The 72,089-nt window shown below is 37.8% G+C and overlaps 1 protein-coding gene across 1 annotated transcript; it reads right to left on the bottom strand.

Annotated features, from left to right (window-relative positions):
• Window positions 1-23,568: 23,568 nt before the first annotated feature.
• On the bottom strand, window positions 23,569-24,645 carry LOC121808985. Its single transcript, XM_042209539.1, has one exon. It carries the CDS (start codon window positions 24,643-24,645, stop codon window positions 23,569-23,571), a length of 1,077 nt encoding a protein of 358 aa, XP_042065473.1.
• Between the last annotated feature and the right edge of the window lie 47,444 nt (window positions 24,646-72,089).

Raw genomic sequence — 72,089 nt, forward strand, 5'->3', positions numbered from 1 at the left:
CCTAAATCTCAATTCAATGTTCTCCCCTTCTTCCATGAAAGGCGGGACCTGTGGGAACCACCTCGCCAAATGTTGCCACACTCTTCTAGCTTCCTCGCCATTAACAAATAGATGTAATCTTGATTCAACCTGCGGCTTTTCACAACATCTACATTTCGATGCAAGAGAAATTTCCCTCCATTGCATCTTTGCATCTACAGGGATCCTATTTGCCAGGAGACGCCAAAGGAACATCGAAATTGATAATCCAATATTTTTACCCCAAATCATTTCAAAAATCAGCCTCTTACCTGCTCTATTCCTTACCAAATCCCAAGCCGAAGCTAATGAGAAATCCCCATTTCCAGAAAGCTGCGTTTGAAGAATCTTCTCAGCAATCTCCTCGAAAACCCTCTTCCTCCACCAGCAGCCTCACCTTTTCCTAATCCCACTGCTCCCCCACCCAGAGCTCGTTAACTTTCAACGAGGGATATGTTGGGCTTGAGCTGCACAAGCTTGCAAGGGGTGTATTTAGGACCCAGGAGTCATACCATACATTAATGTTGCCATATCCAAGAACCCAACGAACCTGCTCCCGACAAATATTTCCAACCTTGAACATCCTCCTCCACATCGGGCTGAACCTGTTTGATCTATACATCACCATCGGGAAGGAGATTGAGCAATACTTCTGGAACATATAATGAGCCCACATAGAATCCTGCTCTCTAAAACGCCACCACATCTTGATACTAAAGGCCTCCACTGAATCTGCCAAGCTTCTGATACCCAAACCCCCCTCATCGGTAGGGAGGCATACTCTCCGCCATTTAATCCAATGGGTCTTCTTCGAGGAATTACAAGATCCCCACAAAAAGCGAGCCATCACTTGTTCTATCTTCCTCAACGCCCCCTTTGTAGGATCTAGCACCTGAAAAATATGCATTGGGAGGGCCCCAAGAACACTCCTTATCAAAGTGAGACGACCCCCAAAAGACAAATGCCTATGACTACAACTATGGATTGTTGCCGATATTTTATCATGGATAAACATGAATAGCTTGTCTTTTTCGGTCCCCGAAAAACAGGAACTCCAAGGTAAAGGAACGAAAGACTTCCTTGCTGAAAACCACTCACCTCTTTCACTTCTCTTGCCCAAGCGATATTCTTGTTATCAAGAAAGAAGCAGCTCTTCCCCACGTTTACTTTCTGTCCCGAGACCACCATGTAATGGTTTAAGCATTCTTTCACCTCTAGAATAGCCGAGCTTTGAGCCTGAGAAAAAATAATAATGTTATCTGCATACACCAAGTGAGAAATCCCCAAGGTATATCTTGCCATGCGAACATCATTTCCTTACGTCCCAGAATGAGGCGATCAAGCAACCTTGACAAATAATCAGCAGCCAAGACAAACAGAGAGGGAGAGATTGGGTCCCCTTGTCTGAGACCTCATGTAGACTTGAAAAACCAGCCACGCTCCCATTAATTAGGATCGAAAACCAACAAGGAGAAATGCAGTTTTCAATAAATCTTACCCATCTGTCCAAGAAGCCCATCTTTCTTAAAACTTTGAGTAAAAACGGCCATTGGACTCGATCATAAGCTTTCTCCATGTCCAGCTTTAGAACCATATTTGGTGAGGCCACACCTTTCCATATCTCATCGAACATCTCCTTGGCCAATAGCACATTATCGCTTAGCAGACGCCCTTGGATGAAACCGCTTTGATTAGGAGCAATAATCAAAGGCAATAGAGGGGCCATCCTTGAAGCAAGGAGCTTGGATATAATCTTATTCATTACGTTGCACAAACTAATCGGCCTAAACTCAGCCCATTTTGTAGGGTTTTCCTTTTTTGGAACTAGAACAATTAAAGTTGCCGCAATACCTCTTGGGATTTGAGATCCCGCAAAGAAGTCCAGCACCGCCGCAGCCACGTCAGCCCCTATGATCTCCCAACAAGCCTGGAAAAAGAGGGCAGAATACCCGTCCGGCCCTGCTGCACTTTCTGCATTGATACTAAAGACGGTCTTCCTTATTTCATCTATAGTAGGAGCCCTCTCCAAAAACTCCATGTTCACTTGAGAAGGGAGGGTATGGAGGATTTCTAGATCTGGCTCCTCTAAGAATCCCACATCATCAGAAAGAAGACCTTTGAAGAATTTTTCTGCCGAGCTTCGAATATCAACATCTTCAGTTAGAGTCTGATTTCCATCCTTAGTCGAGAGGATTCTTGATTTTACCCGTTTCTGTTTTACCCAGCCTTGAAAAAATCTTGTATTTCTGTCTCCCTCCGCCACCCATTTCAAAGCCGCTTTCTGACGCCAAATATCTTCCTCCATCTTTAACCTTAACAAAAACTCAGCTGCCGATTTGTTCATTTCTGATCTAAGCTCAGGAAGAAGGTTCTGCTCATATCTTTCAAGAGCTTCCTTGGCCTCCAATTCGGCTTTTTTCAATCTTTCAAAAATATTTCCAAAAACCACTCGATTCCATATTCTCAAGCTCCTCTTAAGCCGGCTAAGTTTGATTTGGACATTAATCATGCCACTAGTACCAGTTCCCTCCCTCCAGCACCTTTCAACTTCCTGAAGAAACAAGTGATGTCGAACCCACATATTTTGGAACCGAAAGGATGGCTTTATTCTAGGACTTGACATCTCACCAAAAGCCATTAATCACCCGGGACTTTGTAGGACATTTGGGTTGAAATGGTTTACTTGTTGGCCAAGTAAACCCAAATATAAAGAGTTATGTTATAAAATAAACTTATGATGTTGTAATGACTCTTTCTTAACAAAGGCAAAAGGTTGACCAAAAGTTATATTTTTGAAAGGAATATTCTCAGAATTAATATCATCTTTGATTTTTTGTATTATTCTTTCACAAAAAAGTTTAGGTAAGCATGCAATAAACCTTTCTTTCCAGAAAACTTGATTACAGTCACTTCTTTTGAGGACTTGAGTTATGAAACATCTTTATACCATCTATAATCAGATAAGGAAGGACATCTAAGATTGGTCAGAACTATGGAAGAACTATTATATTCTTCCCTAGGATTTCCTATAAAATACATTGAAATGGTAACAACAAGGAAATCACAAGCATCGCTTGTTTCTTTGATTTCTCCATCTTGGTCTTCAATATTTACCATATGGTTAAGAATTTGTTCTTTGTTTTCTAAATCTAAAGCATTATCCCACCAATTTTTTAATTGACCTGTAAAGCCATAAACGAGGAGGACACATGCTTCTTTTTCAGTAATTCCATTATACCTATAAGCAATTTTTGCCATTCTCATTTCTTGTAAGGTATTAAGGATTTCATATTCAGATTTTCCATCTATATTCCATTTTGTTATCAAATTCCCATCATAGCTAGATTTATGAAATTATCCTCTTTCTCCATAAAGCATGTCAGCTGGTGAAAGTTTATTATAATAATTTTTATTACTATTAAACTTTTTTCCCCTGAAAATTCTGTTTATCTTGGGGGGAAGTTATCAGATTCTTTGAAGATGTCCTCTAGGGTTTTGACAGATTCTTCTTCCTCTGAAGAGGAATAACTTGACTGTTCCGTACTTGATTCATGATTTTCTTTAATAACATTGGTATTTGAAGTACCTGGTTCACTAAGTTTTTGGGTTAAAAGTGACTCTTTTGTTTTTTAAAATGTCATTACTTTTGAAAAAAGGTCTAGAAGTATCATTAAGAATACTTTGTTTGACAGGTGGGAAACCGTTTGTAGAAATAGTATCTAATTGGTTTGCAATAGTATTAAGAATTTGGTTTGCGTAGTTGTTTTGTTGGATAATTCTTTGAAATCCCTTGTTTGCATTAGGGTCATTAACATTAGTTTGTTTGAAAGGATTAGCAATTATTTCTCCTTTATAAGTTTGAATTTTTAAGGATTGAAGAGGGGGATGAACTGCTGAAATAACAGTATCGTTTTTAGAAGAATACCATTTTTTAGTGAGACTTGTATTAACTTCAATCGTGGATTCTTTGAAACAATTATTCCAGCCTTAAGAGGATAGAAATATAGCTATTTGAAACAATTATTCCAGCCTTAAGAGGATAGAAATATAGCTATGAAATCGTAGAAAAGAAAATTTGATTTTATCTTTTTCATTTCTTTTATCCATTCTTTTTTAATTTTTCTTCTAATCTTATGATCTAACATATTAAACCATTTTTCCTTTTCTTTGTAAAAATGATTGTTTAATTCTTCATTTAAATAAATCATATCAGGTTTAAATTCTTCATTAAAAGCTATGACCATAGTACTTCTAGTAGGTGAGTAAGGGTCACCTATATTTTCTTCGACAGTTAAATTTGGTTGAGGTATGGGGGTTTTAAAAGTCCAATTTCTTTCCGAAGTGCTTGGCATATCAGAACAGGAGGCTCTACTACTTTCATAGATAAAACTCCTGTTGTTTCTGGAATTTGAGAAAGAATTTGTTCTATCAAATTTGAGTATTACCGTTCCATCAGGTTCTTCAATGATTTCAGATGGTTCAGTTTTCTCTAGGTTTCTAGGGGCTTGTGGTTCTTTTATGATAAACTGACTTGGAATTGTAATGTCATTCCATTTAAGTCTTTTAGGAGTATAGGTGGTAGATTGTTCTGCATCAACCTGTAAGAGGATAGTTTCTCCTTTTTGAAAAGGATTCCTACTGAATTTAGGATTTAAGTTTGAAGACATAAGTCTAAGATAGACCCTAAACATGATTGCAAAATTTTTACATTCATGAAACTCATCTCCTTGTATTTGGACATCAAGGATGAGAGACTCAAGAATCATGGGATCTGTAAGATCTACAGAAAAATTAGGAGAACAATTAAAGTATATAGGACCATTACATATATTGGTTTGAACCATAGCTAAAATAGATGTTTGATATTTTTTGAGTCTTTTATCTCTTAGAGCAATATATATGGGAGTATCAACTCCTATGTGAACCAAAGATTTGACAGCAATTTGAGCATGACCAAAATGAGCATATCTATACTTCTGTTCCCTGTATCTTTTTATAGATTCTCTATTAAGGAGGGGAAAACTTTATGTTTTTGCAATATGCTTCTAGTTTCTTCATGAGTTCTTATAGAAAAGGAAGTTCTAAAATCAATGAGCCATATATCATAGAAATTTTCTACTTTTTCTTTAGGGATAGTCCAATTTGAATAATCAATAGGGGCATGAATTTCACTACTTGAAACAATATTTTTGTCATTCTTGTTTTTAGTACTGGATCTTAACAGATTTCTAAATTTACTGCCCATATTCAAAAAAGGGGGATAAAGACTTAGATTAGGAATTGGTTTAGATGGAAGAAACTGGTCGCAGGGGACCACTATGAGTGGAACACCTAGAGATAAGGCTTGCCAACCATCTTATAAGCTTGCCAGACCTGATTTCCAACGTTTCTCTTACCAAACTTACTCCTAAGATCAATCTTATCATCTCTGTTTTGAATATTAAGTCAATTGAATTTATAAAACTACTAACATCCATTACCGCCATCGAAATGGCTCTGATACCGTTTGAACCCAGGTTATCTCTTGATAGCTTTGAATCACCAAACTTGTTGGTTAAAACCTTGCTGTTAGAACACGTATGGTAAAAGCCTTGTTGTGTAATAACGTATTGGTCAGAACCGTATTGTTTGTGATCAAAATGTTATGATAAATTATTCTGTTATTAAACAACATATGGAGTATAAAAGACATATTGAAAACAGTTTGCATAATGAAAGAAAACAGTATAAAAGAAACGAGATTTTGAAAACTAACTTTGGATTAAACTTCAAGGTTACAGAGGGAAGGAGAGAGAAGAACAGTGGTTCTGAGATCAGTAATCGGTGTGTTTCTCTCCTTTGATAACCTCTTATTTATAGCCAACATCCCTGGCTACATAGGAGCTCAATAATTTACATAATCGTCAGCAATGACGTAAGCCACAATGATTTACACAGTGGCAAACAACTATTGCAAACAGTAAATTACATTATTGGTGGAAACGTGGTGTATCCTTTTGAAGAAGATGGCCGTCATTCTTGACCTTTGAAAATGGACCATATCATGCTGCCATGATAAGGTAAAGCCTTTTGATTTTATTCTTGCACCTCTTGATATACTGAACATGTCTGAACTCTTCATCATCATAATAATAATCGAAGTGGTGACTTCTTCGATAATTGACTTCATAGTAAATCTGGAGACTTTCTTCTTCGTCTTTGTAGTTTATCATGCTTAATCAGTACACCATCCAAGTGGAGACCATTTTGATATACTTGCCTAGCTGCAAGATGATCTCGGTGGATTTTTCATTAGATTTCAATGTTGTGGAAACCGTTTTGATATACTTGCCCAGCTGCAAGATGATCTCGGTGGATTTTCCATACGTTATTTACCTGTTTAGTATGTAAGTAGTCTGTGTACAACGCGGTGTTTTTATTGTGTATAAAGTGTTCACATTTTGTGTATTGAGTGTGCAGCATAGTGTATGTATTTTTTGTGTATTGTGTGCAACATAAGTAGAGTTTGTAGCATGTGTTCTTTGTGTATGTGTGTGTTGTGTATATTTTGTGTATGAGTGTGTATTGTGTGTATTTTGTGCATTTTATGTATTTTTTTGTAAAGTGTATGTATTATGTATAATTTGTGTAGTTTGTACATATTTCTACGTATTTTTGGCTACAGTCTATACGAATTGTGCTTATATTTTGTGTGGTGTTTGTAGTGTTTGTATTTTTGTATACGCATCTGCATTGTGTGTACCTTGTGTGTTGTTTGTAGTTTGTGTAGTATGTGCAATGAGTGCATACTGTGCCAGTAGTGTATATTATCTATATTTTGTGATTTTTTTGTTTAATATAGGAAAAATGTGTGCATTGTATGTATTTTATAGTGTGAATATTATCTATGTTTAGTGATTTATTTTGTTTAGTATAGGAAAAATGTGTGCAATGTGTGTATTTTTTGTAACATGTGATTTTGCGTGTACAGTGTTTAGTATGTGTGTAGTGTGTGTATTGTATTGTGTGAAACATAAGTAGAGTTTGTAGCATGTGTTCTTTGTGTATATGTGTGCTGTGTATATTTTGTGTATGAGTGGGTATTGTGTGTATTTTATGCATTTTATGTATTTTTTTGTAAAGTGTATGTATTATGTATAATTTGTGTAGTTTGTACATTTTTCTATGTATTTTTGGTGTAGTGTGTGTACAGTCTATACGAAGTGTGTTTATATTTTTGTATACTCATCTGCATTGTGTGTACCTTGTGTGCTGTTTGTAGTTTGTGTAGTATGTGCAATGAGTGCATACTGTGCCAGTAGTGTATATTATCTATATTTTGTGATTTTTTTGTTTAATATAGGAAAAATGTGTGCATTGTGTGTATTTTGTAGTGTGTATCTTATATATGTTTAGTGATTTTTTTGTTTAGTATAGGAAAATGTGTGCAATGTGTGTATTTTTTGTAATGTGTGATTTTGCGTGTACTGTGTTTAGTATGTGTGTAGTGTGTGTATATTTGTATAACGTATGTATAGTGCGGTGTTTATATTGTGTATAGAGTAGATATTTTATGTGTAGTAAGCTGAAGGTGTATTTATTTTAGTGTTTAATTTTGTGTATAATGTGTTTAGTATGTAAGTAGTGTGTGTACAACGCGGTGTTTTTATTGTGTATAAAGTGTTCACATTTTGTGTATTGAATGTGTGCAACACAGTGTATGTATTTTTTGTGTATTGTGTGCAACATAAGTAGAGTTTGTAGCATGTGTTCTTTGTGTATGTGTGTGCTGTGTATATTATGTGTATGAGTGGGTATTGTGTGTATTTTATGCATTTTATGTATTTTTTTGTAAAGTGATGTATTATGTATAATTTGTGTAGTTTGTACATATTTCTACGTATTTTTGGTGTAGTGTGTGTATAGTCTATACGAAGTGTGTTTATATTTTGTGTGGTGTTTGTAGTGTTTGTATTTTTGTATACGCATATGCATTGTGTGTACCTTGTGTGCTGTTTGTAGTTTGTGTAGTATGTGCAATGAGTGCATACTGTGCCAGTAGTGTATATTGTCTATATTTTGTGATTTTTTTATTTAATATAGGAAGAATGTGTGCATTGTGTGTATTTTGAAGTGTGTATATTATATATGTTTAGTGATTTTTTTTGTTTAGTATAGGAAAAATGTGTGCAATGGGTATATTTTTTTTTGTAGTGTGTGATTTTGCGTGAAATGCGTTTAGTAAGTGTGTAGTGTGGTGTGTGTTTTTTTGTATAACATGTGTATAGTGCGGTGTTTATATTGTATATAGAGTAGATATTTTATGTGTAGTAAGCTAAATGTGTATTTTTTTTTAGTGTTTAATTTTTTGTATAATGTGTTTAGTATGTAAGTAGTCTGTGTACAACGCGGTGTGTTTATTGTGTATAAAGTATTCACATTTTGTGTATTGAGTGTGCAGCATAGTGTATGTATTATTTGTGTATTGTGTGCAACATAAGTTGAGTTTGTAGCATGTGTTCTTTGTGTATGTGTGTGCTGTGTATATTTTGTGTATGAGTGTGTTTTGTGTGTATTTTATGAATTTTATGTATTTTTTTTGTAAAGTGTATGTTTTATGTATAATTTGTGTAGTTTGTACATATTTCTACTTATTTTTGGTGTAGTTTGTGATAAAACTTTTGTCTTTTGTGGCAAATATTCTGAAAATCTTTTGATTAGGCAGCTAGTATGATTTGGATGATGTGAATCCTTCTTTTCCATTCTTTGATGATTTTGATTCTCATTTGAATAAGCTCTTCGATAGTTCTCATCTTTCTTTCATGGTCTTCCTTGAATCTGATAAATCCAGAAATTCTTTCTCTACTTCTTCGGATTTCATAGAAGACCTTGATCCTTCTTTCTTGATTTTTGATTTCTTCTTCTAATCTTCTGACTTCATAACCAAAATTCTTTCTTAATGGCATCTCTGTGCAGCAAGCATTATATGGATAATTTTGTTTCTTCTTTTTTTTTCTCTTTGATTGCTATTTTCCTGAAAATTTAGAGATATTAAAATTTATAAGATCTTGATCCCTAATAGGGTCTGAGGAGACGGATTCTTCAGATTTTGATCTTGAAGAGACAGACTTTTGCGCCAGATATTCAAAGAATTCTTTCTTGATATTATCTGGAAGATGATCCATATAACTATCAATTTTATGTCCTGAACTGTTGGCCTTCTTGGTTGTTTCTGTTTTTTCTCTTCCTTTATCATTTTTTTGATAAATCACTTTTTCACCAGTGCTTAAAAAATGTCTAACAGCCAGTTCAGTTCCAATATGATTTTAGAACCTCGCCCACCATTTGACTTTATAGACCCTTGTCAGAGAATAAGGGGTAGGGTCTGGATAAATTTTCTCAAAATTGAAATCCCATGCAAAAATCCACGGAATTTTGAATTCAGCGTGGAAGATGATGAGCTTTTGATAATTTTTTAGAGTCGAAAACTCTGCAAAGACATTAAAACCTTCTTGAATTTGAAGAGGAAGAATTTGGATAGAAGACCCCATTTTTCTCCACCAATCAACAAACCAGACGGGAGGTTGTTTATCACAGTTGTGGTGGAAAGTTATGAACCAAGAGTGGTTGAAGGGTCTAACTAAAAAAGCTCTAAACACAGTTGTGGTGGAAAGTTATGAACCAAGAGTGGTTGAAGGGTCTAACTAAAAAAGCTCTAAACCAAGCATTCTTATAATCAATGTAATTATACCCTTGAGCTGGGTGGTTAACTGGGAACATTTTGAATTCATTTTGACCACCAAAAGTGGTTGGAGTATGAACTCTTTTGATAACACATTTTGAGTATTCAATCTCTTTAGATCTATCGTAATTGTGAGTTATTTCCACTGAATCAGAGTCCACTAGAATGAACTCATAATACTTTTGATCTTTAAAACGATCATCGGATTCCCAAAGTTGGGAAGGATTTGGAAAGTGATTTCTGATAAAATCTTTTTGAGAAAGACTCGCTGGATATTTAGAAAAAGTAGTCATCCCACAATCATCATGCCAATCTTTGGCAGTATATTTGTATACTAGAGTGTTTGGGATTTGGATATTAGTGGGTTTAGGTAGGTTTGAAGCAAGGACTGTTTTATAAGGAATTTCCAGTATATTTTGGATTGGAGAGAATATGTTTGGGATAATTTGATTGGATTTTTGAGGAGTGACAGGAGTTGAGGGTGAAACAAGGGCTTTTGAGGCAAGTTTTGAAGAGAATACTTCATAGTCTTTAGCACTTTGTATTTTCTTCCTTGTTGAGTCCTTCACTGTTCCCTTGTAAAAATTCTCTAGTTAGAAAATCAGGTAGAGAATTGTTTTCTCCATTTATAAATTCAATTTCAAAATCAAAAACAAAAAGAATAGCTTGCCACCTGGCAAATATTTGTTTTAAAACAATATTTTGAACATCTTTTGTAAGAACTTCTTTTGCTGATTTGCAATCTATTCTGAGTAAGAATTTTTTATTGTAAAGGCCATCTTGAAATTTTGAGATACATAAAACTATGGATAAAATTTCTTTTTTGATAACGGAATAATTCATCTGTGTATTATTTCAGATTCCAGAGTGGTATCTAACTAATTGTTCTTTTGAATAAATTTTTTATTTTAAAATTCCTCCATAACCTAGATTTGAGGCATCTGTTTCTATGATCATAAAGGCTTCTGGATTAGGGATGCCTAAGCATGGAAGAGTTTTACCTCTTGTTTTATGGTTTTGATAATATTAGTGTGTTCCTCTATCCAATTAGGGGGTCTTTCCTAAGCCTTTGATAAAGAAGTTTACAAGTCTCCCTAAGATTAGGAAAGAAGTCTGAAATGTAATTCAGGCATCCTAAGAATCTTTGTAATTGATTTTTATCTTTTATTTCATCGGGGAATTTGTCTGTAAAAGAAATCGACCTGCTAGTCTCATGTCCTAAAAATCTGATATTGGTTTGAAATAGTTTTAATTTGGGGGTGGATATAGCTAATCCATTTTTTTCTATGATTTTTAAGAGAGTGTCTAAATGTTTGATATGTTGATCAATATCTTGGGAAAAGATTAAAATATCGTCGATATAGACAATACTAAAATGACTAAGAGGATTCATGATATCATTCATAATTTTTATAAATTCGGAGGGGGCATTTTTTAGCCCAAAAGGCATGACATTCCATTCATAATGTCCGAAAGGAACTGTGAAGGTTGTTTTATATCTATCCTTTTCAGAGATCTGGATTTGCCAAAATCCAAACTTGAGGTCGAATTTGGAAAAAATCTTAGCATTAAAGAGTCTTCCTATTAAATCCTTTTTGTTGGGGAGGGGATACCTAATCCATTGTAGAACTTTATTAAGAGGTTTATAATTTATGACTAGTCTAGGTGTTCCTCTTTCAAGTTCTGCTTGTTTAACTACATAAAAGGCAGAACAACTCCAAGGAGATTTTGAAGGCCTTATAAGTTTCTTATCTAATAATTCTTTAATCTCCTTTTTACAAATTTCTAAGAGTTCTTGGTTCATTTGGATTGGTCTTGATTTTGTCGGGATATTTTCTTCATTGAAACCCTTTTCATAAGGTAATTCAATGACATGGTGCTTTCCCAGGAGGCATTAGGGATTTCATTACAAACTCGTTTGACAAAGTTGTTTTCAATTTCCATAATCTTTGAAATGATCTTTGGAGTTCTAAGTTGGTCTTCAATTCGTTGAAAAGGTAATTCTTCTTTTAGAAAACCAATTTGTTTTTGTTTTTGGGTAATATTATTAATTTGTCTGAATATAGAGTTATTCTAAAGATTAAGAATTTCTTGCTTCTTAATGGGAGAGATGAACTTAAAATTTATTTCTCTTCCCTGAACTTTGGTGGTAATACCCATATCATTGACATAGAAAGGATAAATTTGAGTTAGGAAAGGTGTTCCAAGAATCATATTATATGTGATATCTTAAACAATAGTAAAGATATTCTTGAAACAATACCCATTGTTACAAATATGTGCTTTGGAGAGTTTGTATTTGATTTTTAAAAGGTTATTATTAGCAGTATAAAGTTTTTCTTTGGATTTATCACAATATTTAGTAGGAACGATACCTTCTCTGATAATATTATGGTCTGCTCCTGAATCCACCAAGGCCATAATACTGGTTTTGAAGTCATTAACCACAAGAGTGATATTAACATGCCATTTTTGGTATTCAATTTCTTGGATAACTTTTATAGAATTATTTTCTGGATCAAGGTTCTTCCAGTTATCAATTTCTTTATTATTTTCAATAATAGAGAGTCTTGTCTCTATTTCAAAGTCCTTTTCTTTTAATTCATAAAATTCTTTATTAATTTTTTTTAAGGCTATTAATTTCTCTTTGGAGGTCTTTGGTTGTTATTTGTTTAGATATGCTTTGATAGGGATATTTATCCCAAAGTTTATTTAGACTAAATTGTTCATTGATGTTTATCCTCTTAGAAGTAGAAGGTTCTTCAAGAATTAAATCTTTTAACTTATTAAGGTAATTATCCCTTATATCGGTATCTGGGATTTCTTGGATAAGATCAAAGATGACTTCTTTCTTTTCTTTAGAAATGACTTGGATACAATTTTTGCAAATATCTTTTCCATGTTCAATACTACTATGATAATCACTTTCGTCAGAGGTATCTAGCATCACTTCTATTTCTTGATCGGACTCACTTTCAGAGTTAGAAGAGTTATCCTTTTCTCTTAAAAGATTATTGATTTGTTTACCTATTAGTCTAATGTTCTTCTTCTTTTCTTCCAACATTGGTCTTCAGCGTGTCCTAATTTTTTTACAATACCAACATTTTATATCACTTTTTCCTTTATCATTGGTTGGTTTATAAGTTCTTTTAGGTTTTGTTCTTCTAAATTTATTTTTGTAAGGTTTATATTCAGACCTTTGTGATTCTTTTTTAATCTTCCTAGTCTTCCTTTTAATCTTAGAAGAAGGGGCTTCAATCTTTTCAATTCCAAACATTTCACAGAAATATCCTAATTCGATCTTCTCTTTCTGTTTATCTTTTCTGTATTTGTTTTGTATTTTTATTTCCTTGCATAGGGCTAAGCCTTCTTTCTTGATAAAAGCAAATAATTGCCCGAAAGTAATATTTTCAAAAGGAATATTCTCATAATCTATATCATCTTTGATTTTTTGTATTATTCTTTCACTAAAAAGTTTAGGTAATCCTGCAATGAACCTTTCTTTCCAGAAATCTTGATTACAGTCATTTCTTTTAAGAACCTGGGTTATGAAGTTTACAAGTCTCCCTAAGATTAGGAAAGAAGTCTGAAATGTAATTCAGGCATCCTAAGAATCCTTGTAATTGATTTTTATCTTTTATTTCATCGAGGAATTTGTCTGTAAAAGAAATCGACCTGCTGATAGGTTTGAAAGTTCCTTTGCTAATCTCATGTCCTAAAAATCTGATATTGGTTTGAAATAATTTTAATTTGGGGGTGGATATAGCTAATCCATTTTTTTCTATGATTTTTAAGAGAGTGTCTAAATGTTTGATATGTTGATCAATATCTTGGGAAAAGATTAAAATATCGTCGATATAGACAATACTAAAATGACTAAGAGGATTCATGATATCATTCATGATTTTTTGATATTCGGAGGGGGCATTTTTTAGCCTTCACTGTTCCTTTCGGACATTATGAATGGAATGTCATGCCTTTTGGGCTAAAAAATGCCCCCTCCGAATTTCAAAAAATCATGAATGATATCATGAATCCTCTTAGTCATTTTAGTATTGTCTATATCGACGATATTTTAATCTTTTCCAAAGATATTGATCAATATATCAAACATTTAGACACTCTCTTAAAAATCATAGAAAAAAATGGATTAGCTATATCCACCCCCAAATTAAAACTATTTCAAACCAATATTAGATTTTTAGGACATGAGATTAGCAAAGGAACTTTCAAACCTATCAGCAGGTCGATTTCTTTTACAGACAAATTCCCCGATGAAATAAAAGATAAAAATCAATTACAAAGATTCTTAGGATGCCTGAATTACATTTCAGACTTCTTTCCTAATCTTTGGGAGACTTGTAAACTTCTTTATCAAAGGCTTAGGAAAGACCCCCCTAATTGGACAGAGGAACACACTAATATTATCAAAACCATAAAACAAGAGGTAAAAAATCTTCCATGCTTAAGTTAAGCATCCCTAATCTAGAAGCCTTTATGATCATAGAAACAGATGCCTCAAATCTAGGTTATGGAGGAATTTTAAAACAAAAAATTAATTAAAAAGAACAATTAGTTAGATACCACTCTGGAATCTGGAATAATACACAGATAAATTATTCCGTTATCAAAAAATAAATTTTATCCATAGTTTTATGTATCTCAAAATTTCAAGATGACCTTTACAATAAAAAATTCTTACTCAGAATTGATTGCAAATCAGCAAAAGAAGTTCTTACAAAAGATGTTCAAAATATTGTTTCAAAACAAATATTTGCCAGGTGGCAAGCTATTCTTTCTATTTTTGATTTTGAAATTGAATTTATAAAAGGAGAAAACAATTCTCTACCTGATTTTCTAACTAGAGAATTTTTACAAGGGAACAGTGATGGACTCAACAAGGAAGAAAATACAAAGTGCTAAAGACTATGAAGTCTTCTCTTCAAAACTTGCCTCAAAAGCCCTTGTTTCACCCTCAACTCCTGTCACTCCTCAAAAATCCAATCAAATTATCCCAAACAGATTCTCTCCAATCCAAAATATACCAGAAATTCCTTATAAAACAGTCCTTGCTTCAAACCTACCAAAACCCACTAATATCCAAATCCCGAACATTCCTGAAGTATACAAATATACTGCCAAAGATTGGCATGATGATTGTGGGATGACTACTTTTTCTGAATATCTAGCGAGTCTTTCCCAAAAAGATTTTATCAGAAATCACTTTCCAAATCCTTCCCAACTTTGGGAATCCGATGATCGTTTTAAAGATCAAAAGTATATGAGTTCATTCTAGTGGACTCTGATTCAGTGGAAATAACTCACAATTACGATAGATCTAAAGAGATTGAATACTCAAAATGTGATATCAAAAGAGTTCATACTCCAACCACTTTTGGTGGTCAAAATGAATTCAAAATGTTCCCAGTTAACCACCCAGCTCAGGGGTATAATTACATTGATTATAAGAATGCTTGGTTTAGAGCTTTTTTAGTTAGACCCTTCAACCACTCTTGGTTCATAACTTTCCACCACAACTGTGATAAACAACCTCCCGTCTGGTTTGTTGATTGGTGGAGAAAAATGGGGTCTTCTATCCAAATTCTTCCTCTTCAAATTCAAGAAGGTTTTAATGTCTTTGCAGAGTTTTCGACTCTAAAAAATTATCAAAAGCTCATCATCTTCCACGCTGAATTCAAAATTCCTTGGATTTTTGCATGCCAGACCCTACCCCTTATTCTCTGACAAGGGTCTATAGAGTCAAATGGTGGGCGAGGTTCCAAAATCATATTGGAATTGAACTGGCTGTTAGACATTTTTTAAGCACTGGTGAAAAAGTGATTTATCAAAAAAATGATAAAGGAAAAGAAAAACAGAAACAACCAAGAAGGCCAACAGTTCAAGACAGAAAATTGATAGTTATATTGATCATCTTCCAGATAATATCAAGAAAGAATTCTTTGAATATCTGGCGCAAAAGTCTGTCTCTTCAAGATCAAAATCTGAAGAATCCGTCTCCTCGGACCCTATTAGGGATCAACACAATCAACATAAGCGAAAATGAAACTTGCATTAAGATAAGAGAAATATTCAGCAAAGAAACATAGGACCGAGCTTCGAACAGCGGAGCACGGCGAAATCAGCAAAGTACGAAAACGGAAATTAAAATGTTTCTTCGCCCCATAGAAAGACGGTGTTACAACCCAATCGAAAATGTGAGAAAGCTAGATGTGAACCCAAGGTACGTCACCCTGAATCTCCCCACGAAAAGAACCCAGGTGTGTGAAAAGTGAACTAAGCTATAGGCTGTTAGCGAGGCCTCCAACCGAGAAGATCCCTCCAGCTTGCATGCTTCTTACTTTTATAGATACGGACATAGCCTTCTAGAGTCTTCGTAGAAATCCCTATTCTACCCTTCAACTCCGAGGCTTCCTCCGTCAAGCAATTTTCTTCATAATGTCCACTCTTTCGCCAGTTGCCTAGGACCATGCAAGCGTCCTCTTCCTTTCCTGGATCTAGCGAAAACCTTCACACACCTGGCTTTAAACATGCGTTAGACCCAGCGTTTTCACGAAATAAATCCCTAGACCGATGCATGAAATTAGCCTTATCAAACTGCTCACACTTAAACCATGCTTGTCCTCAAATATGAAAGACAAGAAAAGAAATAAGGCGAATTTCAATGCACGGTCCCCAAGTACGACTCTACAAACAAAAAACAGACTCCTAGACCTAGACAACTAACAGACTCAAAAAAGAAAACATCACAAAAACAAAACACAACAAACATAACAGATAAACATGAACTAGTTTCAACTTTTAGGTGACCGTCCCCACAAGCTTAAGTTCAATCCGATCGTCTACAGTCTTCAAATCCTCTCCCTTCCTTCTTCTATCTAAACGGTCTGTCAGTTCGTCAAGATATCCTTTTGATTTCCCAGCGGTTAGGTTCGCTCGATGACTCATTCCTCACTAGGGATGTTAGGATCAACACGCTCCACAGTTAAAGTTATACCACTGATGCGTTGGGTTATGAGAGTTTTTCCCTTCTTTCTTCTCTTTTTTTTTTTATTATTGATTTTCCTGGGTCAGGTTGCAATTGCTTTCTGCCCTTGAGGATAATGATTTTTCTTTTCTGTTTATTTTTTCTTGTATTATATCCCCTTTCCCCCTGGACTTCGTCCAGCTTATACCTCCAAATTATTATTATTAATATTTTTTTTACCTCCCCTGGACTTCGTCCAGCTTATACCTCATGTTCTGGACTTCGTTCATCATATACCTCCTGTTCTGGACTTTGTCCAGCTTATACCTCCTGTTCTGGACTTCGTCCAGCTTATACCTCCATAAGCCACTTTTTTCTCCTTCATACTCTACTCCCTAAGCATCAAGTGGTAGCCCATTTTACATGTTAGCACAAAAAGTGTTTAGGCTTATAACTCACTCTTATAGTAGGGTTGCACAGCTAGGTTATCTAAGGCTTTTTCCATCGTCATAACTTCATTCAGACCGCTTTTAGTTTATTAAGGAAGAAGGTGTCAAAGTTGACATGCATTCTCTCTTTAATCGCTCTCACTAAGGGAAACTTGCCTTATTATCTTGCTAGCTAATGCAAAACACACATCCTAAAGACTCTAAAACAGAAAAACAGATACCATACTTACTCCCCCCCCCCCCGCCCTCTTCACTCAAGCTTGTCCCCAAGCTATCCTAGTGAAGGGGGGAAAAGAAAGTAAGAACAGCAGACAGAAACATGAAACAAAAACAAAAAAGGCGCACAAACAAAACAAACTTCTCACAGTTAGACCAAACATCGGGCTAAGTGGGAGAAGGCACAACATACAAAACCAAGACATGCAAGACAAAACAACCCCTTCTCACACTTAGACCAAAAATTGGGCTAAGTGTAGGAGGGTATAACACATATATACAAAACAAAGCATGCTGGCACATAAAAACACAAACGCAAGAAAAACGAAAAGTAAAAGACAGAAAAGTAAAGGTTACTTGGTTTGGGAGATTAATTCGGGGTCTGGCCCCCCCTCAGGAGCCAGACTTGGGCGGCACGGCCTGTTGGGTCACTTTAGCTTTCTTTCTTGCCGGTGATTCCAGCTTCTCTGTCCTCTCTTTTGTCTGTCCGGGTACGGTCTTCTTTAGGGTCATGGGTCTAGTAGAGAACGGGGTGATTAGAGGCTTGGTGACTTGTGGCTGCTTCTGGATAGATAGATTTCCTAGACTTGGCGCCTTGGATCCGCTACTAGGTCCAGGAAGTGTCTTTGGTGCGTCCGGGAATTTCTCGCGCAACCACTTCGTCATTGCCATTATCAGCGAGACACCCTCCGTCATCCTCTCAGTGCATCTGGATGACGTCGCCACCAGATCAGAGATGCGCCCCTTGAGGGCCACCATTTCTTTCCTAACCTCCCTAACCTCCGTTCTCATTTCTTCCACTCCCGTTCTTACTCTGGCAACTTCTTTCCTGACCCTCTCAGCCTCACTACTGTCCTTTCCATTACCCCGAAGGGCCACGATTTCTTCTCTCACCTTTTTAATTTCGGATCTCATCCATCCGACTTCCTTCCTCATTAGTTCCACTTCCACGACTGACTGTCTTGCTCCATCCACATCAGCAACTTCCTTCACTCCCGCCACCTCTTGCTCCTGTTTGATCTGGGCATCTGATTTACCAACTTCATAAAAACATTCTTCCCGTGCGTGATTAGCAGCCCCTTGTTAAAGAAGTAATCCATGTTGAAAACCTCTGGGGGTAGACACATCTTCACTTCCCGGCAAGCCTTGTGGATCTTCATGATCACATTCCGCTGTAGATAAGCCCCAAGGAGATGGCATGTGTATAGATGCCGAGAGGGGTTGGCAGTTACTTGGTGGCAGGCTTGGGCTAACCAATAACCCAAATGGACACGCACTCCCGTGGCCATGCACCAGGTGAAGTATAAGTCGGGGGTCGTCAATGCGTTGTTGGCCGTGCCCATCAGATTGTAGCTAATGAAGGTTTGGGCGAACCTCAGGACCCTGTCCTCGATATGGTGAGCCTTCGAAAAGCTAGTTTTAAATTGACCCACCCTCGGGTGAGTCAAGAATTCCCATGCGCTCTGCGCTTTGAAACCTGGTGTGAACTTTGGTGGGCCAACCATTCTCTCGTTCCATAATCCTTCGTCATCTTCTGTACGCGTCAGCAGACCTATTCGTAAAGTCCACTCACGGATGCTCATCACATGCTCTTCATTGAAAAGCCGGAAGTTGATGGAATCGGCATCCAAGTCAGTGGTGGACTTAAACCGAAAAGTCGAGAAAAATTCCCGTGCCAAGTCTATCGGAACCTCAAGGGTGCTATGTTTTAGCAACCAGTCAAAACCGATTGCCACTATATACCCCCGAAACTCGTCATTGCTTGAGATCCCCTTAAGCTCAGCCGAATCGTACATCTTCCCTGATTTAGCATACTTCCCCACGGCACTCTTCTCCGCATATATTGCTGTGCGTTTTGGGTCTGCGAACTTCTTCATCTCGTTCAGCAGTTCTTTAGTGATCCAGATTTCTTTCGGCTCAAAGTTGAGCTCCACTTCTTGTGCTTCTTCGGATTCACTGGACCCCTCAGGGCTTTCGGACTCAGCAGCGTACGGTACCTTAGCAGGTGGAGTGAGAGAGTGTTCAACGGGCTTTCCTTTTGCTTTCTTGGTCGAGGAAGGAGCAATCTGTTTTCCTTTCCTCTTTCTATCCACCGCCTAGAGGCTCTCCTCCTTGTCGCTCTCCTCATTGTTAAGACTAGGAGAGATTACCTGCTTAGGGGATGTAGTCTCTAGACCCAGCGACCCTTCTTCCGTCTGCTGGACGGTTTCATCTATCTCATCAAGTAGGCTCCGGCGAGCTTGCCTCCTTGCTTCCCTTGCGTTAACCGGTGAATCGGTCCCTTCGGGGACATCAGTCAGGTCCACTATCAAATTCATCCCGTCGCCGACGGGTTCCTGTACATTTCCAGAAACGAGGGCTTCTCCCTCTTCACTCAGTAAAGGGGTTGCCCCCGTGATGTAAATAGGGGTTTCTGTCCCCTCCAAACCATCTCTAACTTTGGCACCCACCGCTTGTACAGGGGTTTCCCCTTACTAACATTTTCTTGGGCTTCATCGCCCTTTGGAACATCATCACCAACAACAGGGGTTTCCCCCTCAACAACCTCCTCCAAAACAGGGGTTTCCCCCTCTGTACGACTATCAATAAGAATAGCAGAAAGATCCACACCCTCAGATTCAGGTAGAGATTCTCTCTCAACAAAATCCACAGCGGCAAACACAGGATTTACCCCCTCAGAAACGCCAACCACTTTACCCTCTACCTCTAAAACAGGGATTTCCCCCTCAGTGACAGAACCTAACCTGGGTTCACTTACGGCCAACAATTCCAACCCCGCGGTCAGATCTGCTTCTTCTTCACGAGTTTCCACGGCGGTGGTTTCTTGAACGGCAGTAGTGATTGCTGGAACTGCCTCCGGCTCAACGGTGGCTTCTTGAACTGTCTCTGGTGGCGGTGCGGCGGATGTTGAAACGGCTGGTACGGATTTCCCCATCACAGATGCGAACATGGCGAACGCCTCCATAGCTTTTTCTGGCACCCCAAATTTTTGTAGTAGGTCAGCCATGAATGCCGCCGCGTTAGAATCGGCGGATCCTGAAGTGTTTCCGGTATTCTGCTTGTTATCCATGAAGAATTCTATAGAAATTTTGACAAAAACTTGGACAGAAATTTTCTTGGATTAGGGTTAGAGAAAGAAAACCTAGAGAGAAATTTGGGGAATTCTGGATGTAGAGAGAGAGTGAGTAAGGAAAAATAAAAGGAGAACACGGTTATTAGCCGATAGGTATGGGAGAGGACGGTTTTGCAGGCAGTTAGCATGTATGACGCTATCGACTGTACGCCTCCCCATAAAGGTGTCCATTGAAATTCGAACCGGTGCCAACTCCCTCCAATGTTTTGCTCCTCAACTCCCTGCCCCAGTAGATACTCTCTGTAGAACTACACATAAAAAAAAGAATCAAACTAGAAAAATGAAACGCCAGACCCCCCAGGTCTAGGATATGACAATATCAAAAACATTCCCAAGGAGTCTGGTATTTCGAAAAAATCTTGGAAGATTATTTTTTTCTGATTTGTTTGGGTTTTCTTGATTTAAGGAAAACAATTAAATATTTACAAATTGTGTTCAAGTGTTCTCACGATTCCTAGGTCAGGTCATGGTAAAACTTCTTGGATACTGGACCTAGGAAGTCCTTCAGAACACTCTCTTCCTAGACCGATCAGGCGATATTAGGGAGTGCGCGTAGTGGCATTTCGTCCACTACACACAGCTCCGAGTTATCCCTAAATACCTTCACACGATGACCGTTGACAAGAAAATGAGTTGAGTTTGAAGCACTTACCTGGATCTCTACTGCTCCATTTGCACGAAGACTCACAATAGTGTATGGTCCAGTCCATTTGGACTTCAGCTTACCAGGCATTAACTTGAGCCGGGATTGGAACAGCAGAACTTTCTGCCCAACTTGCAGTTCCTTGGTCCGAAGATTCTTATCATGCCAAAGCTTGGTCTTTTCTTTGTTCACATCACTGATTCGTAAGACTCAAGCCTCAATTCTTCCAACTCCTGGAGTTGCAGTTTCCTCTCTCCCTTACAGGCTTGAGGATTCATATTAATCTCCTTGACTGCCCAGTACGCCCTATGCTCAATTCCCACCGGCAAGTGACACATCTTGCCGAATACTAACCTGTAAGGAGACATTCCAATGGGCATTTTATATGCTGTTCTTGTCACGACCGCCCTCACTAAGGATAGTAAAGACGGGGAAATCGTGACTAGGGAATGGACGAAGGAGCAGGGAAGAAAAAGGGGGAGGCAAATATGAAAAACTCAATTAACTTCAAAAAGAAATATTTTAGTTTATTGAAAAGTTAAGCAACAGATTTTAGCCTCAAAATACTTAATGTCATAAAGCAGTATTAAATAGTGCGGAAGACTTCTAGAAATTTATTTCAAACACGACAGCGGAAAAACAAGTATTCAAGAGAGTCAAAGGGAGACGCCTATGTATGAAGACACGACGCATCCGAAAATTCCTAAAGCTCACTCAACATCCGCCGCAACATCACCGCTCAACCTGCACATAAAGAAAAAGGATATGCAGGGCTGAGTACTTGTTGTACTCAATGGGCTCATGCCGAAAACATTATATAACAGTTATGTCATCCAAACTGGTGAACTCAAGTTTTTACGTTTATTTAAGAAATATCACGAGTATCACAAAAACACTTTTCACAGACCGGCAGGTCAAAACAATCTCCCCACTTTCTCATCAATCAATCAATCACATCCTCTTACCATAGTGCGACGAAAGTGTGGCCACACTATTCGCCCACGAGACCGGCCGACTAGCAAGGACGGCTCACGACCCCCTCTGTGTACACAGCCTGATAGGGTTTGCGGCCCTACTCAGACCCGAATTCGTTTATCATATCCCTATAGCCTAATGGAGCGAACTCACAAACTAGGCATCAAGCACAATCTCAACATATCTCTATAGCCTAACGGAGCAAGCTCAAACGAACTAGGCATCAGGCAACAATCTCAACATCAAAACAATCACGGCATGACATAACACTTTAAACCACCCTTATAGCTCCACAATCATACTTTGGAAAAATAAAAGAGTTTAGTTAAAGAAGGCCCACCTCGTCCGCTTAACAATTCACAATCCAACTTATGGAAACTCTCGTTCCTCGAGTTCACGAATACACAATCACCCTTTCTTGAACGAAACAATCGGTAGAAACGAATATAACTCTTGATTCTTCAACAAACTCTTGGCAAATCGATAGGATCTTGAGTAGAGTAGAAAAACAAGTGTGGGAAAGATGGAGCAAGGGGAGGGGCTTGTGATTTGAGAGGGAGGCGTGTGAGATGGGTTTAGGGTTAGGTTTTTGGTTTTATTTATAGAGTTAGGAAATAATATATCCCACAATTAATTGAAGATTTGGGAGAATAAATCAAATAAAGATTTGAGAGATTTGGGGGGGAGGGAGGTGTGAATTATGGGGAGAAATAAGGGGAGGATTTTAGAAAATCATAGCTTTTTAATTAGCTTATGATTTAATTTGGTATTTCACGGAGTAGAATAAAATAATACGGAGTAGAGAAATTTGTAAAATCCTCCAAAAATAATGAGAAGTAGGCGTGTGGTTTAAGGTTCCTTCCACCAGAAAAATTTTCAAATCTTTAATAGAATAAAGTAAGGCAAGATTGGCTAGAATATTCCAATTCATTTATGGAAAGAAATAAGTAAGAAATCAATTATAGAATACTTAATTTCTCCTCTCCCAAAAATAGGAGATTTCGAAAATCATAAAAATATTTTGGTTTTGGATTTAATTTGGATAAATATCCCAAAATAATTAAATAAATCCAAGAAAGAAGATATTACTTCCAATAAATAGAAATGCCGAAAAGAATTTGAATAAGGTAACTGGCACAAATATGCATGATCCTATTTAATTAAATCCCGCCCATTGGAAACATATCATATTATTCCACATAACTCTCAACCATTAATTTCACATCGTTAACACAACCTCATAGAAATCAATTTCCAAAAATTCATTTCCAAATCAACATCCACATTAATAAAACGAAAATAAGCCATCAAATAAAAAAAAGTCAAAAATTTTCCGGGGTGCTACATCCTTCCCCTCTTAACAGAAATTTCGTCCCGAAATTTTAGTCGTCTTCCATAAACTATTCGGGGTACTTCTCTTTCATCCCATCAGTCCTTGTCGGTTTGCTGTTCCTGCCCTTCATTTCCTTTCAGCGCGTACGCTCTCGCTTGCTGTGGGGCCACCTGTCGAATGGGTTGTGGTTGTTGTTGTTGTTCCCCATGTCCCTGCCTATTCCACATTCCTCCTTTGTTGTTATTCGGGCACTCTCGAGACATATGTCCATTTCCACCACAAGTGAAGCATCGGATGCCTCCAGCTCTACACTCGCCAAAGTGGTACTTGGAGCACCTGTTGCAATGGGGTGCCTTCTGTTGATTCCCTCTCGGCTGTGGCCTGGCTTGCCGGTCATAGTCTTGCGTCTGGCGGAAAGTAGAACGGTGTCGCTTGTTGTCATAAGGAGCTCGGTTGTCCTCCCACTTCCTCTTGTCTCGATAGTTCGGTTGAGGTGTTGGTGGTGTAGGATTCGCCGTCGTCTCGTCCTTTGGTAGTGCTTCTTCCACATCTAAAGCGCAACTCAAAATTTCGGAGTACGAGATTCCTCTGCGGCTGGCCACGGCTACCCTTATCTTGTGTCTAAGGCCAGAACGGAATTTTGCGGCCATCTTCTCATCAGTGTCCACTAACTCGGGAGCATATCGGGTCATTTCACAAAGAGCACGGTCGTACTCCGTCACCGTCATGTTTCCCTGTTTCAGGGTGTGGAACTCCAATATCTTCGCCCGTCTATAGCTCATGGGAATGTACTTGTCGTAAACCTCTTCCTTGAATTCTTCCCATGTGAGTGCCTCGTGGCGGGCAGGGTTCATAGTTCGTCGTTTAGTTTCCCACCAAAAATCGGTAGGTCCAGTCAGTTGGTACGTCACGCAAGCTAGACGTTCCCTATCGGTGCATCCCATGAAGTCAAATATACGCTCGAGGTCGCGTATCCAAGCCTCTGCCTTCAGGGGCTCTCCCATTCCTTCAAACTTTGGAGGGTTTTCCTTTCGGAAGGCCTTAATGTATTCTCTCTCTTGAGGTTGAGATGGGGGTGGTGGTGGAGGAGGGGGTTGATTCCCGACACTTCCCTCTGATTGTTCCTCCATGTCGTTCTCCACTTGTGGGCCACGTCTGCGTCTTGGTGGCATTCTGGTCCAAAAGACAAGTTAGCATCGTTGTTAGTATTCGTTGTTATCAAAATTGTAACTTCCTTGCATTCGTCGCACTCTGACGTTATATTGGGCGCCCTTACGCGAAGACGAAGGTTTTCCAACATATATTCTATCTCGTTATTTGTGATAAATCTAGGGTTCGTCACGCATCACCAAATTTGAGGCCGCCCTAAGGCTTCCTATGTTCACATGCTTACGTCGTAGTACTTTCACACATAACACATTCTTAAGTCATCATACCAATCTTGCTCATGTCTCACAAAATCATACCATAACAATATTATATTCGCACACACAACACGTGCTTAGATCATCTTGCCAATCATGTTCATATTCCACATAATCACACTATCACAATATCATTTTCACACATATAACACGGGTTTAGATTATCATGCCAATCATGCTCATGTCTCACATAATCATATCACTACATTATCATCTTCACACATAACGTTTATTCACATGCGTACACTTGCCAAAACATCCTCATCATAACATCATCAATTTCATACATCAATCTCGCATTCTTTCAACAACTTAAACATACCTCACTTTCTTTGGTTGAGCGTGATGCTTCGGATGTTGAGCCTTCGTGACACTTCTAGTCTAGGGGTACTGATCTAGACTTAGACTGAAAGAAGACTCTCGGACCAGAGCGAAAGAACGAAGCTCTGATACCACTCTGTCACGACCGCCCTCACTAAGGATAGTAAAGACGGGGAAATCATGACTAGGGAAGGGACGAAGGAGCAGGGAAGAAAAAGGGGGAGGCAAATATGAAAAACCCAATTAACTTCAAAAAGAAATATTTTAGTTTATTGAAAAGTTAAGCAACGGATTTTAGCCTCAAAATACTTAATGTCATAAAGCAGTATTAAATAGTGCGGAAGACTTCTAGAAATTTATTCCAAACACGGCAGCGGAAAAACAAGTATTCAAGAGAGTCAAAGGGAGACGCCTATGTATGAAGATACGACGCATCCGGAAATTCCTAAAGCTCACTCAACATCCGCAGCAACATCACCCCTCAACCTGCACATAAAGAAAAAGGATATGCAGGGCTGAGTACTTGTTGTACTCAATGGGCTCATGCCGAAAACATTTTATAACAGTTATGTCATCCAAACCGGTGAACTCGAGTTTTTACGTTTATTTAAGAAATATCACGAGTATCACAAAAACACTTTTCACAGACCGGCCGGTCAAAACAATCTCCCCACTTTCTCATCAATCAATCAATCACATCCTCTTATCATAGTGCGACGAAAGTGTGGCCACACTATTCACCCACGAGACCGGCCGACTAGCAAGGACGGCTCACGATCCCCTCTGTGTACACAGCCTGATAGGGTTTGCGGCCCTACTCAGACCCGAATTCGTTTATCATAGCCCTATAGCCTAATGGAGCGAACTCACAAACTAGGCATCAAGCACAATCTCAACATAGCCCTATAGCCTAACGGAGCAAGCTCAAACAAACTAGGCATCAGGCAACAATCTCAACATCAAAACAATCACGGCATGACATAACACTTTAAACCACCCTTATAGCTCCACAATCGTACTTTGGAAAAATAAAAGAGTTTAGTTAAAGAAAGCCCACCTCGTCCGCTTAACAATTCACAATCCAACTTATGGCAACTCTCGTTCCTCGAGTTCATGAATACACAATCACCCTTTCTTGAACGAAACAATCGGTAGAAACGAATATAACTCTTGATTCTTCAACAAACTCTTGGCGAATCGAAAGGATCTTGAGTAGAGTAGAAAAACAAGTGTGGGAGAAGATGGAGCAAGGGGAGGGGCTTGTGATTTGAGAGGGAGGCGTGTGAGATGGGTTTAGGGTTAGGTTTTTGGTTTGATTATCTCCTTCCTAGGTCCCGTAATATTGCTGAATTTGATTATCTCCTGGACCAGGAGATTTCTCCTTCCCTTGTGAAGCCAGTGCAATCGTCTTTTCAATCGCGTTCAAAAGAGTTTTCTCGAGCCTATCAATTCTTGCTTCTACTTTGTCATCTTCTTGCTCTCTTACAGCATGCACCGATCCTCTCCTCACTGCATTCCTAGGGTTATCGTATGTTTTTTTAGCGTCGATCAACTTCCCCAGGATTTCTCTTGCCTCACTTCCTCTTTTTCTTGTGAAATTCTCTCCACTCGAGGAATTCATTAGGTCCTTTGACTCAGGAGTTGCCCCTTTGTAAAACAGAGAGTAGGTCTCTGCCTCTATCATTTGGTGGTTCGGGCATGAATCCAACAACCCCTTGAATCTCGACCAATACTGACTCAGTGATTCATCGTAATCCTGCTTACACTTTAGTATTTATTTTTTCAGTGCATTCGTCTTGTTGGATGGAAAGAAATAATCTAAGAATTCCAACTTGAAGTCCCTCCATGTGCGGATAGAATCTGGGGGCAACCTCAATAACCACGTATTAGCTTCCCCCTTCAAGGTAAATGGAATTGCACGTAGGCGATAATCCTCCTCTGTTGTATCATTCGGCCTCTTCTGAATACCACACAACTTACTGAATTCATTTAGGAACTCATACGGACACTCATTCCTACGCCCAGAGAACGTTGGCAAGATGCCAAGTACGTTTGTCTTGATCTCAATAGTCCTCTGGCGTGGATTCATCACTATTGCTTGAGCTGGTTCTCCATCTAAATGGGCAGTGAGCGAACCGATCTCTGGATCTGGATCTAATACTTGCGCCATGACTACATCCTCTGCTTCCCCTGTTTCTGACTTTGTTTCTGATTCGGGTGGTGACTCTGGATCTTCGCGTCCTGATGACGTCCAAGATTCGTCGCTAGTAAATTCACTCGGAAACGGATCTCCCGTGGTCAACCCTGATCTGGTGGTCACAGTAGAGACTGTATCCTTTACCCGCCAGTTAAACTGGTCGTGCTTCCACCCAGATGAGTTGCTCCAGTAGGTAGATCTTGAGCCTCTGCTCATAAACTACAAATAAAAGAGAGAAAATAAATCAAAACTATTTACACCACAGGCTCTGAACACTAACACAAAGCACGCCATCCATCCCCGGCAACGGTGCCATTTGAAGTGCGTGCTCGCTAAGATATGACTCAGGAGCGGAGTGAGCAAGTGTGCACAGAGAAAGTTAATGCAGATGCTCGGTCAAGACACCGCGCTTCTTAAATCCACTGGATCACTAGGTCCAGGAACTCAAGGAACACACAGTGTTTCTGTCGTTGGACACACTCGACTCCCCTTCAACAATTAAATCCCTCAACCCCAAATACTATGGATTAGTATAGGGAAGCGGGGTCGATCCCACGAAGATGGATTCGTAAAGTAGTGCTTAGAGACTCTGGAAACAAGCGGCTGCTGCCACACAAAGGGTTGAGAATTTTACCTAACTCTAGTCCTAGGCACGAAATGTAAATGCTAGACCTAGGAAACTGTAAACACACTGACAGCAAACATCGTCATGACCGCGAGGTATTAAAATCACTTCCTAGACCGTGTAAACGATTCACTAATTAAGACTAGACAGAGAGAATAAAAGCAGGGACCATGACTCCAATTATAGCAAGTACGGTAAAAGCTGCAAACAACCAACTCATGCCCTGACTAACAACGACATGCATTTTCCTAACCGACTCAAATACGCAAATGGAGAAAACAGAGCACATACCTAGATTCAAACAGAATATAGAAATCAGGACGCCGGAAACTTGCTACGAATCGGAAATACATCAGATCGACATAAACTAGGCGAAGCGAAATGAAAACACGTAAACTAGGCATGAAATTAAATCAACACTGCTCAGATTCACGTCGAGTGCTTAATCCACTCCGGATCCAAGCCATCCGAACTAAACAACCATCAAAATCAACTCCATAACTCCAATTCTTACAGATCTACTTCGATCAACTCCGAATTCCAACAATCACAGACAATCCTACAATATCAGCAAGACAAAACCCCGATTCATCCACAAACAAACTCCATTCTCCCAGATCCAACCACGGACCTGCAATAATCCACGAAAACAACCAACTCCAACAATTCCAACTCCAGAATTCAAGTAAACACAATCAACAAACAGAAATCAACACAATCAACATAAGCGAAAACGAAACTTGCATTAAGATAAGAGAAATATTCAGCAAAGAAACAGAGGATTGAGCTTCGAACAGCGGAGCTCGGCGAAATCAGCAAATTACGAAAACGGAAATTAAATTGTTTCTTCGCCCCATAGAAGGACGGTGTTACAACCCAATCGAAAACGTGAGAAAGCTAGATGTGAACCCAAGGTACGTCACCCTGAATCTCCCCACGAAAAGAACCCAAGTGTGTGAAAAGTGAACTAAGCTACAGGTTGTTAGCGAGGCCTCCAACCGAGAAGATCCCTCCAGCTTGCATGCTTCTTCCTTTTATAGATGCGGACATAGCCTTCTAGAGTCTTCGTAGAAATCCCTATTCTACCCTTCAACTCCGAGGCTTCCTCCGTCAAGCACTTTTCTTCATAATGTCCACTCTTTCGCCAGTTTCCTAGGACCATGCAAGCGTCCTCTTCCTTTCCTGGATCTAGCGAAAACCTTCACACACCTGGCTTTAAACATGCGTTAGACCCAGCGTTTTCACGAAATAAAATCCCTAGACCGATGCATGAAATTAGCCTTATCAGGCACACCGGTCTTAGAGTTTTCAGACCATTGCTCTCTTCCTCCTCCCTCTGTAACCCTTAATGTTTTTAAGCCACAAGTTAGTTTTCAAAACTCATACTTTGTTTTATTTACTATCTTTCATATTGCCTAGTTTATCATGCTTAATCAGTACACCATCCAAGTGGAGACCATTTTGATAAACTTGCCTAGCTGCAAGATGATCTCGGTGGATTTTTCATTAGATTTCAATGTTGTGGAAACCATTTTGATATACTTGCCCAGCTGCAAGATGATCTCGGTGGATTTTCCATACGTTATTTACCTGTTATCATACCTCTTCATTCATATTTCTTATTCAAATAATGGAATAATTAATCTGGGATTGATTCAAATTTGGTCTAGCCCAAATTGCTGTCAAACCTTTAGTCCATATAGGAGTCGACACACCCATTTACCTAGCTTTGAGAGACAAAAGACTTAAGAAATATCAAACTTCTATCTTAGCCACGGTCCAAACTTATATTTGTAATGGCCCAATATACGTTAACTGCTCCCCGAACTTTTCTGTTGATCTGACAGACCCTATGATTTTAGAATCCCTTGTGCTTGACATTCAGATACAGGGAAATGAGTTTAATAATTGCAAAAATTTTGCTGTCATGTTCAGAGTCTACCTTAGGCTTATGTCTTCAAATTTGAACCCTAAATTTAGTAAGAACCCTTTTGTGAAATGAGAAACTATTCTCTTACAAGTAGATGCTGAACAATCCACAACATACACTCCTAAACGTCTTAAATGGAATCAAATGACAATTCCAAGTCAGTTTATTATAAAAGAACCTCAAATCCCCAGGGACATTGAAAGGAGAGAACCATCTCAAATAATTGAAGAACCTGATGGTACTGTAACAGTCAAATTTGATAGGACAAATTCTTTCTCAAACTACAGAATCAATAGAAGCTTTAGATATGAGGATAGTAGAGCTTCCTGTTCAGATATTCCTAGTCCTTCCGAGAGAAACTGGACGTTCAAAACACCTATACCACAGTCAAACTCCCCGGTTGAAGAAAATATAGGTGACCCTTACTCACCCACTAGAAGTACTATGGTCATAACTCTTAATAAAGAATTTACACCAGATATGGAGTATTTGAATAAAGAATTAAGTTCTCCTTTTTACAAAGAAAAAGAAAGATGGTTTAACAAATTAGATAATAAGATTAGAAGCAAAATAAAGAATCAATGGATGAATGAAATGAAAAGAATAAAATCAAATTTTCTTTTTTATGATTTTATAGTAATATAACTCTCTTCAGAAGGATGGTATGATTGTTTTAAAAAACCTACCATTGAAGTTAATTCAAGTCTTATAAAAAAATGGTGTTTCTCAAATAATGGTACTATCATTTCGGCAGTTCATCCTCCTCTTCAATCTTTAAAAATTCAAACTTATAAAGGTGAAATTATTGCAGACCCTTTTAAACAAACTAAAAAGCCTAATGAAAAAAATCCTGCTGAAAATGAAGAATTACAGAGAATTATCCAGCAGAATAATTATTCAAACCAAATTCTTAACACTCTTGCTAACCAATTAGATATTATTTCCACCAAGAGCCCTTCACCCGTCAAACAGAGTATCCTGAATGATACTTCTAGACCTTTTTTCAGAAGTAATTATTAACAAAAATTTCTGAAAAACTTGGTGAGCCAAGTACCTCTAATACTAATGTCATCAGAGAAAATCATGAATCAAGTTCTGAACAAGTTGTTCTTCCCCTGATACGGAGAATGATTCTGTTGAAAAATTAGAAGAAATTTTCAAAAAGTCTGATAACTCCCCCTTTAAGATAAACAGGGTATTTAAAGTAAAAAAGTTTAATAGTAACAAAAATTATTATAATAGACCTTCACCCGCAGATATGCTTTATGAAGAAAGAGGACAATTTCATAAATCTAGTTACGACGGAAATTCAATAACAAAATGGAACATAGATGGAAAATCTGAGTATGAAATCCTTAATACTTTGCAAGAAATGGGAATGGCAAAGATTGCTTATATGTACAATGGAATTTCTGAAAGAGAAGCTTGCATCCTTCTTGTTAATGGTTTTACTAGTCAATTAAAAAATTGGTGGGATAATGCTTTAGATCTTGGAACCAAGGAACAAATTTTAAGCCATGTTGTGAGTATTGAAGACCTAGACGGAGAAATAAAAGAAACAAGCGATGCTTGTGATTTCCTTGTAGTCACTATTTCAATGTATTTTATAGGAAACCCGAGAGAAGAGTATAACAGTTCTTCCATCATCCTGACCAATCTTAGATGCCCCTCCTTATCTGATTATAGGTGGTATAAGGATGTCTTCATAACCCAGGTTCTTAAAAGAAATGACTATAATCAAGCTTTCTGGAAAGAAAGGTTCATTGCAGGATTACCCAAACTTTTTAGTGAAAGAATAATACAAAAAATCAAAGATGATATAGATTCTGAGAATAATCCTTCTGAAAATATTACTTTCGGGCAATTATTTGCTTTTATCAAGAAAGAAGGCTTAGCCCTATGCATGGAAATAAAAATATAAAACAAATAGAGAAAAGATAAACAGAAAGAGAAGAGCGAATTAGGATGTTTCTGTGAAATGTTTGGAATTGAAAAGATTGAAGCCCCTTCTTCTAAGATTAAAAGGAAGACTAGGAAGATTAAAAAAAGAATCACAAAGGTCTGAATATAAACCTTACAAAAATAAATTTAGAAAACAAAACCTAAAAGAACTTATAAACCAACCAATGATAAAGGACAAAGTCATATAAAATGTTGGTATTGTAAAAAATTAGGACACACTGAAGACCAATGTTGGAAGAAAAAGAAGAAGAACATTAGACTAATAGGTAAACAAATCAATAATCTTTTAAGAGAAAAGGATAACTCTTCTAACTCAGAAAGTGAGTCCGATCAAGAAATAGAAGAGATGCTAGATACCTCTGACGAAAGTGATTATCATAGTAGTATTGAACATGGAAAAGATATTTGCAAAAATTGTATCCAAGTCATTTCTAAAGAAAAGAAAGAAGTCATCTTTGATCTTATCCAAGAAATCCCAGATACCGATATAAGGGATAATTACCTTAATAAGTTAAAAGATTTAATTCTTGAAAAACCCTCTACTTCTAAGAGGATAAACATCAATGAACAATTTTTAGTCTAAATAAACTTTGGGATAAATATCCCCATCAAAGCATATCTAAACTAATAACAACCAAAGACCTCCAAAGTGAAATTAATAGCCTTAAAAAAATAAATTAATAAAGAATTTTATGAATTAAAAGAAATGGACTTTGAAATAGAGACAAGACTCTCTATTATTGAAAATAATAAAGAAATTGATAACTGGAAGAATCTTGATCCAAAAAATAATTGTATAAAAGTTATCCGAGAAATTGAATACCAAAAATGGTATGTTAATATCACTCTTGCGGTTAATGACTTCAAAACCAGTATTATGGCCTTGGCGGATTCAGGAGCAGACCATAATATTATCAGAGAAGGTATCGTTCCTACTAAATATTGTGACAAATCCAAAGAAAAATTTTATACTGCTAATAATAACCTTTTAAAAATCAAATACAAACTCTCCAAAGCTCATATTTGTAACAATGGGTATTGTTTCAAGAATATCTTTACTATTGTTGAAGATATCACATATAATATGATTCTTGGAACACCTTTCCTAACTCAAATTTATCCTTTCTATGTCAATGATATGGGTATTACCACCAAAGTTCAGGGAAGAGAAATAAATTTTAAGTTCATCTCTCCCATTAAGAAGCAAGAAATTCTTAATCTTTAGAATAACTTTATATTCAGACAAATTAATAATATTACCCAAAAACAAAAACAAATTGGTTTTCTAAAAGAAGAATTACCTTTTCAACGAATTGAATACCAACTTAGAACTCCTAAGATCATTTCAAAGATTAAGGAAATTGAAAACAACTTTGTCAAACGAGTTTGTAATGAAATCCCTAATGCCTTCTGGGATAGAAAGCACCATGTCATTGAATTACCTTATGAAAAGGGTTTCAAGGAAGAAAATATCCAGACAAAATCAAGACCAATCCAAATGAACCAGGAACTCCTAGAAATTTGTAAAAAGGAGATTAAAGAATTATTAGATAAGAAACTTAAAAGGCCTTCAAAATCTCCTTGGAGTTGTTCTGCCTTTTATGTAGTTAAACAAGCAGAACTTGAAATAGGAACACCTAGACTAGTCATAAATTATAAACCTCTAAATAAAGTTCTACAATGGATTAGGTATCTAATCCCCAACAAAAAGGATTTAATAGGAAGACTCTTTAATGCTAAGATTTTTCCCAAATTCGACCTCAAGTCTGGATTTTGGCAAATCCAGATCTCTGAAAAGGATAGATATAAAACAGCCTTCACAGTTCCTTTCGGACATTATGAATGGAATGTCACGCCTTTTGGGCTAAAAAATGCCCCCTCCGAATTTCAAAAATCATGAATGATATCATGAGTCCTCTTAGTCATTTTAGTATTGTCTATATCGACGATATTTTAATCTTTTACCAAGATATTGATCAACATATCAAACATTTAGACACTCTCTTAAAAATCATAGAAAAAAATGGATTAGCTATATCCACCCCCAAATTAAAACTATTTCAAACCAATATCAGATTTTTAGGACATGAGATTAGCAAAGGAACTTTCAAACCTATCAGCAGGTCGATTTCTTTTACAGACAAATTCCCCGATCAAATAAAAGATAAAAATCAATTACAAAGATTCTTAGGATGCCCGAATTACATTTCAGACTTCTTTCCTAATCTTAGGGTGACTTGTAAACTTATTTATCAAAGGCTTAGGAAAGACCCCCCCTAATTGGACAGAGGAACACACTAATATTATCAAAACCATAAAACAAGAGGTAAAAGAAACAAAAAATCTAGGTTATAGAGGAATTTTAAAACAAAAAATTAATTCAAAAGAACAATTAGTTAGATACCACTCTGGAATCTGGAATAATACACAGATGAATTATTACGTTATCAAAAAAGAAATTTTATCCATAGTTTTATGTATCTCAAAATTTCAAGATGACCTTTATAATAAAACCCACTAATATCCAAATCCCAAACACTCCTGAAGTAAACAAATATACTGCCAAAGATTGGCATGGTGATTGTGGGATGACTACTTTTTCTGAATATCCAGCGAGTCTTTCTAAAAAAGATTTTATCAGAAATCACTTTCCAAATCCTTCCCAACTTTGTGAATCCGATGATCGTTTTAAAGATCAAAAGTATTATGAGTTCAATCTAGTGGACTCTGATTCAGTGGAAATAACTCACAATTACGATAGATCTAAAGAGATTGAATACTCAAAATGTGTTATCAAAAGAGTTCATACTCCTACCACTTTTGGTGGTCAAAATGAATTCAAAATGTTCCCAGTTAACCACTCAGCTCAGGGGTATAATTACATTGATTATAAGAATGTTTGGTTTAGAGCTTTTTTAATTAGACTCTTCAACCACTCTTGGTTCATAACTTTCCACCACAACTGTGATAAACAACCTCCCGTCTGGTTTGTTGATTGGTGGAGAAAAATGGGGTCTTCTATCCAAATTCTTCCTCTTCAAATTCAAGAAGGTTTTAATGTCTTTGCAGAGTTTTCGACTCTAAAAAATTATCAAAAGCTCATCATCTTCCACGATGAATTCAAAATTCCTTGGATTTTTGCATGGGATTTCAATTTTGAGAAAATTTATCCAGACCATACCCCTTATTCTCTGACAATGGTCTATAAAGTCAAATGGTGGGCGAGGTTCCAAAATCATATTGGAACTGAACTGGCTGTTAGACATTTTTTAAGCACTGGTGAAAAGTGATTTATCAAAAAAATGATAAAGGACAAGAAAAAACAGATACAGCCAAGAAGGCCAACAGTTCAGGACAGAAAATTGATAGGTATATGGATCATCTTCCATATAATATCAAGAAAGAATTCTTTGAATATCTGGCGCAAAAGTCTGTCTCTTCACGATCAAAATCTGAAGAATCCGTCTCCTCAGACCCTATTAGGGATCAAGACCCTTATAACTTTTAATATCTCTAAATTTTCAGGAAAATAGCAATCAAAGAGAAAAAAAAGAAGAAACAAAATTATCCATATAATGCTTGCTGCACAGAGATGCCATTAAGAAAGAATTTTGGTCATGAAGTTAGAAGATTAGAAGAAGAAATCAAAAATCAAGAAAGAAGGATCAAGGTCTTCTATGAAATCCGAAGAAGTAGAGAAAGAATTTCTGTATTTATCAGATTCAAGGAAGACCATGAAAGAAAGATGAGAACTATCGAAGAGCTTATTCAAAGGAGAATCAAAATCATCAAAGAATGCAAAAGAAGGATTCACATCATCCAAATCATACTAGCTGCCTAATCAAAAGATTGTCAGAATATTTGCCACAAAAGACAAAAGTTTTATCTCAATTTTCCAAGAGTATACTAAAAGTCAAGAGTTATCATCAATGGTGTCCACCACATCCCAAGATGATCAGCACGTAGCATTTATTGTAATCTTTTGCAATATAATATTATGTAATAGTTAACTTTGTAGCTCTATAAATAGCTTGTAAATTAAGGAGAAAGGGCACACCGGTCTTAGAGTTTTCAGACCATTGCTCTCTTCCTCCTCCCTCTGTAACCCTTGAAGTTTTTAAGCCACAAGTTAGTTTTCAAAACTCATACTTTGTTTTATTTACTATCTTTCATATTGCCTAGTTTATCATGCTTAATCAGTACACCATCCAAGTGGAGACCATTTTGATATATGAAAGAGCAGATTTGCGTCAGGTGTCGTTTCAAGCAGGGGTGTATCCTACTGATCAGTATGAAAGTCCCAGCTAATCCTGAATCCTGGTATCAATAATTCCTCAACCCTCTTCTACTGGGCTGTATAGTGAAGGTAGGGGTCGAATCCCACAGGGATGGTGATGATTTGGAGTGATTGTGGTGATATTCTGGAAGGTTTGGTTAGCTACCACGCTTGGGTTGAGTTTCTACCTAGACGGGAAATTAAAGTGGTACTCTACTGACTAGGAGGAGGGAGAGTTTTTAAACAGACGGTTGTGTACATGTGAGTAGGGAACATGATGTTTCAGAAATAAATGTAGAAGGGTACAAGTTCACTATAAAAGACTAAACAGAATATCAGAGGGAAAGAGGTAGTTAGGTGGCTAGACCTGCAGATTTGAAAAGTAACAGCTGAAAAGTAAGGACAAAAGTAAAAAGTTGTTAAAAAGTAAGAGTGGTCCCAAACTTGGATGTAGATGTTGTCTTCTTCAACATAAATCAAATCAGATTGGCAAAACCAGATTCATCACCATAAAAACATAGATTAACAACTTCAAGAACACAGATCTATGATTGAAACTTCAAATCAAAAGATCAAACACTGAAACTGCAACTAAGCTTACTGGTCAACATATAGGGTGGCAGAAATCACGTAAACTGGGTTTTCACACTTAACTAATTCAGATCTAAAATTTAACAGCTATCTAGACTTGCAAACTCAGAGATATTAACTACAGAAGTTAAAACATGCGAATCCACACTGGAAATTACCGTAACAGCTAGATCTAAGCTATCTAGGCAGAAAGAAGCAAAAGCAAACATGAACCGATGCTGAAAAAAAACTTCATATTCAATAAAACGTTTGGATCACAACTAAGACTTCAAAGTAAGCAAAATAATGAAAATGCGAAAGATCCAACGTAGAGAAAACAAACAAGATTAACTAGAAAGCAAATAAAGATTGTTTTTGCCACTCCGGGAGATGGAACTGCTAACTACGATCGTGCTGACTGGAAAGAGAGAATGGAACTCCGGCGAACTGATGATCTTCAGGTGACCATGGCTGTGGCGAGGAACGAGAATTACGAAGGATAATGCTGAAGGAGGGATCTACCGAAGAGATATTGTTAACTAAGCGTAGGAGTTAACCCACTAGTTGATTCCTTTTTTCTCTCTCCAAGTGGCTTCCTTTTATAGGGAGGCCTCCCTTGATTTTTAGGGTAGACTTCGAATATGAAATGACTCTTTTGCCCCCTTGCTTGCGGCTGATCTTCCCAGCTATCCTTCTTCTCCATCTCGAGCCTTTTTTGCTTGCATACTGGTCAGGATAACATCATCCTGACGCCTTTTCCACCTGAAGTATCCGAAGCTTTGCCTACTGGCTAGAACACTCAACCTGCAACTTAAGCAACTGTTTTTGCAGATATAATCCAATTATGCACATCATACTGACCAGTAACCAAGGCCTAGAATACGACTTATCAAACTGCTCACACTTACCACATGCTTGTCCTCAAGCGTGAAGAACAAAGAAAAAGAAATAAGTCGAATTCTAGCCTAGTTACTCCCCTGACCGACTCTATCCTACCTTAGACTCTAACTATGACGAAAAGAAAAACAAATAACAAAGACAAACACATAAAAGAAAACTAAAACACTTAGACACATTAACACAGTAATTGGGCTATATTTTCAACCATCCCTCCTCTCGGGATCAGGTGCAATCCGGCCTTAGACAGCCTTGAACTTCCGCCGCCCCCCCTTTCTTTCCAGTCAGTATATCCGCTCGTCAAGATCGCTCAAACTCTCGGCCAAACACTAGGTTCACTCAGTCACTCATACCTTCACCTAGAATGTTAGGACTGCATTCTCTCATATTGCTCGACCACAATTACTTCGGACTTAGATTTCACGTGCAGCTACTGAAGGGCTTAAAGGCTTGAAATGGGGCTATTGGTTTATAGTGTTTTGGGTGGATGTTTCTAAGGCTCTAAGGTTCAAAAACTTCTACTTTATTTGATGTGGGGGAACCGTGTGCATTTGGGCTCTTGGTTGTTGCTTCTCTTGGCTGGCACTTCTGGCTTTGATCTCTAACTGGTCAGTAGTTTCTTGTGGCTTCGCCACCCTTATTCCTTCTCTTTCTTTTTTGTGGTAAAGTTTTTCTGACCATTTTTCTTCATATTCTTCTTTTTTTTCTTTGTGGCTTCGCCACCCTTATTCCTTCTTTTTTTGTGACCTGGGATGACTCCCTGGTCGATTTTCTTCCTTGGGCCTTCAATCACTCTTGCCCAGTTGGATTCTGCTTTCTTGTACACCTTCTGGCCAGTTGCCTTCTTGCCTTATGTCTTGCACACACAATTCCAGGGGCTAGGGGTTATATCTGGGTATGTGTATGGCTAGAAAGTGGGGTTCTAAGGATTGGAAAATAAATATTTTTTTTTGGGGGGGGGGGGGGGTTTCCTACTGCCTTTAGTGTTGCTACACGCGGTCACTTCACCCTAGGCACCTTGTGGCAGCCACTCTTTTCTTTTCTGAATTAGTGGAAAGTGGTTCCACTTTAGGCTTTTAACTCACATTCAAAGAGGGCTTTCGTGTTTGGCTCTAAGGATGGGCTTTTCTTTCATACTCACATCATCTATCCTGGCTAGGAGGTACTAAGGGGGGTGGTTTCTGTTTCCCAGCATGTCGTATCTCCCTCAATTCCCCTCACCGTCAGCTCAGGACAGTTGAGTTTTAAGCCCAATCAACACACAAAAGAAAAAAAAAACTAGACCTAACAAGACACTAACACAAACGCATAGACACAGATGACACATATGTACACATGTCATACTGGCCAGTGCATTCTCCCCTTCCACTTCACAATGTCTGTCCTCAGATGGGGCTGTGAAGTGGAAAAAGGTAATGGCCAGTATGGTTGATGCACAGAAATACCAAAACTCAACAAAACATACTTATACTAAAGACTTCTCACACTTAGGCTATATAATAGGCTAAGTGGGAGAATGTAAAAACCTAAACAAAAACCAACAATTACAAAACACATATATACATAAACTTCTCACACTTAGACCATGCAATGGGCTAAGTGTGAGCCAACATGCTTACGAAAAAGAAAACAGAAAACACAAACACATGCGCCAAAAATAGCAAACCCTTTACTTCTCACACTTAGACTATAGAATAGGCTACGTGTTATGAATGGGGGTTGCGCACATACACAAATTATACTACCTAAACAAAGCAAAACACAATTAAAATACGAAAAACTAAAAACTAAAAAGAAAACTAACTCGTCAGGGGGGGTCTATTGGTGTCGCCTGCTCCTTCGCGGCGCAAGTGGTGCAGGTGGTTCCTCTGGTTGTTCCTTCTCAGTTCCAGATTGGTTCTCATCAGACTTCGCCGGCTCCTCGGCATCCGCCGGTACCTCGGCCTTTCCTTTCTCTGTCTCTGCAGCTTCTGTTTTGGGTTCCTGTGGTTTATCACTCTGGCCTCCATGGCCACTCGGTCTAGTCGCTTCCTCTTGCCTTCTCTGAACTAACTCCTTTAGAATTCCTTCCATCACTGACGCTAAGCGGGTCATCTCCGATCTCATTTGTCGGTTTTCCTCCCCCATCTCTTCCACGGTCCTCTCCAAAGTCGCCAGCCTCTGAGCTTGCATCCCCTGTCCCGCAGAAGCTCTACCAGCTGGTATAGCCTCTTGTCTCATTGCGTAGAAATGCGGAACACCTTCTCTCATGTACACGACATTTGTGCGGACGAAGAGTGGTATGTCAAACAACCCAGGATGGCGTACCATGGTCAGCGGGGACAAATCCTCAGCCTCTGTGACGACAATGTTGTTCCCGACAAAGATTCCCAAAATATGGCATAGGGTGAGATTTCGGGCAGGATGGGTGGTGATCAAATGGCATTGGTACGCAGTCCAGAAACCTAGATGCAATCTCCGTCCATGTTTTGCACACCATAGCAGATACAATTCCGTCATTGAGGTACGGACGGCTGAGTTTGACTGGCCCAACAAGTTGAAATCTAGATGGAGTTGCACAAGACGTAAATTGTGGTCATTGAAATGGGTTGAGCGAGAGATGGTTGAAACAAACTCTCCAGCATCTAAATGAGTTAACTCTGCCCAAACCTCCTGTGGGTCAAAATCGACATGTCTGCGGGGGATTCCTCGTTCCCTATTTCTCCAATCTGGCCCTATGGCCTCCTCAAGACTGCACATCCCCAGCCGTACCGTCCACTCGATCAGACTCATACTGATCTCTCCTCCAAATAACCTAAAACTTACAGACACCTCATCTAAATCTGTAGTTACCCTGAACTTGAATGTAGTGAAGAATTCTTTCGCAAGCCTAACACAAATATTTGGGTTTCCATTCGGCAGCAACCACTCAGACCCTAGTGCATGCAAATAGGCTAGGAACTGCTCTCGAACACCCAACTCAACCAAGGAGGGGTAATGCACTACCTTCCCGCACTTGACGTCCTTATTCCCATCATCCATGCTGTCAAAAGTATCCTGCAGTTTCTTGGTTTCAAAAAGCTTCATCTCCTCCGCTATCTCGTCAGTGAAGTCCACTGTCCACCTCCGATACCTTAATCTCTCTACCGGTGGGTGGACTAACTCTCGATGATCATCCAGAAGCTGTTGTTCGGCGTACTCCTCATCCTACAAAGAGATATCGCTGTCGGAGGCTGATTCCTCGCTGGCCGCATACTCACTGCCGCTCAATTCCTGTCGGCTCGGTGGTGTTCTCCGAGCAGCTTCAGTGATGACTATTCCAGTGTTCACCATGCGTGGCTTCTTGTTGCTGGACTTCTTCCTCATAGGGGCCTACCCCTTTCGTTTCCTCTCTTCTCGGTATCTAACTCCCTCTCCGTCATCCTTGTCTTTCTCTTCTTCGGGTTCCTTTTCAGCTTGTGTCGAAGGTGGATCCTGGGTAGTAGGGCCGGTCCCCTTGTGGCCTACAGACCTGGATGTGAGGTCCAGACCCTCAGCCATCCCGTCAGCCTCTTCACCTTGGCCACTCAGTGTTGGAGAGACCGCTTCGGTTTCCATTGCGGTATCCTCTAGGTCAGTAACAGGTAAGGACTCCTCCCCAGGTTTTGTGGGAGTGGTCCTCTCCTCTTCACTCAAGATCTCCACGGGATCTGCCTCCGTGTTCGGCTTCGCCTTACTAGCTGCCCACCTTCCTAAGCATCGTTGAGATACCCTTTGCGGCTTTGGTTGTTCTTCCCTAGGGTCACCCTTCAACACCAACTTCCTCTTGACTGCCTATGGTTTAGTCACCGGAGGTGCTACTGGTTTTGGTACCTCCGCTCTTGCCTCTGTTTCTTCTGCTTCCACATGCACATCACTCTTCCCTGCCTCCGTCTGGGGGTTCACTGACTCTGGCTCTTTCTCTCCTTCCCTAGCTTGGCTTTCCACCACCTCGTCTACTGGCCGTTCGGCTTGGCCGTCTGAGCGGTTTCTTTCTTCGGCTTCTTCATTCTCTCCTACTTCCCGTGTTGCGAGGTCTAGCCCCTCAGCCACCACGGCAGTGTCATCTTCCATTCGATTGACATCATCTAAAATAGCCTGAAATTCCTCATCGGTCATTAGGCCTTGGCTGATTCGTTCAGATCTATCTCCTACCTCGCCACTTTTCAGGGAACGACTCCCGCCGTCAGCGTTTTCTCTGACTCAACTGCTCCCTGTAGGCTCCCATGTTCCTAGCCTTTCCTCGCTTCACGTTCTTCCGAGTCGGAATCGTAATGAGCTGAAATGGGGTCAATCTTCATTGAATCACTGTGTTGTGGAGTTTCTGAGGGTTCCGAGGACTTAGGTGGTGGGGTAGTCGATGGAGCTTCTCTTTCTGGTGGAATTCCGGAGGAAGTCGCAATGGGGGTAGGGAGTGTTGATGTAGATGGCACAATCGGTTCCGAAGGATTTTCTCCGATTACTCTCTCTTGTCCCCCGGTTTGACCCAAACCGGCCAGCGCCGCCGACCAATACCTATTGGGGTCCTGTTGTCGAAGAAACGCCGCCATTGCTTCCAAGGAGACCATTGTTGGCACTTGAGGAGCCGGCTCCGATGGTTGCGGTTGCGGTTGTGGGCTCGGCGGCCGTTCTTTCCGCGGTGGTGGTGATTCTGGTTTTTCTTCCCTGCGGGTTGAAGTGGGTTTGATTTTTGTTGCGAATGCCTTCCTTCCCATGGCTTAGATCTGTGAAATTCTGGGTATAAAGTGGGGGTTGGTGTTTGTGGAGTGACGGTGGAAATTTTGCAGAGAGAAAAATTTGCAGAGTAAAATTGTGAAGTAAAAAATTGGGGAGACGGCTTGTTATGGGTTGGAATAGGGCAGTTGTGGGTTTGCAACCGGTAATAGGTGGTTCCAAATCGCGTTGTTTCGAGGGAGAGGCGGTTGAGAATACTGGCTCCCGATTGGTTGGCGTGCCTACTCTCTCTGCTCACGCATCCCTTCGAGCCGCTGCCACCCTGCAAAAGCTGCAAAAAGTCCACAAATTCAAATTCGTCCCTTAATGATTTCCCCCTATATTTTCCTAGATTAGAAATAAAGTAAAAAGGACACTTAAATAAAATAGGAGTTTCATCAAAATGGCATTCTGATGGTCAGTATGTACTCCCAATTAATGTTTAAGGTCTGGATTTTCTAAACTTTATTTTGCAAACGAAAATTAACTATGTATTTACAATATTTACATTTCTCTTAGGCAATTTGGAACTCTACTTGGCCAGTATATGTAGACTTTCAAAAGAATTGGCCCAGTGGAATTCCAAATTCCTATCCTACTGGTTAGTATGCGGCTAAAGTATGTGGTTGTAGTGGAATTTCATCCACTACACCCTCCTCACTATTCTCCCTAAATACTTTTAGCCTATGCGCATTCACAACAAAAGGTTCAGCGTTAGAAAGACTCCCTGAAATTTCTACTGCTCCATTGGAACGGAGTGATGTGATGACATAAGGCCCTGTCCATTTCGACTTGAGTTTCCCAGGAATGAGCTTCAGTCTCGACTGGAAGAGTGGTACTTTCTGCCCAACATGGAGATCCTTGGTCCTCAGATTCCTGTCGTGCCACAATTTGGTTCGCTCTTTGTACCACATGGCTGAATCAAACGACTCCAATCTGAGTTCCTCCAACTCCTGCAGCAGCAGCTTCCTTTCCTCTTCACAGGCCGTAGCATCCATATTCACTTTCTGTACTGCCCAGTATGCCCGGTGTTCAATTCCAACCGGTAAATGACACATCTTCCCAAAAACGATCCGATATGGTGACATTCCTATGGGGGTCTTGTAGTGTCACGACCGCATTTTCTAAGGATAGAAAACACGGTTGATCGTGACTAGGGGAGGATTAAAGAAGCGGGGAAATAAATAAGGGGAAAATAAAATCAAGCATTGGTTGCGAGACATGGCTAATCAAGTGCTGATACATAGAAGAAAAGATACCCGATCATGAAATCTCGAGTAATTGTTTGTAAAAATTTCAAAATATCAGAGTTTTGAACAAAATAGACCTGAGTCTTTTAGAATGCACAACGGAAGCAAATGAACGCGGTTCCATGTATGAAGACATGAACCTCCGAGAGTCAAAATCTGACAGAATTAAATGTCTTGTCTCAATAGCACTTCCTCCACCACTCCGCTGCCCAACCTGCACATTTAGAAATATATGTAGGGCTGAGTACAAAAAAAGTACTCAGTGAACACATTGCCGAAAATTACACATATTCATTTGAAAATATTGTCAAGCCATCATCACAGTAACACTCGGGGGTTTATTGAAAATGCCCGAGCTTACTAAAAATATTCACATTGGACTGCAGTCCCTTTTTCCTGTACTTAGCCATATCTGATCACATTGTGCCTTCGAGATGGTGTTCTCACACGGTCACCTTCTCTGCCCATCATGTCAGAGGTATCCTTGTGCCGGGAAGGTGGCCACCTTCCTCGGTCACCTGCTCTGCCCAACATGTCAGAGGTAGCTTGTGTACACTAGTCCGAGCGGGGACACCACCCTCACTGGGATCCGAATTCGATTTATATCATCATTCATAATTCACTTGGCCTTAGCCAACAGATAGGCATCATACAAAACATTTATGACAAGACAACATCTTTAAAAAAAATCACGAACATGTGTTCGTGTTTTCACAAAATACAATTTGTATTTTTAGTATAAGAAAGCTCACCTTGTTCGTTTAGTTTCTTTAACTTGAATTTTCCTGACTCCACCCTTAACTTACGGAGATAGCCTTTTGAAAACAAACAACGTACTAATAAGACTCGAGAAATTCACATACTTATAGGAATGCATGTCCCTACTTTATTTCTTTTATCATTTGTTCACTGTTAGAAAATTTTAGAAACTAGCTTATTAATTAAATTGGGAAATTTAATCAATAGCACTTCTTTATTAAACTTAATTATTTATGTGACTTGAGAACGTCGTCTCCCTCTTTCTTTCCATTTCCTTAGCGGCCGCCCGAGGCGTCGCGGGGCGATGCCGGTCGGCCGCTTACGCCCATAATTCCTCCGTTGGCTCCTCGTATTTCCTTCCACGATATTGAATTAAAATCTCAAAAATTATAAAAGTGCACAATTAAATTATCGCAACCATTTCCCCTCGAAAATATATTTATTTCGGACTTAGGATAAAATATTCATCCTCTAAAATATTTCGGGATTAATTAAATAATTCTCAACAATTAAATTATCGGTCCAAGGATTAATTAATTTGACCCAAGATAATTGTTATCTTAGCCCACCTTATTTCTCCAATTTATTTAGAAATGCCCAACTAAAAAGAATGGCCCAAATCAAATAAATCATCTCATTTGCTTCATAAGGCCCGATTTCTTTTTTTTTTTTTTTTAAACAAACAAAGGCCCAATTCTTAAAAAAATAAAAGAGTCCCACTTATACTCCCACCTTCCACCACACGTAAAATTGCTCTCTCTCTCACCTAATTCTCTCTCTCTTTCACTCCCAACAAATCAAAAATTGGGGGAACCCCAATTCGGAGAAGGAGCGGTGGCGCTTGCTTCATTCTCGTCCTCGCGACCTCTCCGTCGAATCGCCATCTCCTTCTTCCCCTAAAACCTCTTCTCTTTACATCAGTTAACTCTAAAACAAATCCCTGAATTTCCAAATTTCCAATTGAAATCCCTAATTTAGAATATAAGGAGCTGCGCCTCTTTCTCTGGCGAAATCGCGCCTACCTCGACGGAAATTTTGGAGTCCCGTCAGCGGTACTCTCTCCTCCATCGTTTTCTCTCCCTTCGTCGAGTTCGGAGGAGTCCTCGGCTGTTCGACGAGCAGGGCTGCCGCCTGCTGCGTCGCTCAGTGCCAGCTCCAGCAACTCGCCGCCTCGCCGGCTGCTGCTCCGCCGTCTCCTTCCTCGCCGAGCTGCTTCTCCTCTTAAGCTAAGTCTCCTTCCCCACTTTCTCTTTACTTGTTCTTATTTGATGGTTCTTAAATTGATCAAGCATGTGGTGTGAATAGGCTCAATCGTGGTATTATTTCACTGGAATCAGTCTTTGGCTATGGTATCATTCTATTTGCTATCTTCTGTTATGCTCATTGAGGTGATTGGGGAAATTCTTGATCAAAGGTGTCATTTTCTTGTAATTTGGAAGACTTGAAGATGAAATATACTATTAGACTAGGTGTTTTAAATTCCAAATTTGGGCAGATTCTAACTTTGAAATTGTATATGCATGCTTGTACATAGATGAAAGAAAAGAAAGGCTTGGTGTTTACCTTTTTGATGTAGAATAAAGTGTTGTTGGATGTGGGGGACTTAATCCTAAATTGTATGAAACTCTCCTTCCTCTATCCTATGTAAATTCTTTGGAAAGCTTGATTGTGATAGGGATGTAGTGATTGTTATATCTATACATATGTATAAAAAAAGGCTGCATGAGAAGTGGGCATCAAGTTGGTTTGGCAAGTTGCCTACATTCCTATCTCCAAATTAAATGCAACATTTAATGCTATTGATACATAGGATCGGCGCTCTCTCTTTTTTTAATTTTATTTGTTTATTAAATTAATTATTTAAATATTTGTTCACTTATTCTTTTAATTTGGTGTAGGTATAATCGGTTCAAGTCCGTGGCTGTCCGCGTTGAAGTACCCGATTTTCTTTAGAACGAAGGATGTATTAAATTAAATTTTCGTTGGACTTTTGTTGGATGTATCGGACATTAAAATTTTAAATTTTGGGGTTTTATTTATATATTCACTTCCCTATCGTCAAACAAACAACAACAACAATCTATCGTAGCTCGGATTTAATCACCTAAAAGTTACTTATATAGATAATCAAGCTAATAATATAGTTTATAATAATATCGATTTAGCGGGTCGTTACATACTATCCCCCTTAAAAGAAATTTCGTCCCGAAATTTAGGAAATACTTTGACAAAAGGCTCGGGATATTTCTCCTTTATTTTCTCTTCTAGCTCCCAAGTTGCTTATTCCCGTCCATGGTTTTTCCACAAAACCTTCACTGTAGTAATCGACTTGTTTCAAAACTGCTGCACCTTTCGATATAGTATTTCTATCGGCTTTTATTCGTAACTCAGGTCAGGCTCTAGAGCGATTTTTTCGTGGCGCATCACATTTTTTTTTCCGGGTCAAACACGTACCTTCGAAGTTGGTAGACGTGAAATACGTTGTGTGCGTTTCCAAAGTTGGGATATGCTACTGGCCCACTTCCTCTAGAATTTTATAGGGTCTCACGTGAGGAAAAATAAAGTTGATCTAACCGTTTTAACTTTGATAGGAACCGAATTTGGGATCCCAAGAGAAATATTTGAATCGTTCTTGCTTTGTGTAGGCTCCAAGGTAGCCTTGAAAATAAAACGATTATAATTATTTCAAATACGTGAATGTTTGGTTCACCACAAACTTTCATCAGTAGCTTGCAACAAAGGTTTTCATGAAGTGCAAAGACTAGGCTCAATTGGACTCATTATGCTCACTCCCAGAAAAGAAAAGATACAACTTCAAAGGGCTTGAGCTATACCCATAGAACTTGGAAATTTTATTATGGGAAGAGCTTGCCAGATGGAATAAATTTCGAAAATGAGGGTATGAGGAAGAGAATGTAGATGTCAACAATAGGTTGCCAATAATATAATCAAAATGAACAGTAAAGTAGAAAAGTTTCAAGTATCCCCAGATGATAACAGGAAGACCTGAGATGGTTAGTTACAATGGATTTGAAAAGGATAGGAAAAACAAACAATTGCAATTTGCTCGACAACACTGTGATAGAAGATCATATCAACGAAATTTTTTTTTTAGAGTTTATAGGCAATTCAGGGAAACTAACTAATAAAGAGGGCAACAAGAGGAAACTAGCCAAGGGAGAGGCAATATGCCAACTTTTAATATGAAGCTGCAGAAAAGCTCAAATCAAGAGCCAATAGTCATATTTGAATTTAGAAGATGAGAGTACTCATGTAAAACAAAGAGCTTGTCAAGAAGCACTTTTGAAAACAAAAAGGTCCACTAATGATCTTTGAGGAATATATCATTAAAAAGACAATTGTTGAGGGAAACATGTTCATTCTGAAGGCTATAAATAAAGCAGCTCCGAGTATAAGAGTTTGTTGGCAAGAATTCAAAGAGTCAAAGTATTGCTTTTATTCTAGCAACATGATTCAATGACTACTCCAAAAAAAAAAGTATCATTTCACAAACTCAAAAAGAGACATCTTTTCAACAATTGGTACCAGACTCATATACTTTATACTTTCATATTTCAGTAACTTTTTCCATTCAGGAAAGTTACTTCTTTTATTCATATTTTCACAGTCTTTAGCCAAGAAAAGACATACTAACTCTTTCTTTAAGCATGCTACCAAATCAAGAAACATGAACTCTTTATTTAAACTTGATATTTTCATCTGTTCACTCAAATTAACTGCATGAGTTATTTCTTCATTTCAAACTTTTAAGCATCTTGATTTTCTTTATTAAAAAAAAGAACAAGTTACCTTTTTCCTCATTGAGCGCGATTGGTGGGAGTGCTAAGAGCATTTTCATCGATTAGACAGTCTAGTGGAACAAGGCTAGACCAAAGATTTTCAAAGAAGACTCTCGGGTTCAGAGCGAGAAAGAATGCTCTGATACCACTCTGTCACGACCGCATTTTCTAAGGATAGAAAACACGGTTGATCGTGACTAGGGGAGGATTAAAGAAGCGGGGAAAGAAATAAGGGCAAAATAAAATCAAGTATTGGTTGCGAGACATGGCTAATCAAGTGCTGATACATAGAAGAAAAGATACCCGATCATGAAATCTCGAGTAATTGTTTGTAAAAATTTCAAAATATCAGAGTTTTGAACAAAATAGACCTGAGTCTTTTAGGATGCACAACGGAAGCAAATGAACGCGGTTCCATGTATGAAGACATGAACCTCCGAGAGTCAAAATCTGACTGAATTAAATGTCTTGTCTCAATAGCACTTCCTCCACCACTCCGCTGCCCAACCTGCACATTTAGAAATATATGCAGGGCTGAGTACAAAAAAAGTACTCAGTGAACACATTGTCGAAAATTACACATATTCATTTGAAAATATTGTCAAGCCATCATCACAGTAACATTCGGGGGTTTATTGAAAATGCCCGAGCTTACTAAAAATATTCACATTGGACTGCAGTCCCTTTTTCCTGTACTTAGCCATATCTGATCACATTGTGCCGTCGAGATGGTGTTCTCACACGGTCACCTTCTCTGCCCATCATGTCAGAGGTATCCTTGTGCCGGGAAGGTGGCCACCTTCCTCGGTCACCTGCTCTGCCCAACATGTCAGAGGTAGCTTGTGTACACTAGTCCAAGCGGGGACACCACCCTCACTGGGACCCGAATTCGATTTATATCATCATTCATAATTCACTTGGCCTTAGCCAACAGATAGGCATCATACAAAACATTTATGACAAGACAACATCTTTAAAAAAAATCACGAACATGTGTTCGTGTTTTCACAAAATACAATTTGTATTTTTAGTATAAGAAAGCTCACCTTGTTCGTTTAGTTTCTTTAACTTGAATTTTCCTGACTCCACCCTTAACTCACGGAGATAGCCTTTTGAAAACAAACAACGTACTAATAAGACTCGAGAAATTCACATACTTATAGGAATGCATGTCCCTACTTTATTTCTTTTATCATTTGTTCACTGTTAGAAAATTTTAGAAACTATCTTATTAATTAAATTGGAAAATTTAATCAATAGCACTTCTTTATTAAACTTAATTATTTATGTGACTTGAGAACGTCGTCTCCCTCTTTCTTTCCATTTGCTTAGCGGCCGCCCGAGGCGTCGCGGGGCGATGTCGGTCGGCCGCTTACGCCCATAATTCCTCCGTTGGCTCCTCGTATTTCCTTCCACGATATTGAATTAAAATCTCAAAAATTATAAAAGTGCACAATTAAATTATCGCAACCATTTCCCCTCGAAAATATATTTATTTCGGACTTAGGATAAAATATTCATCCTCTAAAATATTCCGGGATTAATTAAATAATTCTCAACAATTAAATTATCGGTCCAAGGATTAATTAATTTGACCCAAGATAATTGTTATCTTAGCCCACCTTATTTCTCCAATTTATTTAGAAATGCCCAACTAAAAAGAATGGCCCAAATCAAATAAATCATCCCATTTGCTTCATAAGGCCTGATTTCTTTTTCTTTTTTTTTAAACAAACAAAGGCCCAATTCTTAAAAAAATAAAAGAGTCCCACTTATACTCCCACCTTCCACCACACGTAAAATTGCTCTCTCTCTCACCTAATTCTCTCTCTCTTTCACTCCCAACAAATCAAAAATTGGGGGAACCCCAATTCGGAGAAGGAGCGGTGGCGCTTGCTTCATTCTCGTCCTCGCGACCTCTCCGTCGAATCGCCATCTCCTTCTTCCCCTAAAACCTCTTCTCTTTACATCAGTTAACTCTAAAACAAATCCCTGAATTTCCAAATTTCCAATTGAAATCCCTAATTTAGAATATAAGGAGCTGCGCCTCTTTCTCTGGCGAAATCGCGCCTACCTCGACGGAAATTTTGGAGTCCCGTCAGCGGTACTCTCTCCTCCATCGTTTTCTCTCCCTTCGTCGAGTTCGGAGGAGTCCTCGGCTGTTCGACGAGCAGGGCTGCCGCCTGCTGCGTCGCTCAGTGCCAGCTCCAGCAACTCGCCGCCTCGCCGGCTGCTGCTCCGCCGTCTCCTTCCTCGCCGAGCTGCTTCTCCTCTTAAGCTAAGTCTCCTTCCCCACTTTCTCTTTACTTGTTCTTATTTGATGGTTCTTAAATTGATCAAGCATGTGGTGTGAATAGGCTCAATCGTGGTATTATTTCACTGGAATCAGTCTTTGGCTATGGTATCATTCTATTTGCTATCTTCTGTTATGCTCATTGAGGTGATTGGGGAAATTCTTGATCAAAGGTGTCATTTTCTTGTAATTTGGAAGACTTGAAGATGAAATATACTATTAGACTAGGTGTTTTAAATTCCAAATTTGGGCAGATTCTAACTTTGAAATTGTATATGCATGCTTGTACATAGATGAAAGAAAAGAAAGGCTTGGTGTTTACCTTTTTGATGTAGAATAAAGTGTTGTTGGATGTGGGGGACTTAATCCTAAATTGTATGAAACTCTCCTTCCTCTATCCTATGTAAATTCTTTGGAAAGCTTGATTGTGATAGGGATGTAGTGATTGTTATATCTATACATATGTATAAAAAAAGGCTGCATGAGAAGTGGGCATCAAGTTGGTTTGGCAAGTTGCCTACATTCCTATCTCCAAATTAAATGCAACATTTAATGCTATTGATACATAGGATCGGCGCTCTCTCTTTTTTTAATTTTATTTGTTTATTAAATTAATTATTTAAATATTTGTTCACTTATTCTTTTAATTTGGTGTAGGTATAATCGGTTCAAGTCCGTGGCTGTCCGCGTTGAAGTACCCGATTTTCTTTAGAACGAAGGATGTATTAAATTAAATTTTCGTTGGACTTTTGTTGGATGTATCGGACATTAAAATTTTAAATTTTGGGGTTTTATTTATATATTCACTTCCCTATCGTCAAACAAACAACAACAACAATCTATCGTAGCTCGGATTTAATCACCTAAAAGTTACTTATATAGATAATCAAGCTAATAATATAGTTTATAATAATATCGATTTAGCGGGTCGTTACATACTATCCCCCTTAAAAGAAATTTCGTCCCGAAATTTAGGAAATACTTTGACAAAAGGCTCGGGATATTTCTCCTTTATTTTCTCTTCTAGCTCCCAAGTTGCTTATTCCCGTCCATGGTTTTTCCACAAAACCTTCACTGTAGTAATCGACTTGTTTCAAAACTGCTGCACCTTTCGATATAGTATTTCTATCGGCTTTTATTCGTAACTCAGGTCAGGCTCTAGAGCGATTTTTTCGTGGCGCATCACATTTTTTTTTCCGGGTCAAACACGTACCTTCGAAGTTGGTAGACGTGAAATACGTTGTGTGCGTTTCCAAAGTTGGGATATGCTACTGGCCCACTTCCTCTAGAATTTTATAGGGTCTCACGTGAGGAAAAATAAAGTTGATCTAACCGTTTTAACTTTGATAGGAACCGAATTTGGGATCCCAAGAGAAATATTTGAATCGTTCTTGCTTTGTGTAGGCTCCAAGGTAGCCTTGAAAATAAAACGATTATAATTATTTCAAATACGTGAATGTTTGGTTCACCACAAACTTTCATCAGTAGCTTGCAACAAAGGTTTTCATGAAGTGCAAAGACTAGGCTCAATTGGACTCATTATGCTCACTCCCAGAAAAGAAAAGATACAACTTCAAAGGGCTTGAGCTATACCCATAGAACTTGGAAATTTTATTATGGGAAGAGCTTGCCAGATGGAATAAATTTCGAAAATGAGGGTATGAGGAAGAGAATGTAGATGTCAACAATAGGTTGCCAATAATATAATCAAAATGAACAGTAAAGTAGAAAAGTTTCAAGTATCCCCAGATGATAACAGGAAGACCTGAGATGGTTAGTTACAATGGATTTGAAAAGGATAGGAAAAACAAACAATTGCAATTTGCTCGACAACACTGTGATAGAAGATCATATCAACGAAATTTTTTTTTTAGAGTTTATAGGCAATTCAGGGAAACTAACTAATAAAGAGGGCAACAAGAGGAAACTAGCCAAGGGAGAGGCAATATGCCAACTTTTAATATGAAGCTGCAGAAAAGCTCAAATCAAGAGCCAATAGTCATATTTGAATTTAGAAGATGAGAGTACTCATGTAAAACAAAGAGCTTGTCAAGAAGCACTTTTGAAAACAAAAAGGTCCACTAATGATCTTTGAGGAATATATCATTAAAAAGACAATTGTTGAGGGAAACATGTTCATTCTGAAGGCTATAAATAAAGCAGCTCCGAGTATAAGAGTTTGTTGGCAAGAATTCAAAGAGTCAAAGTATTGCTTTTATTCTAGCAACATGATTCAATGACTACTCCAAAAAAAAAAGTATCATTTCACAAACTCAAAAAGAGACATCTTTTCAACAATTGGTACCAGACTCATATACTTTATACTTTCATATTTCAGTAACTTTTTCCATTCAGGAAAGTTACTTCTTTTATTCATATTTTCACAGTCTTTAGCCAAGAAAAGACATACTAACTCTTTCTTTAAGCATGCTACCAAATCAAGAAACATGAACTCTTTATTTAAACTTGATATTTTCATCTGTTCACTCAAATTAACTGCATGAGTTATTTCTTCATTTCAAACTTTTAAGCATCTTGATTTTCTTTATTAAAAAAAAGAACAAGTTACCTTTTTCCTCATTGAGCGCGATTGGTGGGAGTGCTAAGAGCATTTTCATCGATTAGACAGTCTAGTGGAACAAGGCTAGACCAAAGATTTTCAAAGAAGACTCTCGGGTTCAGAGCGAGAAAGAATGCTCTGATACCACTCTGTCACGACCGCATTTTCTAAGGATAGAAAACACGGTTGATCGTGACTAGGGGAGGATTAAAGAAGCGGGGAAAGAAATAAGGGCAAAATAAAATCAAGTATTGGTTGCGAGACATGGCTAATCAAGTGCTGATACATAGAAGAAAAGATACCCGATCATGAAATCTCGAGTAATTGTTTGTAAAAATTTCAAAATATCAGAGTTTTGAACAAAATAGACCTGAGTCTTTTAGGATGCACAACGGAAGCAAATGAACGCGGTTCCATGTATGAAGACATGAACCTCCGAGAGTCAAAATCTGACAGAATTAAATGTCTTGTCTCAATAGCACTTCCTCCACCACTCCGCTGCCCAACCTGCACATTTAGAAATATATGCAGGGCTGAGTACAAAAAAAGTACTCAGTGAACACATTGTCGAAAATTACACATATTCATTTGAAAATATTGTCAAGCCATCATCACAGTAACATTCGGGGGTTTATTGAAAATGCCCGAGCTTACTAAAAATATTCACATTGGACTGCAGTCCCTTTTTCCTGTACTTAGCCATATCTGATCACATTGTGCCGTCGAGATGGTGTTCTCACACGGTCACCTTCTCTGCCCATCATGTCAGAGGTATCCTTGTGCCGGGAAGGTGGCCACCTTCCTCGGTCACCTGCTCTGCCCAACATGTCAGAGGTAGCTTGTGTACACTAGTCCGAGCGGGGACACCACCCTCACTGGGACCCGAATTCGATTTATATCATCATTCATAATTCACTTGGCCTTAGCCAACAGATAGGCATCATACAAAACATTTATGACAAGACAACATCTTTAAAAAAAATCACGAACATGTGTTCGTGTTTTCACAAAATACAATTTGTATTTTTAGTATAAGAAAGCTCACCTTGTTCGTTTAGTTTCTTTAACTTGAATTTTCCTGACTCCACCCTTAACTCACGGAGATAGCCTTTTGAAAACAAACAACGTACTAATAAGACTCGAGAAATTCACATACTTATAGGAATGCATGTCCCTACTTTATTTCTTTTATCATTTGTTCACTGTTAGAAAATTTTAGAAACTATCTTATTAATTAAATTGGAAAATTTAATCAATAGCACTTCTTTATTAAACTTAATTATTTATGTGACTTGAGAACGTCGTCTCCCTCTTTCTTTCCATTTGCTTAGCGGCCGCCCGAGGCGTCGCGGGGCGATGTCGGTCGGCCGCTTACGCCCATAATTCCTCCGTTGGCTCCTCGTATTTCCTTCCACGATATTGAATTAAAATCTCAAAAATTATAAAAGTGCACAATTAAATTATCGCAACCATTTCCCCTCGAAAATATATTTATTTCGGACTTAGGATAAAATATTCATCCTCTAAAATATTCCGGGATTAATTAAATAATTCTCAACAATTAAATTATCGGTCCAAGGATTAATTAATTTGACCCAAGATAATTGTTATCTTAGCCCACCTTATTTCTCCAATTTATTTAGAAATGCCCAACTAAAAAGAATGGCCCAAATCAAATAAATCATCCCATTTGCTTCATAAGGCCTGATTTCTTTTTCTTTTTTTTTAAACAAACAAAGGCCCAATTCTTAAAAAATAAAAGAGTCCCACTTATACTCCCACCTTCCACCACACGTAAAATTGCTCTCTCTCTCACCTAATTCTCTCTCTCTTTCACTCCCAACAAATCAAAAATTGGGGGAACCCCAATTCGGAGAAGGAGCGGCGGCGCTTGCTTCATTCTCGTCCTCGCGACCTCTCCGTCGAATCGCCATCTCCTTCTTCCCCTAAAACCTCTTCTCTTTACATCACTTAACTCTAAAACAAATCCCTGAATTTCCAAATTTCCAATTGAAATCCCTAATTTAGAATATAAGGAGCTGCGCCTCTTTCTCTGGCGAAATCGCGCCTACCTCGACGGAAATTTTGGAGTCCCGTCAGCGGTACTCTCTCCTCCATCGTTTTCTCTCCCTTCGTCGAGTTCGGAGGAGTCCTCGGCTGTTCGACGAGCAGGGCTGCCGCCTGCTGCGTCGCTCAGTGCCAGCTCCAGCAACTCGCCGCCTCGCCGGCTGCTGCTCCGCCGTCTCCTTCCTCGCCGAGCTGCTTCTCCTCTTAAGCTAAGTCTCCTTCCCCACTTTCTCTTTACTTGTTCTTATTTGATGGTTCTTAAATTGATCAAGCATGTGGTGTGAATAGGCTCAATCGTGGTATTATTTCACTGGAATCAGTCTTTGGCTATGGTATCATTCTATTTGCTATCTTCTGTTATGCTCATTGAGGTGATTGGGGAAATTCTTGATCAAAGGTGTCATTTTCTTGTAATTTGGAAGACTTGAAGATGAAATATACTATTAGACTAGGTGTTTTAAATTCCAAATTTGGGCAGATTCTAACTTTGAAATTGTATATGCATGCTTGTACATAGATGAAAGAAAAGAAAGGCTTGGTGTTTACCTTTTTGATGTAGAATAAAGTGTTGTTGGATGTGGGGGACTTAATCCTAAATTGACTGAAACTCTCCTTCCTCTATCCTATGTAAATTCTTTGGAAAGCTTGATTGTGATAGGGGTGTAGTGATTGTTATATCTATACATATGTATAAAAAAAGGCTGCATGAGACGTGGGCATCAAGTTGGTTTGGCAAGTTGCCTACATTCCTATCTCCAAATTAAATGCAGCATTTAATGCTATTTATACATAGGATCGGCGCTCTCTCTTTTTTTAATTTTATTTGTTTATTAAATTAATTATTTAAATATTTGTTCACTTATTCTTTTAATTTGGTGTAGGTATAATCGGTTCAAGTTCGTGGCTGTCCGCGTTGAAGTACCCGATTTTCTTTAGAACGAAGGATGTATTAAATTAAATTTTCGTTGGACTTTTGTTGGATGTATCGGACATTAAAATTTTAAATTTTGGGGTTTTATTTATTTATTCACTTCCCTATCGTCAACCAAACAACAACAACAATCTATCGTAGCTCGGATTTAATCGCCTAAAAGTTACTTATATAGATAATCAAGCTAATAATATAGTTTATAATAATATCGATTTAGCGGGTCGTTACATGTAGGCTGTACGATAAGCCCATAGAGCATCCTCTAACCTCACACTCCAATCCTTCCTAGAAGGATTTACAGTCTTCTCCAGAATCTTCTTTATCTCTCAGTTAGAAATCTCCGCTTGACCGTTATCTTGCAGATGATAGGGGCTCGAAAGTCTATGGTGCACACCGTACTTTTTCATTACAGCTTCAATTGTACGGTTACAAAAGTGTGTACCTTGATCAGATATGATCGCCCTCGGGACTCCGAACCGGCTGAAGATCTGACTCTTTAAGAACTTGGCCACCTCCTTTGCTTCACACGTGCTCGTGGCCTTTGCTTCTACCCATTTGGAAACGTAATCCACCACGACTAGGATATACAGATTGCTATAGGATGAAGGAAAAGGCCCCATGAAATCCATTCCCCATATGTCGAACAGCTCACAAACGATGATGGGTACCTGCGGCATTTCATCCCGGGCAGATATTCCTCCGGTCAGTTGACAACGTTCACAGCTTCTGCAGAATTCGTATGCATCCTTGTTGAGGGTTGGCCAATAAAAACCGCTATCCAGAATCTTCCTTGCCGTCTTCTTGGACCCAAAATGTCCTCCACATGCTAACGAATGGCAATGGATCAAGACATCCCGCTGCTCCCAGTCAGGAATGCACCTCCTTATCACTTGATCGGATCCCACTCTCCACAGATAGGGGTCGTCCCAAAAGTAGTATTTTGCTTCACTCTTAATCTTCATTCTTTGGGCCTTGGTAATACTCGGCACTTCTGGAAGCTCTCCAGTCACTAGGTAGTTGGCTAGGTCTGCATACCATGGTTCTTGCCCTACCTTTTCTTTCCCTCTTGTTGTATCGTACTGGCCAGTAAGCTTCATCACTTCTTTCCAGTCAATTTTCCTGACCTCAAAAATCTCCTCACATAAATGCTCCTCTGGAAACTTGTCTTGCACCTCTTCGCTGTTTCCATCTTGCACTATTCTACTCAAATGGTCCGCCACCTTGTTCTAGACTCCTTTCTTATCTTCCACTTCCCAATCAAATTCTTATAACAAGAGTACCCATCGGATCAAACGGGGTTTGGATTCTTTCTTGGCAATCAGATATTTAATCGCTGCATGGTCAGTATATACGATGACCTTGGATCCCAACAAGTATGGCCGGAACTTCTCAAAAGAATACACCACTGCCAGCATCTCCTTTTTCAGTGGTATCGTAATTCCGCTGGGCTTGATTCAGAGTCTTAGATGCATAAAAAATTACGTACCTCTTCCCATCGATCTTCTGACCCAGTACGGCTCCCACTGCATAATTGCTGGCGTCACACATTACTTCGAAAGGATAGTCCCAGTCAGGAGCCCGTATGACAGGTGCGGATATCAGCTTTGTAACACCCCGAGATTTCGTGCACGGATTTTTGGAGTATAAAAAAAAAATTTTGGACGAAGAGAATTAAAGTGCAAGGAATTTAAATTTTTTTTAAGAACTATAATTGTTGGAAAGAGGAAATGCCAATTAATCAAATAGAATGCTCTACACCTTATTATACACAAGAAATGAATAGCTATATCTTAGCTATTCTAAAGGACAAAGTCTACAAGTTTGACTCTAGCTATAAATGGTAATGGAATCAAGGAAAGCTTGAGCATGAGTCATCTTCTCTTTCCCTCCTCGATTTTAGCACCCACAATACTCCAAATGTGCAGCCTTTCATCTACAAAAATAACACAAAAATGAGGTTAGGAGATGAGCTCATACATTAAAGAGAAAGGAGGCACAAGCCCAATTTAGAAATAGATGAAATAGACTACACAAGTAGCCAAGAGGCTGCAATAGAGGGCCTGAGGTCAGCCTCCAATCAACCCTAAGACTTACACCATTTTGGAGTAAACAACATCACAAGGCTCAAAAAGAGAGCAAGCTGGCAGCCAAAAATAGGAGACTTTGTCCCCAAGATTTCAGTCACAAACAGCCAAGAAAGGCCAGCCCAGACATTTACCAAAGTAGCATGAAGAACACAATCACAAAAGCTTGAAAGGAAGCTAAGAGAAAGCCCAAAATAGGAGGCTTCCTTCCCCAAAATCTGGCACAAAATGCCAAAATTTAGAGCTATATAAGCAGCCCCCCACCACCTCCATTTCCCTTCACTATTTCATCACCCCAAGCTCCACCACACAAGCAAGAACTTAGAAAGGAAACGAGCGAGGCAGTGGCAGCGAAGGAAGCGCCACAGACCGAGAAGGTTTCACCAAGCGAGGTAATCCCCTCAACACCATCACACTCTTGCATCATGTAGAACAACCATAGATAATCCGGGAATTTAGCAAATCAAGTGTAACTACAAGATCACAATGCTTTAAATCCAGAATCATGACAGAGCATGATAAAACTTAGAGAGCACAAAAAAATAGCACCAAGTGGAAATATGAATAACTACCAGCTGCCTCTTAGGCCTTTAGCAATAGGAATAAAATGATTTTCAAGAACCTCAAATCGTTCCAGTAAGCTATCCTCTTCCTCCTCAAGATCACAAATTTAGAGAATCAAATCCCAACACCACTGTCATGAATTTACTTCCGTAATGGAACAAATCGAGTAGAAGGGATAGGGGAGAGGACTTAGCTTTCGGACGACGGAATCCCGGAGGCTCCGTAGGGTGGTTACGGGCCGTGGCTGAGAGAGAGAGAGAGACGCCTCCTCCTCACCGCTGACTTCGCCGAGAGGGGGGAGCACTCACCGGAGTTCGACGGAGGGAGCGGGCGCGAGCTCCGGGGCGTGTTGCGGCCGCCTCGCGAAGGAAACAACGGCGAACGGCGTGGAACGATGGCGATAGAAGCCGCTGCTCACGACGCGGGGTAGAGGTCGGCGCAAGGGCCGCATGAAGGCGGGCTCCGAGATTTCTATCGAGGTGGCAGCGGTTCGCCGGAGAAGAGACAGAGAGAGGAGTGGCTGGAAGCGTCGATCCTTCACGATTGAAGGAATTCCAGATCCGAAAAAACCAGAGGGGGACTCGTCGTAGATGGAGGGAGAATCTCTGGTCGTGAATTCGCCGGAGAGATCGAAGGGGGGCGCTGCTACGGTGTTCTTCGATTTAGGGATTTGGAATTGAAAATGAAAGAGGAAGAGAGGGGGGTCACGTTGGAGAAAGAGGGAGTATAATGGTGGGCAGCCCATTTTTTTTATTTGGGCCAAGATAATTGATTGCTTTGGGCATCTAAAATAATTACATGAGTTGGGCCGAATAAATGACAGCTGGGCCATTTAACTAAATGAGAAGTTGGGCTGAAATGGAAGTGGTGTGATGTTCCATTTGAGATTGGGCCGAGAACTTTTAATTATTGTTGGAGAGGAATTAAATTAAGAAATTAAGCTTGGATGCTTGATCATAAGCTCATTAATTCCCGAATAATTTACTAAGTTTTCGAAGATGAAACGTATTAAAGTTGGAGACGCGAAGGGCCGACCGACGCCGCCCCGTAACGCCTCGGGCGGCCGCTAAGGAAATAGAAAGAAAGAGGGAGATGACGTTCTCAAGTCGCGAAAATAATCAAGCTTAAGAAAGAAGTGCTATTAATTAAATTTCCTGATTTAGTTAATATGCAAGTTCCTAAAATCTCTAGAAATGAAGGAGGAATAAAAGAAATCAATTAGGGCATGCATTCCTATAAGTATAAGAATTTCTCAAGTCTTATTAGTACGTTGTTATTTTCGAAGGTTATCTCCGCGAGTTAAGGGTGGAGTCAAGAGAATTCAAGTTAAGGAGTTTAAGCAAACGAGGTGGGCTTTCTGGTTACTATACAAATTTTACGAAAAGTATATTTGTGGACTTTCTGTTAAAATCACAGTTTTAAGAAGAGTATTTTCGTATGCTTCTATTTAAGATGTGATGTTAAGTGCGAGCTTGCTATTTAATGTGAAGTATTATGAGAATAAATGCTACGTGCGCTTGGTGTTATTATATGATGTTATGTGTTGCTTTATGAGTACTTCTGAAGTAAAGCCTTCGTTGAAAGATTAGAGTTCGGCTTTGACCGATAGAAATGAGTATATGTTTCAAGAATAGTTTTGAGGAAAGAGAAGTTTTGAAGTCATGTCAAGCCATGTTTTGTTTTGAACTTCGCCTATCTGATTGCCTAGCAAGGGCGATGTCCCTACTAGACCAGGAGTTTCGTGAATTTATTTCACCAGGAGTTTCGTGAATTCATTTCACTAGGAGTTTTGTGAATTCATTTCACCAGGAGTTTCGTGAATTCATTTCACCAGGAGTTTCGTGAATTCATTTCACCAGGAGTTTCGTGAATTTATTTCACTAGGAGTTCTGTGAATTCGTTTCACTAGGAGTTTTGTGAATTCATTTCACCAGGAGATAGTTCAGATACGGCATATGTTCCAGGAAAATAAGATCGGCGCATCGCTTTTAATAAAGGAAGAAGGAAAATGTTTAGTGTTCTCGGACTTCTCCTAAAACCCCGAGTTCACTCAAAGAGTGGCTTGACATAATCAGATTTTATGAAAATATATTTCGGCACGTGTCCACTGACTACACTAATTACTCAGCCCTGCATATGTTTTAAAAATGTGCAGGTTGAGCAGTGATGACGGCGGGCGGTGTTGAGCATAGACGATGAAGATCCTTCGATAAGAATAGTACTCGGATGCGACGTGTCTCCATACACGACGTCATCTACTCTTGACTCTTCCGCTGCAATGTAAAAAAATCGAGTTTGCACTCTGTATCATGCACTCTGATATATACTATTTGAGTTATTTCGGTTCAAGTTTCAGTTGTGACACAGTATTCCCCTTTCTTCCCCGCTTCTTTCATCCTCCCCTAGTCGCGATCAACCGGGCTTTCTATCCTTAGAAAGTGCGGTCGTGACAAGCTTTTCCTTGAGAAGGTTGAAAGCAGCCTTGCATTGCTTATAAAAAACGAACTCCACTTCATTCTGAAGAAGTCGGGTAAGAGGTTGGGCGATCTTGGAGAAATCCTTGATAAATCTTCGATAAAATCCGGCGTGCCCCAGGAAGCCCCTTATCCCCTTCTGATCAGTAGAAAACGACAATTTGGATATAACGTCCACCTTGGCTCGATCCACCTGGATTCCTCTCTCTGAGACCACGTGTCCTAGAACAATCCCCTCGGTGACCATAAAATGACACTTCTCAAAGTTCAAAACCAAACTCTTTGCTTGACACCTTTCGAGAACTATGTCTAAGTGACGAAGGCATGAGTCGAAAGAATCTCCGTAGACCGTTGTCATCCATAAATATCTCTATACAGTCCTCAATTAGATCGGAGAATATGCTCATCATACATCTTTGAAACGTACCTGGAGCGTTGCATAAGCCGAAAGGCATGCGTCTGTATGCATAGGTTCCGAATGGGCAAGTGAATGTAGTCTTATCCTGGTCCTCAGGATCCACGTAAATTTGGAAATATCCGCTGTATCCATCCAAAAAGCAAAAGTACTTTTTACCAGCTAGTCTCTCCAACATTTGGTCGATGAAAGGCAAAGGGAAATGGTCCTTCCTCGTTGCATTGTTCAGCTTTCGGTAATCGATGCACATTCGCCAACCCGTGACTAGCCTTGTTGGGATCAGCTCATTCCTCTCATTTTGAACGACTTGGATTCCCGACTTCTTTGGAACCATGTGGATCGGGCTGACCCACTCACTGTCCGACACTGAATAGATAATCCCTAGCGACAACAATTTTAATATTTCCTTCAATATTTCTTCTCACATGTTAGGGTTTACCTTCCTTTGAGCATCTCAATGCGCTTTTGCTCCTTCCTCCAGCCTAATATGGTGCATGCAGACGTCAGGGCTTATCCCCACCAAATCTGTAAGACTCCATCCAATCGCTTTCTTGTTCTTGCTCAGCACAGTCAGTAGCCTCGCCTCTTGTTCCTTTGTAAGGCTGCTGCTGATGATCACTGCATATGAGTTCTCCTCTCCGAGGAAAGCATACTTCAGATTCGACGGCAGTTTCTTCAGCTCGACTTGGGGTGGAAGTATGTCTTCGGGTAGAGGGTTTCTTTCAGCTTCTCCTTCTTTTTCTAATTCTCCCCCTGGGGGTTCCTCTATACTAGCTGGTAGCTGAGCCCCTGCGGCTCCAATGAACTCTGATTTTTGGCAAAATTCCTTGATCGCTCATTCTATTTCTTCATCAGTCAACCCTTAGCTACTGATCAGATCGCACCATGCAGCAGCTTCTACGTCAGCCTGCTCATACACATCTAAAGCTTGAAGTTTCTCCTGCAATAGTTCGGTCTCAAGAAAATCATGGACTAAGGGGTCAATCACATCAACATAGCATAAGTTTTCAGAATCAATAGGCTTCTTCATGGCCTCATTGATATCGAAAGTAAATTTCTCCCCATGGAAATCAATGCAAATTGTCCCCTCAGCCATGTCTACTATTGTCTTGGCCGTTCTCAAGAATGGTCTCCCTAACAATATGCCACTAGATTCCCTAGCCTCGGACTCACTCATTTTAATCACATAAAAGTCAGCATGGTAGGTAAAATCATGCACTCTAACCAACACATTCTCTAAAACACCCTCAGGACTTATGCATGACCTATCAGCCAGTTGGATCAACACCCTAGTACTCGACAATCTAACTCCCTTCAATCGGTTATAGATTGACAATGGCATAACATTTATAGATGCCCCCAGATCACACATTGCATGCTCGACTTTTACATACTAAATGCATACTATATATCATAACACAAAGTTCAAATTGCACCCAAAGTTCATATACCACGCACAATATACATACAACGCACATGCTGCTTACTACACAAAAAAACACACATTCTATACAGACCATACACACGCAAGACAATATAGACATAATACACACACTATACACAAAATTCATGCGCTGCACACGCACGCATAAACAAAATACATGCGTTGCAAACATAGATGCACACTACATATATTGTACATCATACTTAAACTATACCCAAAATATACACTCGTACACAATAAACAAACTGAACACACTACAAAAAAATAACAAAATTTACTCAATGTATACTATACACACAATATACATGCCCTGCACACACTTCAAACAAAGTATACATACACTACAAAAAGTATTCCTAAACATATTATACATTACACGTAAAATTCACACACTATACACAAAATACACTGCACGTAAAATTCACACACTATACACAAAATACACTACACTACAAAACACACTACATATACATACAATACATCATAGCACAAAGTACAAAGTATATGCAACACTCAAATGCGCACACTTTATACACATACATATTAAACAATCACTACACACACACTATACACAAAATAAATACAGAAAATACAAACATTATAGAAACACCACTTAGTATACATATGCTACACATACTAATATATACTATACAACAAATGTACATATAAAATACTATATTTATACATATGTACCACATACTATAAACATTAAACATAGTATAAATAAAATACACTACCCATTAAATGGACGATAAAATACATAAACTCAATATAAATAAAATACACTACACGCTAAATGAATTGCACATACCACACGCATTATACACAAAATACACACTAGTACGCAATTCACAAAATAAACACACACACAAAAAAAAATAACACACTTTACACACAAAATATAGACAAAATACACTTTTTATACACTATACAATACACAATTTATACATACGTCGCACATACTACAAACATTAACCACGGTACAAAAAAGACACAAAGACAATATAAATAAAACACATACACACTATTACTACATAAAATGAACATACTACGCACTAAACAAAAAATAACACACACTTGATACACATTACGTACTATATGCATACTATATATCATAACACAAAGTTCAAATTGCACACAAAGTATATATACCACGCACAATATACATACAACGCACATGCTGCTTACTACACAAAAAAAACACACATTCTATACAGACCATACACACGTAAGACAATATAGACATAATACACACACTATACACAAAATTCATGCGCTGCACACGCACGCATAAACAAAATTCACAAAATAAACCCACACACACAAAAGAAAATAACACACTTTACACACAATATATAGACAAAATACACTTTTTATACACTATAAATACACAATTTATACATACGTCACACATACTACAAACATTAACCACGGTACAAAAAAGACACAAAGACAATACAAATAAAACACATACACATTATTACTACATAAAATGAACATACTACGCACTAAATAAAAAATAAACACACACTTGATACACATTACGTACTATATGCATACTATATATCATAACACAAAGTTCAAATTGCACACAAAGTATATATACCACGCACAATATACATACAACGCACATGCTGCTTACTACACAAAAAACACACATTCTATACAGACCATACACACGCAAGACAATATAGACATAATACACACACTATACACAAAATTCATGCGCTGCACACGCACGCATAAATAAAATACATGCGTTGCAAACATAGATGCACACTACATATATTGTACATCATACTTAAACTATACCCAAAATATACACTCGTGCACAATAAACAAACTGAACACACTACAAAAAAGTAACAAAATTTACTCAATGTATACTATACACACAATATACATGCCCTGCACACACTTCAAACAAAGTATACATACACTACAAAAAGTATTCCTAAACATATTATACATTACACGTAAAATTCACACACTATACATAAAATACACATAGTGTCCGCACACTACAAAACACACTACATATACATACAATACATCATAACACAAAGTACAAAGTATATACAACACTCAAATACGCACACTTTATACACATACATATTAAACAATCACTACACACACTATACACAAAATAAATACAGAAAATACAAATATTATAGAAACACCACTTAGTATACATATGCTACACATATTAATATATACTATACAACAAATGTACATATAAAATACTATATTTATACATATGTACCACATACTATAAACATTAAACATAGTATAAATAGAATACACTACACATTAAATAGACGATAAAATACATAAACACAATATAAATAAAATACACTACGCGCTAAATGGATTGCACATACCACACGCATTATACACAAAATACACACTAGTACGCAATTCACAAAATAAACACACACACACAAAAGAAAATAACACACTTTACACACAATATATAGACAAATTACACTTTTTATACACTATAAAATACACAATTTATACATACGTCGCACATACTACAAACATTAACCACGGTACAAAAAAGACACAAAGACAATATAAATAAAACACATACACACTATTACTACATAAAATGAACATACTACGCACTAAATAAAAAATAAACACACACTTGATACACATTACGTACTATATGCATACTATATATCATAACACAAAGTTCAAATTGCACACAAAGTATATATACCACGCACAATATACATACAACGCACATGCTGCTTACTACACAAAAAAACACACATTCTATACAAACCATACACACGCAAGACAATATAGACATAATACACACACTATACACAAAATTCATGCGCTGCACACGCACGCATAAATAAAATACATGCGTTGCAAACATAGATGCACACTACATATATTGTACATCATACCTAAACTATACCCAAAATATACACTCGTACACAATAAACAAACTGAACACACTACAAAAAAATAACAAAATTTACTCAATGTATACTATACACACAATATACATGCCCTGCACACACTTCAAACAAAGTATACATACACTACAAAAAGTATTCCTAAACATATTATACATTACACGTAAAATTCACACACTATACACAAAATACACATAGTGTCCGCACACTACAAAACACACTACATATACATACAATACATCATAGCACAAAGTACAAAGTATATACAACACTCAAATACGCACACTTTATACACATACATATTAAACAATCACTATACACCACTATACACAAAATAAATACAGAAAATACAAACATTATAGAAACACCACTTAGTATACATATGCTACACATATTAATATATACTATACAACAAATGTACATATAAAATACTATATTTATACATATGTGCCACATACTATAAACATTAAACATAGTATAAATAAAATACACTACACATTAAATGGACGATAAAATACATAAACACAATATAAATAAAATACACTACACGCTAAATGTATTGCACATACCACACGCATTATACACAAAATACACACTAGTACGCAATTCACAAAATAAACACACACACAAAAAAAAATAACACACTTTACACACAATATATAGACAAAATACACATTTTATACACTATACAATACACAATTTATACATACGTCGCACATACTACAAACACTAACCACGGTACAAAAAAGACACAAAGACAATATAAATAAAACACATACACACTATTACTACATAAAATGAACATACTACGCACTAAACAAAAAAAAACACACACTTGATACACATTACGTACTATATGCATACTATATATCATAACACAAAGTTCAAATTGCACACAAAGTATATATACCACGCACAATATACATACAACGCACATGCTGCTTACTACACAAAAAAACACACATTCTATACAGACCATACACACGCAAGACAATATAGACATAATACACACACTATACACAAAATTCATGCGCTGCACACGCACGCATAAATAAAATACATGCGTTGCAAACATAGATGCACACTACATATATTGTACATCATACTTAAACTATACCCAAAATATACACTCGTGCACAATAAACAAACTGAACACACTACAAAAAAGTAACAAAATTTACTCAATGTATACTATACACACAATATACATGCCCTGCACACACTTCAAACAAAGTATACATACACTACAAAAAGTATTCCTAAACATATTATACATTACACGTAAAATTCACACACTATACACAAAATACACATAGTGTCCGCACACTACAAAACACACTACATATACATACAATACATCATAACACAAAGTACAAAGTATATACAACACTCAAATACGCACACTTTATACACATACATATTAAACAATCACTACTACACACACTATACACAAAATAAATACAGAAAATACAAACATTATAGAAACACCACTTAGTATACATATGCTACACATATTAATATATACTATACAACAAATGTACATATAAAATACTATATTTATACATATGTACCACATACTATAAACATTAAACATAGTATAAATAAAATACACTACACATTAAATGGACGATAAAATACATAAACTCAATATAAATAAAATACACTACACGCTAAATGTATTGCACATACCACACGCATTATACACAAAATACACACTAGTACGCAATTCACAAAATAAACACACACACAAAAAAAAATAACACACTTTACACACAATATATAGACAAAATACACATTTTATACACTATACAATACACAATTTATACATACGTCGCACATACTACAAACACTAACCACGGTACAAAAAAGACACAAAGACAATATAAATAAAACACATACACACTATTACTACATAAAATGAACATACTACGCACTAAACAAAAAAAAACACACACTTGATACACATTACGTACTATATGCATACTATATATCATAACACAAAGTTCAAATTGCACACAAAGTATATATACCACGCACAATATACATACAACGCACATGCTGCTTACTACACAAAAAAACACACATTCTATACAGACCATACACACGCAAGACAATATAGACATAATACACACACTATACACAAAATTCATGCGCTGCACACGCACGCATAAACAAAATACATGCGTTGCAAACATAGATGCACACTACATATATTGTACATCATACTTAAACTATACCCAAAATATACACCCGTACACAATAAACAATTTGAACACACTACAAAAAAATAACAAAATTTACTCAATGTATACTATACACACAATATACATGCCCTGCACACACATCACACAAAGTATACATACACTACAAAAAGTATTCCTAAACATATTATACATTACACGTAAAATTCACACACTATACACAAAATACACATAGTGTCCGCACACTACAAAACACACTACATATACATACAATACATCATAGCACAAAGTACAAAGTATATACAACACTCAAATACGCACACTTTATACACATACATATTAAACAATCACTACACACACACTATACACAAAATAAATACAGAAAATACAAACATTATAGAAACACCACTTAGTATACATATGCTACACATATTAATATATACTATACAACAAATGTACATATAAAATACTATATTTATACATATGTACCACATACTATAAACATTAAACATAGTATAAATAAAATACACTACACATTAAATGGACGATAAAATACATAAACTCAATATAAATAAAATACACTACACGCTAAATGTATTGCACATACCACACGCATTATACACAAAATACACACTAGTACGCAATTCACAAAATAAACACACACACATAAAAAAATAACACACTTTACACACAATATATAGACAAAATACACATTTTATACACTATACAATACACAATTTATACATACGTCGCACATACTACAAACATTAACCACGGTACAAAAAAGACACAAAGACAATATAAATAAAACACATACACACTATTACTACATAAAATGAACATACTACGCACTAAACAAAAAAAAACACACACTTGATACACATTACGTACTATATGCATACTATATATCATAACACAAAGTTCAAATTGCACACAAAGTATATATACCACGCACAATATACATACAACGCACATGCTGCTTACTACACAAAAAAACACACATTCTATACAGACCATACACACGCAAGACAATATAGACATAATACACACACTATACACAAAATTCATGCGCTGCACACGCACGCATAAACAAAATACATGCGTTGCAAACATAGATGCACACTACATATATTGTACATCATACTTAAACTATACCCAAAATATACACTCGTACACAATAAACAAACTGAACACACTACAAAAAAATAACAAAATTTACTCAATGTATACTATACACACAATATACATGCCCTGCACACACTTCACACAAAGTATACATACACTACAAAAAGTATTCCTAAACATATTATACATTACACGTAAAATTCAAACACTATACACAAAATACACATAGTGTCCGCACACTACAAAACACACTACATATACATACAATACATCATAGCACAAAGTACAAAGTATATACAACACTCAAATACGCACACTTTATACACATACATATTAAACAATCACTACACACACACTACACACAAAATAAATACAGAAAATATAAACATTATAGAAACACCACTTAGTATACATATGCTACACATATTAATATATACTATACAACAAATGTACATATAAAATACTATATTTATACATATGTACCACATACTATAAACATTAAACATAGTATAAATAAAATACACTACACATTAAATGGACGATAAAATACATAAACTCAATATAAATAAAATACACTACACGCTAAATGTATTGCACATACCACACGCATTATACACAAAATACACACTAGTACGCAATTCACAAAATAAACACACACACAAAAAAAATAACACACATTACACACAATATATAGACAAAATACACTTTTTATACACTATACAATACACAATTTATACATACGTCGCACATACTACAAATATTAACCACGGTACAAAAAAGACACAAAGACAACATAAATAAAACACATACACACTATTACTACATAAAATGAACATACTACGCACTAAACAAAAAAAAAACACACACTTGATACACATTACGTACTATATGCATACTATATATCATAACACAAAGTTCAAATTGCACACAAAGTATATATACCACGCACAATATACATACAACGCACATGCTGCTTACTACACAAAAAAACACACATTCTATACAGACCATACACACGCAAGACAATATAGACATAATACACACACTATACACAAAATTCATGCGCTGCACACGCACGCATAAATAAAATACATGCGTTGCAAACATAGATGCACACTACATATATTGTACATCATACTTAAACTATATCCAAAATATACACTCGTACACAATAAACAAACTGAACACACTACAAAAAAATAACAAAATTTACTCAATGAATACTATACACACAATATACATGCCCTGCACACACTTCAAACAAAGTATACATACACTACAAAAAGTATTCCTAAACATATTATACATTACACGTAAAAATCACACACTATACACAAAATACACATAGTGTCCGCACACTACAAAACACACTACATATACATACAATACATCATAGCACAAAGTACAAAGTATATACAACACTCAAATACGCACACTTTATACACATACATATTAAACAATCACTACACACACACTACACACAAAATAAATACAGAAAATATAAACATTATAGAAACACCACTTAGTATACATATGCTACACATATTAATATATAGTATACAACAAATGTACATATAAAATACTATATTTATACATATGTACCACATACTATAAACATTAAACATAGTATAAATAAAATACACTACACATTAAATGGACGATAAAATACATAAACTCAATATAAATAAAATACACTACACGCTAAATGTATTGCACATACCACACGCATTATACACAAAATACACACTAGTACGCAATTCACAAAATAAACACACACACAAAAAAAAAATAACACACATTACACACAATATATAGACAAAATACACTTTTTATACACTATACAATACACAATTTATACATACGTCGCACATACTACAAATATTAACCACGGTACAAAAAAGACACAAAGACAATATAAATAAAACACATACACACTATTACTACATAAAATGAACATACTATTACGCACTAAACAAAAAAAACACACACTTGATACACATTACGTACTATATGCATACTATATATCATAACACAAAGTTCAATTGCACACAAAGTATATATACCACGCACAATATACATACAACGCACATGCTGCTTACTACACAAAAAAACACACATTCTATACAGACCATACACACGCAAGACAATATAGACATAATACACACACTATACACAAAATTCATGCGCTGCACACGCACGCATAACAAAATACATGCGTTGCAAACATAGATTGCACACTACATATATTGTACATCATACTTAAACTATACCCAAAATATACACTCGTACACAATAAACAAACTGAACACACTACAAAAAAATAACAAATTTACTAAATGTATACTATACACACAATATACATGCCCTGCACACCACTTCACACAAAGTATACATACACTACAAAAAGTATTCCTAAACATATTATACATTACACGTAAAATTCAAACACTATACACAAAATACACATAGTGTCCGCACACTAAAAACACACTACAATACATACAATACATCATAGCACAAAGTACAAAGTATATACAACACTCAAATACGCACACTTTATACACATACATATTAAACAATCACTACACACACAATACAACAAAAAATAAATTACAGAAAATATAAAACATTATAGAACACCACTTAGTATAATCTTGCTAACATATGAATATTACTATACAAACAAATGTCCTTTGTTATTTTTTTTGTAGTGTGTTCAGTTTGTTTATTGTGTACGAGTGTATATTTTGTGTATAGTTTAAGTATGATGTACAATATATGTAGTGTGCATCTATGTTTGCAGC

Source organism: Salvia splendens, chromosome 6 (assembly GCF_004379255.2).
Source record: "Salvia splendens isolate huo1 chromosome 6, SspV2, whole genome shotgun sequence".
NCBI classification, from domain to species: domain Eukaryota; kingdom Viridiplantae; phylum Streptophyta; class Magnoliopsida; order Lamiales; family Lamiaceae; genus Salvia; species Salvia splendens.

What these genes read in the sequence shown, in the direction of transcription:
- LOC121808985 (XM_042209539.1), bottom strand. Translation starts at nt 24,645, where the DNA reads ATGCCACCAAGACGCAGACGTGGCCCACAAGTGGAGAACGACATGGAG.